Below are 72,089 nucleotides of genomic sequence, written 5' to 3'. Positions count from 1 at the left end.
AGAGAGCAACTTTATATTTTATCCCATTGCTAATAAGGCACAGAACATATAAGGCCCTGGTTATTCTGTACTCTGTCTCACAGACATGTCCAGCTTCTCTGACTCTTACTGTGCTCATGTTGTACCTTCTCTTACTCTTGCATCCACTCTTCTATAAAATCTTCCTCCTCTCAGCTACTTTCAAGCGTGTCAGCTCTCCTATGTCATCGTCAAGTCATTTTGGAGGTTACTGTTTTTAAATAGCAGTTGAGTGTTTATGTTTGAATATGACTGTAAAATATTCAAAATTTTATTACAAAAAAGGTGTCTTCATGAAAATTCTGTGATATAATTAAACATTTTAAAAGGATTATGCCTATTATTTGTCAAAATAGTGTATATATCCATAGATGCAGTTTCATCTCATTTTATAGAAAACAGGTAAGACCATATTTTGAGATGAACATTTTCAAAGGATAGTCAATATCTGTAACCAGATTAGGGTAAAGTACACTTTTAATTTCTATTCCTTAATAATTGGTGAAAAATAATTATAAAAAAATTATTTTTTTAGGCGATTGCTTTTATTTGGGTTGCTAATAGAAGTTTAAGGGTGGTAAAATATCCAGATTCTTTTTCAAGTTCTGATCTATTCATGCCTTATGTTATTTTTTTCCTCATTTCATGCATTTGTCTTCTGAATAATTACATTTTCAAAATAGGTCGCTTTAAGTTCTGTCATGTTTTAACTTCCACACAAAGTTCTACTTTCAGAAAAATATTTTATTACTAGCAGGATGTTTAAGGAAATTAAGAAGAAAGCTGGAACAACATGGTTCCTTAAAAAAATTTTTATTTTTTCAAACTCAAATGTACCTTGGCACTGAAGAATTTGTAGTTTCAGTGTAAATTAAAAAAAAAAAAAACAACAACACCTCACATTGTTTGAGTGGGCTGTTTTTCTTCTCCGCCCCCCCTTTTTTTAAAAAAAAAAAAAAGCTTAAATCAGACTTCCTGGAAATTTACCCTATGCATAAAATGAGTTCTATAGTTAAGGAAATTGGGAAAATGCCACATCCTAATCCCTCTTGATATTAATAATGCACATTGACATAGGAAGGAGTCAGAGAATCCCAGTAGTAAAGACATTTTAGTCATCCAGCCTTTAATCACAAGGCCATTTCCTCCTGTCGCAGCTGTGAACATTCCATTGAGCTGTTTCATTTGACACACTTTGGGAGACAGCATTATACATAAATCTTCCCATTGATCCGAAGGGCCACTGGAGCTTTTCTGGTTAAAAAAAATCCCAAAACAAAAACAAAAACAGTTTGTGTAGCCACTAAATTCCTTTAATTTTTATTTATTTTTTGTTTTTTATGTTTTAATTGGGAATTGCTGTCTCACGTTGTCATGGGCATCCTTGTTGACAGACCAGGGCCACAGTACCGCCCTTGACAGCTCAGCCCTGGAAAGCCTGAATTTGACTGGTTGTGGCGTTCTTTTAACAAAGTTCCTAATTTGTTAATTGCATTTCCTGTCATTAACTTCATAAGATGGGAAAGGGTGAGGTTAACATTTTCTTTTCACCTGTATCAATTTTTGCTGGATGTTTTATGTGTGAGAGTGGAGAACTGGCCAAATGATTAGTATAAATTGAGGGGTAATGACTACTTCAAAAAGGCCAAGGGAATGTTTTCCTCATTACAGAGGTCATTTTTAATTTTTTTTTCTCACATTGTTACACACAAAAGTTTCTAAGCTAAGGGGAAACAAAGAACACAGTGCCACATGCTGACCTTCTTACAGCCTTGAGATTCTGAAGATGTGCTCTGTGTTCACATGGGCTGTCACTGCATGATCTATGGCTTGATAAAGAGTCTGTATTCTGTGACCCCAATTCCTTCAAGCCTGGAATGACGTTTCACATTAGAAACTTTAAATTGACCTATCAAGTTGGCATTAACTTCCCACATACAAATAGGAAATGTTACTCAATTTATTTAAAAGAAAATAGTGTTCAGCTTTCTTTTCCCATTCAAAATGTGAATTCATCTTGTTTCTTTATGCTTTTCATATTTCTTTAGTGTTTTGTATTCTTTAAGAAAATTTTTTTAAGATTCAGCTTCAATAAGGGATACTCTTAATGTGGTTTTTTAAAAATTAAAACCATAGTGTGACTGAAATCAGAGAAATTTCATAAGAGTAGGTAACTGAAGTAGCACTTTCTTTTAGGGTTCTAGGTGTCTGATTGGTAGGGGTGTTCTGAAGTAAACGTAGTCGAAATACAAGGTGTGCCCCAGAGATGTAGTTTTCTGTTGTAGGTTTTTCACATTTTATCGTTACATTTAAAGGCATTCTAAAAAGGGAAGAAATTGAATTTAAAGAGAGAATTTAATGTTATCAATTGGTCTCTTTGTAATTTTGGGAATATGATCATCATTTACTCATCCACTTATCCCTTGATTCACTGACTCAGTGAACATTTACGGAGCACCTGACTTTCTCATCCACAGATAGATGTGCTGCCTGTCTTATGACTTCAGCTTCTCATGATCCTGGGAATATGGGAATATGTCATGCCCTGTTTTTCTCGTGGGCTGTAAAAGCCTCCCCTTCTACTTTTTGCCCATTTAAACTTTATGCATGATCCAAAGCAGTTCCAATTCCATTATATTATACATTATATACAGTCTCTTATGTATATATTATATGTAGTCATAGCATTTATCTGTAAAATATTTGTCTTCCTGATTGCATCATTACATTGTAAAGTTGCAGAGGCCAAGGATCCCTGTTCTTCAGTATTCTGTGGCCTGTGGAGGATACTAAAGAACACAGCACATACCCAATGAAGAGGTGTTTATTAATGCACTGATTTTTAAAATTTGTTTGGGGGAATGCAATTCAGTTTAAGGAAATGGGCTATGGTATCAGACTATTTAGACTAAAATCTCAACTTTAACATTTATTAGATGTACTTTTGGGTAAATTGCTTAAATAAATGTCCTTCCCCCCCAATCTATTAAATGAGGATAATAATAGACCCCTCCCTCCCAAACCATGTAGGTTGGTTGTGAGACTTTAGTGACAGTGCATATAAAGTATATAGCCAATGGTGCCAAGAACTTGATAAAAACTCAATGAATATTCGTTGTATTATTACTAATGCAGCTAAAACAATACTCTTCTTTCCATTTGAAATGCAATTGCTGGAAAGAACACTACTAGACAAGACTCAGAAGTGTGGGCTGGGTAGATTAGGTCAGAGCGGGGAAATAGGAACTCTATAATCCTAATAAATCTCTTGCATGTTTAATTGTCTTGACATCTATTTCATAGAGGACTCGAACTAACACAGTTACCTAATTGGTAATTTCAAAAACACATTGTCACTTCCGTTTACATATCACATATATATAGATTCTTATCTTCTGCTTAGTTCCATTATTTTGATTCAGAACATTGTGCTCTTTATGTTGCAATACCGTTGTCAGCCATTATGTAATAGGAGACCTCAGTCAAATTCCCCTTTATGGGACTAAAGAAGATGTAATTAACATTAATAGACTAAAGACCCATAAAAAAGTGAGACTTTTTTTCCCCATGGGAAACAAATGGATTAAGAATCATTAAGTCACCCCCCCAAAAAAGAATCATTTAATCACACCAAGATTTTATGCCCCTTTCTTTGTTATTCAGTAAGAGGATGTGTGATGCTTGCAAAACTCCCATGATAAGATCCTCATTGTCCAGAAATTCTGCTTATTTATAGTTTAATGTTTCTACTAGAGAATACAGAGAAGCTGTCCTGCAATGTCTTAACTGAGCTTAGGAGGTTGTGTTTGGATGTCTTATGGAATGCACCTCTAATGTGGTAAGAGTAGTGGCTGGATATCATTGAAGGATCATGACCTCTGTCATTGGGAGGTAAGCAACATGGCAAATAACCACTTCTTGAAGCATCTGCTGTTCGTGAATCAGAGCTTGTCTTTGGGGTGCATCATTTGTCCAAGCAAGTTTATCAACATAAGGATCTGGACTTAGGATATTTGAAGTAAAGCCCATCTTCCTTTAAGGGCTGGAAGCATTGTGAATGTTATTTGAATATCTTGCGTAGGGAACAAAGGAATAAGAAAGAAATCCTTCGGGTTTTGTTTCTAGGTAGCTTGAAACTTGTATTTGGTGACATTTAAAAATCACAGCAAATGCCTAGCCCAAACAGGGGAGTTGCTATTCACTTTCACAAGGTTCTAAAACACTTTGATCTGTTTCATTTTTCACAGTATGAGCCCCTCACCCCCTTCAGCTGCCAAATACAACTCGTGAACACAAGCATAACTTCTTAGGAAATTAGGATTTAGGAGGAAGAATTTGTGATTATACCTGCATAGATAATATCACTATGGTGCTTTAAAAATCAGAAAAATAGGTGAATTCTCTCAACTGGTTTTGGAAAGTTTGTTTACTGTCTCCTTTTTGAAGCATCAGCTTTACTAATCCATGAACTCCCCAGAAGAGGTACGTTGAGGTTAAATGACTTATCCACTTTGACAATTCTATGAAAAATGTGCAATCCACATTCTTTGATGATGTGACAGTGGAAGAATCTAGAAGGGGGATGTGTTAGTTTTTAAAAAATTGGTTGCCAATAACTAATAAGAATAATGTACTTCAGACCTTCCTTTAAATAATGAGCTGTTTGTTTTCTTAACATCAAACCTGAATGAGGTAAATAAGAGTAAAATAAAACAATATTCTCACAATCTTGATTCTGTGTGCCCAAGATACAAAATGCTTATATTGTGGTCTGTGTTGCTCATCTCTTCTCGTCATACTTCAAGATTCCTTTGACTATCTGTAAAAAAATGATGCTTGAAGGACTGAGTTCTCTCAATTTCTATAGGTTTTTCAAAAACTGCTACAATACCAACAGGAGATGTGTACACTCAATTTTAAGAGAATTGCAGATTATTTTGCTGTAAAATGCTTTGCATGAAGAAGATGTAATTGTCCAATCTGTCCAGTCTGTCCAACCTTAAAAGAGAACACAAATTATGAAGGCATAGGCCAGCTCTTAACCATTCCCATGATTATATCTCTCTGTTTTTATCGTGCAATACTTTCATTTTGCATTAATAAAATATCTAGCTGGCATTTGTACACGTTTTCATGTGAATTTTTGCAGATGGTAAAGCAAGGTAATGGTAGAATATTAGAGAAGGAAGGGAAATCTTCGATTATCTAGTTTTCAAGTATGGCCCCTATTAATAAGCAGCATAAACATCACCTGGGAAACTCGTTAGAGATGCAGATTCGCAGATCTCACCTCAGACCCACAGAAGCTGAGATTTTAGGAAGTGAGGCCAACAACTAACATGTTAGCAAATTGTTTGGGTGATTCTGAGGCACATGGTTTGAGAACTGCTGATCATAGCCAATCGTTTCATCGTTATGAGATTGAGACTGGGACTCGCTGAGCCCTCTTATTCCATGCTGTCTCCTAGGTCTCATATCACATATGGCTTTGAGTCCTTCCTATAGCTGCTGATTTCCAAATTGGTATGCCTGGACTTTACCCCCAAGACCCAAGCAAGTGCCTACCTGGGTGTTTCACGAGCACTTCGTATTTACAAGTACAAACCCCTTCTCTTCTCCTCCAGTGTCACACATCTCAACAAATGTGCTTGCTTTTGCCCAGCTGTTCAAACCAGAAGCCCAGGAATGTTCTTCCACACTTCTCCCTCACCCTCCTTTATGTAATTCATCAAAATGTCAGTTCTACTTCTGAAATAGTTCAAAGCAATTCTCTCTCCATCTCCATTGCTACAGGTCCAGTGCAAACCATCACCCTTCTCCCTTACCTCCTTAGTCCCCTATTCCTCTTTTGGCCCTTCCAGTGCTTTCTGTAGGGAGGAGCCACAGCAATCCTTAAAATCTGGTCATATCAGTTCTGTCTAATAGTTTTCCACCGTACTCTTCAAGTGGCTAACAGAGGGGCCCAGAACTAATGTCCCTGCCAAACCCGTCTCCCAGCACCTGCCTTTTAATTCCTAACGTGGCAGACTCTTTCTAGTCCTTTGACAAAATACTATTCTTTCTGCCTTGAAAACTTTCCCCTCCAACTCTCTACTCAGCCTCTTCCCACCTTCCACTGTCAGCTGAAATCTCTGGTCCTCAATGACGGCCACAAATTAGAGTCACTTCAGTGAGATTTTAATAAATAATGCTACCTACCCCTCATTCTTAAAGTCAATTCCTTTGATCTGGTGGAGAGCCCAGGCACTCATAGTTTTTAAAGCCCCACCAGGTGATTTCAATGTGCAAAATGAAGAACTATTGGTTTAAATGTCACTTTTTCAGAGAGGCCTTCTCTGACTCCCCAGTCTCCCTGTTAGAATCCCTGTTTTTTGTTTAAGTGTTTATTGCACATTATATGATTATATTTAACAGTTACCAGCCCTGCTAGATTGTAAGCTTCACAATGGCAGAGATCCTGTCTTTTATTCCCTTCTATCTCCAGCACTGAACAGTGTCTGGCATAAAGTTGGTGTTCCATAAATGATTGTTGAATAAAGTAATTTACGAGGTTTTCAAGCTAGCTCATGGCAGAACCCAGGAAAACCAAGGCTTCGTGACTTCTGCTTCTATAATGTTAGAATGCAGGGAATCGGATGTGTTTTTTAATCTCCCAGGCCCCAAGTGGGGCCGTTCTCCCCTCTCCGCAGCCTCTTCTCTTGGCAGATGATGTGGGCTGTTAGCTCAGTTCTCCTCATAAGAGCAGTCCCACACCAAATGGCTATGTTTTGCTTCATTTCTGAACCCTAAATTCCAGATTGGTTCTAATGTCTCCCGAGGATATCGTGGACTCTCCTAATGAAAGAAATACTACTGAATTTGTATGATACTTACATATGCTTTGATATGAATTTCAATTCAAATCTTGTGATGTGGAGAGCTATTAGGAAATAGTAGCTCTTTGGTCAAAAGCTGGTATAGATGATTTAAGTAGTTCATAATCACATATGTACCATTTTCTTTTTTAATGTACCACCTTATACTCTATTGTATTTCATTAGTACGTAGCTGCAACCAAAAAGTAAAAGAAATTCAAACAATTTGTCACTACTCCATTAGAAAGGACATACTTTTTGAATAATAACTCCCCCCTGCAAATAACATACCCAGGTGGCAAGAAGAGTTGGTTGGCAGATAAGCACTAATTGTGGTTATTAATTATTTTTCAAGAAGTCATGGTGATTCTTTTTTTCTGAAAAAGAATCTAGACTCAGTGGTTAGCTCTGAGCTATCTTGTCAGCTGCTATTGTGAAGATGTCCCTACATCACATTATTTATTTCCTATTTGGGTTGCTGTTCTTAAATCAGATCCACAAATTTTCCAGGATAGTCCTGACTTTAAAGACCCTACCTTACTAGTGCCTTAGAAACATCAAAATGCCCCAGGGATCTTCACAATTTGGCAATAAAGAAGAATGACTCAAGTCAGAGGTTGAAGAGAAATAGAACATTCACAAAACCATATATAGGAATTCTGCATGCTTTCCTAATCATACTCTCTGCGAATACCTCCCTAGTATTAAATGCTAGAGCAATTGTTGCATTTGCCTGAGCAAGGCAAAGCTGAGTCACAGATTCAAGGTGATAAGAATGGCAAATATTGCCAAGTGTAATTGAAAGCAGTTAGTTGCCTACATTGCTAGCACTCTTTGAAGTGCGTTCAAAAGGAAATTATATTTCATTTTAATGTCAAAATGAAGGTAAAATTCAAGAAAACGTGTGCTTTCAAAGCACTAGGTAAAAGGAATATCCCATTAAAAAAAAATAACCAGTAATCACAAGTGATATTGTGCACATTGTAGAAGCGAGATAAATTTTATTGCCTGCACTGGGAATTTGATATGCTTTTATATACTCAGACAAAGAAAAACGGAATTATTTTAGGCTCTATTAACTTACAGGTAGAAAAAGGGAGACTTTATTTATTTATTTTTGGGGGGTAAATTCAAAGAAGGTGTTCTTACTTTTAAGGAAATGATCTTTTAAATAAACATGTTCTAAAATTACATTTTAATGAGAGTTTGTGAGCAGAATAAGGCAAGTAGAAAGACTCTACAGAGCAGCGATGGTAAAAGGGTGTAAAGATGTTTGGCAGGAAGACATTAGGATTCCAAACACAAAGAAATTATGTGAATTCATTGCCTCATTATTATGTACAAATGCTACGATAGTGAGTTTGTTTTTCCTAAATAATGACTTTTGAACATCAGAAACACATGTATCCTTAAAATGTGCATAGCCCAAGTAAAAAACCACAGACTTGCCAATATTTTTAGGAAAAAAATTTGAAAAAAGCAGAATAAAGTTTTTACTAAATCTAAAACGATATTATCAATCCTACTAGTAATGAAATAACTAAAACTATAACCTACTTTTAAGTGGTTATATTATTGAATTTTTCATTTCATATCATTTTATTTTTTTCAGGAAAGAGTAGCCATAATGATGCAATTTTATATGATCATATAATCTTAAATATTAATTTAGAAATATGGAAAACAGTTTTTCATAATGTGTCTCAAATTTTGTCATGAAACATAGATAATAAATAACATGTGATAACTTTTCCAGGTTGGCTCCTGTTCTGCATTACAGTCACTGAATTTTTTCAGTCTGGAAGCGAGTCTTTTAACCTAGAGGACTTGGTTATCAGCTCTAAGGAGTGGCCGTAGAGTTGGGATTCTTACACGTTGGTGTCTAGACTGACTTACTCAGGACCAAGTACTGTAGTAAGTGCTGGGGCACACAGAAATGTCCAGACCATGGTTCATTCTACAGAGAAGGATCTCATCTAGTGAAGAAGGCAGTCATAAACACAATGAACCACATCATTAAGTCAAGTGGTGGGTACTAGTATGGAACAATAAAGAAAGAAATTTGGGGGCAAATAGGTGCATAAGGTTAATTCTGACTGAGAGAAGTTGCTGAGTGTCTGGCACCCAACTAAAAAAATTTCATCTTTCTATTCCCGTGTTGCATAGTAGTATATCTTGCACATAGCAGTGTTCAGTTGTTGGACTAAATTATATCAGTACAGACACTTGAGCCATCATTCAGTGGGATGAAGAAAGCCTCTTTTATTGTTTTCGAGATAGATGCCTGGTAGCCTTAGTTTCACTCAGGGGATTGAATCTTAAAAGAGCAAAATAAGCTTAAACAGTCAAGCAGGTAATTTCCTTTTAAGCTTACAATCTTTATAAAGAAGTTTTTACCGAATATTTTCCATCAACAGAGTCTGCAGATCTTGAAATGACATTATCTGGGAAGAACTGGAAAAACATGTGCCTCAAAATATATTCTTCCTTTTCTTATTTAAAATTCTACAACTGAAGGTTAATTTCTTTGTTAAACTCTCAACGCCTTTTGAATGCAAATGTCCCTGGGAAGGGTCACCCATAATTCAGTTATAACATCTGAATGTGAGTCAGTAGGTTCCTTTTCAGACTACGGATGTTTTGTCTGGACAAAGTCGGTGACGTATGTCCAGGGAAGTTGCAAAGGTTCCTGGAAGGTAGGGGCACCTGATATAGTGTGAGACATCGATAGGCAGACCCAGAACAAAGGAGCAGGGTTTGGGAATAGGAAAGAGAAGGCATGTTTGCCAAACCTCACTTGTCATAACTTTCAGGTTGTGCCACATGTTATGATTGTTTGATAAATCTAGTCATTGCATTCTGTAAACCTAAGTCCTTCCAATTACTTTCATTGGAATTTAATTTAATGTAGGTGAAATTGAAATGACTGAAATTGAAAACAATTGGACTTTCTGCAGGTTGTGAGGCAGGTCAAGATCTCTGGCTCCAGAGAGGAGTGAGGCTGGTTACTGACAATATGCTGGGTCAGATATTCATAGTCACATGGAGGGGTGGCCCAGGAGTCCCACACCATACTTATGGAATAAGGTGATGCCGCAAAGGCACAAATGTATAAACTAATTAAAATAGCCCACTCTTCCTATTTTTATCCTTATTATTAATGGTAATTTGTATTATATGATATATGTCATATATTTGATATTGAGAATAAATGATATAATTTATATAAATAGCTAGCATTTATGAAACACCTACCTTGTGTGAGACTCAGTGTCAATACCTGTCCTGCAGTGTCCTAGTCAATGCTCAGCACTGAGGCTCAACTCAAGTGACCTAGAGTCACACATAAAGTTAACTATAAAGCAGAAGCCAGATTTCAAAGCAGGAGAGTCACAGTCTGATTCAGAGCTCTTAACCATTCTGTAATATCGCGCTCAGAAAGGGACGGAAAGAAAGACAATTAGGGCCCAATTCCGTGTCCCCTCCACTCTGCGTTGGTGTGGGCCACTTACTCTCAGCTGGTCTCCCGATCCGGAGAGCAGCACAACAGCTCTTCAAGATCAAACATTCCATACTTCTTTACCTAGGGATTTATTAGAGGTGGTTATGGGGTGGGTATTATTCCAGAGGGAACTTGATCCCTTACTTCATGATAAGCACATTTGGCAAATGAGAAGAATGAGCCATTTGCTCTCTTGCCCATGTGGAGTTCAATGTTTGTGACCTGTGGGTCTCCCAGAGCCTGCTCTCTCTGCCGAGCCCCTTGGCTGTTAACCACGGGGCATGCCTTTGCCATATAAGGATGGGACCTCGGGCTGCACGGGTTAACTGGGATTACCAACCACTGTAATGTTGGTGCCTTGATCCTCAGCAACTAGGCTTTGAAGCTGAAGGGCAGGGCACAAGCATACTTACATGTCTTAATTTGGTAATAATAGCATGCTTTTTTGATGACGAGGCATGCTGTGAATATCCGAGTTTATACTATGTATACTGTTGACATTTGATACAATATTATGTTAAACCAGGGCTTGTCCATTTGTTTAAAAATTTTGTCACCTTACCTCCAAACACTTGTCATGAATAGACTCGGGATGAGGTGGAAAGTAATTAAGAATTGGACCTTTTACTTTTCAAGCTTGTCTTCTTAGAGATTTTCAGATGATTTGCTTATCGTTGCTTACCCTTAGTTGTTAGGTTAAAATGGATATAAATTTGAGGTTGCTTTGAAGTTACTGTGGTCATAGGCAGATAACACTGCGTGGATTTCTAGACCCATAGAATATTAGTGCTGAAAGCAATTTTAGGGATCATTTAGCCTAATTCTTTTATGAGGACATTTTTCCCTATCTCTAAAAAAAGAAGTATATAGATATTAAAATCAGAATTGGATTCAAATTCTTGCCTTGCCACATAGTAGCTGTGCATCGATGGGCAAGTCACTGGACCTCTCTTAGCCTAAGTATCCTCAAGTGTAAGAAAGGGGTCAATTACACCTAGCTTTAGGGATCTGTGCAAAGTAGAAACACAACATGTAGGAAAGTGCTCAGTTTTAGGGCCTAGAAGAGAATATTAGCTTAATAATTGTGGGGGTTTTTTTCCTTTAAAGATTTTTATTTATTTATTTGAGAGAGGAAGAGAGAAACAGAGAGAGAAAGCAGAGGAGAGGGAGACAGAAACCCAAGCAGACTGCCTGCTGAGCACAGAGCCCAACATGGGGCTCAATCCCACAACCCCTAGATCACCACCCAAGCCAAAACCAAGAGTTGGCAGCCCAACGGACTGCACCACCCACGTGCCCCATCTTTTCCCCATTTTAATTCTATAATAGCATGCTTTGTTTCCATTTTAAATTAAAATAGTTATATCATGAGTCATTTAAATAAGGTTATAAGATGTATCATCTTTTATAGTAGCCCTTTCTTTCCTTCATTCTGAGGCTGTAAGAGTAGCCATGAGATCAGATGTAAGGGTCTAGATGGAAAAGGACACTAGTTGGGGGAATAAATGAGGATCTGCCTTTATTTAGATTTCCAGAGAGTCGATACAGGGGTAGTGAAATGCAGGAGGTAGAATGAGCTCCTGAAAAATTTCTGGGGTGGAAATGGGAATGGCTTTATATAGAGATCAGAAGTATACTTTAATAATACTATGAAGAGTAGAGATGTAAGACAGACTCCATGACAATAAAAAATAAAATCCTTTAATATGAATGGTGTAAGCCTCCTCAAAGTTTTTCATATTCTAAAAACCATTGTAGGAGACAGAGGGCAAAAACCTGAACTGAACTAAAAATAGATTCACCAAACACATTGTCTGGAATTCAGTGAAGAAGGTCAGTGGCAAATGTTTTCCTTCCTGCATCTTTTTCGGGAATAAAGATGTAAATTGTCAGATTTAGAAACATGGCTTAAAGAGTTTACAACACTTATTAATGTGTCTACTTACGGAGATATTAATCAATCATTCTTTCATGCCTGCACACGGTATTTTATTCAACACATATTTACTGAACATCTGTTGGGCAATGGGGGAGATATAAGCTGGGCGACGGTGGGGGGTAAAAACTGACAATAACCCTGGTCCGCTTAGTGTTAACAACCTGATAGGGAGAGAAAAGCAATAATTATACATGTACACAAAATTATGGGGGTGGATGATAGGTGCCACGCAGAAAGAGAAACTTAAATCAAGGAGGAGAAATAGGGAGTAACAACAAAGGAAAAAGCTGTGTTTTTGTTTGTTTGTTTGCTTTTTAATTTGTGATTTTATTTATTTTTTATTTTTTGATTTAATTTTATCTTATTTAAAATCAGTTAACATATAGCGTATTATTGGTTTCAGAGATAGAGTTTAGTGATGCATCAGTTGCGTGTAACATCCAGTGCTCATCACATCACGTGACCTCCTTACTGCCCATCACCCAGTTACCCCATCCCTCGATCCCCCCATTCCCCTGCAGCAACCCGCAGTTTGTTTCCTAAAGAGTCTCTTATGGTTTGTCTCCCTCTCTGGTTTCGTCTTGTTTCATTTTTCCCTCCCTTCCTCTATCATATGATTTCACTCATATGTGGAATTAAAGAGCTGTGGTTTTGGGCAGTGGAGTGGGCGACACCCCAGGGGTGAGAGTACCTCGTACTCCTGAGGGAAAGCACAGAGGCCGGTGTGGCTGGAGCCCAGCTGGTAGTGAGGGATTAAGCAGTCATAGGGGACGAGGTCAAAGACGTGACAGGAACCCTATCATACAGGCCTTATAGGGCATTGTAAGCATTTTGGCTTTTACTCAGAATACAGCAATTAATTTATATTTTTAAGAATGTCAGCAAAGAAAATTAATCCATGCACTTGTCCCAGAAAACCCTCTGACCGTCATAACTTTCATCTTTTCCAACCAGCTTCTGGGGCTAGGTTTCCCCTCTCTATCCTCTGACACTGGCTCAGTCCAGACCCTTGCTATCTGTCACCGGGACTCTGGCACTAACCTCTTAACTCCTTTCTCTGCCTCTGTCTCTCTGTTATCTCAAACCCATCCTTCTCACTGCCAGCGGATAGCTTTCAAACCACAAAACTGTTTGTTGTGCTGCTGAAATATCCTCTGAGGTTATACTTTTTCTAAAGTCTGGCTCCTTACCGGACTCTACAGTCTAGCGTGGATGCACACGTCCATCTCAACTGCACCACTTCTCTACATGTACTCCATGCTCCTCAAAAACGTTCTGAGCTTTCCCACCTCGGGGCTTGCAGGTGCACGTTCCTCTGCTAGAATGTTCTCATGTTTTGAGTCTACTATTCTCTTATTCAACCCCCAACCTTGAGACCCAACCACAATTCACCTTCTTATAGAGCAGTTCCTACCTTTTCCAAGTGGAACCAATGTGTCTTTCTTCTGGGTACTCATAAAACTGTTTCTTTCTCTGTCATAGCATGCATTACTCTCTAATTCATTTTTACATATATTTCTCTCTGCCAGATTCTAAGCTCCTGAAGCATAAAAGCTGTGCCTTATTCCCTTTTGTATCCACAGTATCTAAGGGTCATGCCTAGTAGTTAGGAAATGTTTGTTAATTTTTTAATATAAATTTTATAAAAATTTGTGTATAATTTTTTATATTACTATAGGAATGGGTATATGTGGGTATTTGGATATAACTATGTTAAAAGCATTAATATGAACCAAAGTAGTCAGAGGGGGTTATCAGATATTTCTATTGTTAAAGCATTGGGAAAAATAATTTCTTTGGATCAAATATTTTGGCCTTAGGATTTTTCTTTAATCAATTCAAAGGGTTGAACTGGATGGTCTTTAAGAACCCTTGCAACTCTAAAACAATTCATTCATTCAGGCGTATTTAAGTGCCTATTATGTGCAAAGTATATGACTTCATCAAGCCACAAATCATTCTTATTTCTTGTTTTATATTTGACAAATATTTTGATGGGGCTATAAATAAATGTATGGTATTTCTTTTTAGTCCGTCATAAGCTCATAAGATTACATGTTCAGGTGCACCCTAAATATACAGCATTAAGGGAATTCAAGCCAGAAAATGGATACTAGAAATTTAAAATAGCATTTAATGCTGACTGACATCTTAATACCACTAAGATGTGGAAAAACCCATGTCATCCTTGCTACATAAGATAAAGGGATTTGGAAGACTATCTTGTTACTATACACGCTGAAACATATCCATAGAATTGCTATAATAGCATTTCAGCATTCTTGTTCTTTACATTTAACAGATGAGAAAATGCATTGATATCTATACTACTTGAACTTGAAATCTTATAGAGTGAAAGGAAAGACTGAAATTTATAATAGAATTCACTAACTTAAAATAATCTGCAATCTGTTAGTATTTCCCCAAAAGTAGAATTTCTTTTCTAAACAAAGAATCCCGCCCATGAAGGCTGCTGTTATCAATATAAGGCAAAGAGGAACAAACTGGAAATTTATTTTCTAGGAGTGAACAGAATTGGAGATTATTTTCAGATCAAGAAATACTAGTAATAGATTGATCTTTCTTTTCTTCTTTAACTCTCATCATTATGATCTTCAAGTTTTTAAAACAGAAATATGCTACCATACAATCATCGAAAGATGATTTGGATCCAAAATAGGTATTTCATATATCTGCCTTTATATATCTGTCTTTATATTATATATCAGCCTTTATGTTACTGGGTATGACCCTGATGTTAATCAAGGAAATGACTCTTTGATTGTTGGCTATGGAGAATTTGTCCCTGTGTACTGCTCTATAAGTAAAATTATGTGGGATTTTTAAATGGCAAAAAGGAGCATCTATAGAAAATGAGGCAAATTCCTGTATGTACCAGCTATCTGAATTTTATACTGGAACTCCTCGCCCCCACGCCACGTCTTCTGCCTTCTAAAATAGTCCCCATATATTTCATTATCATGGGCCTTTTAAAACATGTCAGTCCTCATGGAGAACAATATTAATTTAAAATTGTAAAATTTACAATTTTATACTCATATATGCACATATATAAAATTATATATAATTATATATGTAATTCTTTTCAATCAAAGTGCATTCTGTGAATAATAATTCATTTTCTCCTTCTTTTAAACTAGGCAATCATATGGTCTTCCCCTTGTCTTTCTGAACCTTTCTTGACCGTGTTTTTCCTTACTTACTAGCCATCATCTTTACTGTTCTACTTTTTCTTCTTTGAGTCACTGAACTTGTTGCTGCCTCAAAAGTTTTGCTTGTGCTATAACTTATGCCTGGGTTATTCCTTAGGTAGATTAGTGGGGGTGACTGTGCATCCTAGTAGGCATTTGGCAATGTCTGGGTATTGTTTGTTATCATGATTGGGATGGGTTTGTTACTGGCATCTAGTGAGTAGAGACTAGGGATCCTGCTAAATATCTTGCAATGCACAGAACAGCTGTCTCTCTCTTATTTGTCCCAAAATGTCAATATTGCCGAGGTTGAGAGACCCATCTTTAAATTTCCTCATCTTTCCAATCATTTAATGTAGGTAGGTTTTAGCTCATATGTTAACCTATCCAGAAGAGGTCTGCTCTAACCATCCAACATAAATAGCTCCACCCCTCTTATTTCCTGATCACTTTTTATTCTATTAACTTGTTCTGATAGCATTTTTTTTAGGTTAAAACTTAATATTATGGTTTTTCAATATAAGTTATACGTATCAGGGCTTTATCTCATTTGCTATTATATTCCCAGTGTTTATAAGAGTGACTGGCACATAGTTGACAATAAATATTTTGAATAATATTGGAAGGTGGATGAGATCAGTAGGTGATAACTCAAAGTTATATATACTTAATTCATAAAATTTCAGCTTAAAGAATAAAAACCTCTTTCAACTCTCCTATGCAATACTATGGCAGAAAATGTGTGCTTTCTACAATTTTGAAACATATTGGAGGGGTTATGCTTTCAGTAACAGTGGAGTAGCTTGTATTAATCTGTACTTCTAGTCTATACTTCTCACAGATAGCAATTTTAACCTTAAGACAAAATCTTTTTAAAAAGCCAAACAAACACATAAACAACTATCTGAAGGCAATGGAGACTGACAAAAATTCAGAAACTGTAGCAGGGTTGACCCTTGAAAGAAAGGCACTGAACTGGATGAGTTTGGCTTTTGTGTGGCTTTTCACCTGAAGATATTCCCCAGTTCAAGTGTCATGGTGTGACTAAAACTCACACTGCAAGGTACAGTTGTACTGGCTTGAGGAGCCAAAAGATGGAATTCAGGACTGCCATGTTTATAAACTTATCAATCTATCAATCCATATAGATATGATTGATAAGTTTTTTAAAGTATTTTCCACTTTATGTATTATTTCATTTTTCTCAGGATGATTTTAAAGATTTTCTTTTTATTACTAATGTTTAATATCTTGAAAATTTTTATCTTTTATTTTGTATTTTTTATTTGTTTCAAGCAGGAGGATAAATTGATCCTTACTATTCCATCTTGAGTATAAGTAGAAGTTTATTTCTACCAGGCTTTTTGGTTTGTTTTAAATAATATTGATCACTGGGATGCCTGGGTGGCTCAGTCGGTTAAGCGTCTGCCTTTGGCTCAGGTCATGATCCCAGGGGCCTGGGATCAAGTCCCACATCGGGCTCCCTGCTTGGCAGGGAGTCTGCTTCTCCCTCTCCCTCTGCTGCTGCCCCTGCTTGTGCTCTCTGTCTCTCTCTCTCTCTGAAAAATAAATAAATAAAATCTTTTAAAAAAAAAGGGTTAAATAATATTGATCAGATTATAAAATTTTTTGGAAATGCAAAAAATCTTATGAAAGAAGAACAGATGTGGAGGACCTACATTTTGTTTCCAGGTGTCACTATCAGGATACAGTAATTAAGCCAGTGTGGTACTTGTATCAGGGTCAACAACAAAACTAATGAAAAATGAAAATGTATAGAGAGCCCCCAAATAGACCCATGTTCAATATTTTTTTATAAATGCACAAAGCATTTCAGTAATGAAAGGAAATTCTCTTCAACAAATACTGCTAGAAAAAATAGATATAAATATTAAAAATAATAAACAGAATCTAGATTTCTCACTAATAAAGCAAGATCTTACTCTTCCTAACGTCCACATGAAGGTTTTATAGTTTGGTTAGTGGGAAGAGGTATTACTATCATTCCTATGCAGACTCTGAGGATTGTTCTGTTTTATCCTTTGGGGAAAATTTTCTCCAGCTTTTGCTAGTTTCCTTGCATGCGTGCACTGATCAGTATTCTGTAGAATACTTGAAGGGGACCCTCAAATTTAGAAATATATGCTCATCAAAAGACACATTTAAGCAAATAAATAATCCATACACTGGGAAAAAATATTTGCTAAACATATATTTCAAAGAGGACTTAAACATATATTTCAAAGAGGACTTATATCTAGAATACATAATAATATTACTATGACACAATTATAAGACAATCCAATAGACAATAAGCAAAAAACTTGAATGGGTACTTCAAAAAGGAGCTACATGAATGGACATAGGTACCCAAAGTAGTGATCAACATCATTAGTTCTCAGAGAAATGAACATTGGAACCACAATGAGATAATTCTACATACCCACTGTAATGGCTAAAATGAAAAGAACTGACAATATCAAATTTTGGTGAGAATTTAGATGGAATAGAATTCGGTGAGAAAATAGATGGTATGAGTGGAACTATTATTTGGGAGTGCTCAGTGATACAATAACTTTGGCAAAAAGGTATGGCAGTTTCTTATGGAGTTAAACAGACCTATTCTATGACTCAGAAATTTATTTTCTAGCTATTTCTCCAAAACAAATTAAAGCATATTACCAAAATAAGACTTGTACATAAATGTTCATAGCAGCTTTATTCATATTGGCCCCAAACTGGAAATACTGCAGATACTCATTAACAGGAGAATTGAGAAACAAATTATAGCATAACCATATAATGGAATACTACTCAGGAATAAACGGCTGATATAAACTAGCACATGTATAAATCTCACAGAAATGCTGAGCAAAGGAAGCTAGACACAAAAGAGTGTATATTGTGCATTTTTTATGTGAAGTTCTAGAATAGAAAAACTAATTCATGGTAAAAAAGAAAAAAAGCAGAGAAGTGGTTGCTCTGGGAGTGGGAGACTGATTTGGAAGGAGCACAAGGATCTTTCTGAAATGATGGAAACATTTTATAGATTGATAGGGGTATAGGGTTACATGAATATATACATTTGTCAAAACTCATCAAGTTATACACTTAAGAGTTATGCATTTCATTATACATAGATTTTACCTACCCCCCCCCATAAAAATACTGAACTCTAATTGGTAGGTTTCCTTTTTGCAGTGCTATGGTTTAACAATTCTGAAACTACTTTCTGTGAATTCTAGGATTAAACAAATGAGTAAGGACAGTGACAGTAATTATGGCAGTCAGTTAATGACAGATTTACAAATATTTAAGGGGATAAGATTTGAATTATACTATAGTTCTGGATTGGAACTGATGATATAGTCGGAATCCATAATTTTGAATAAATCCTTACTTATAATATTTATAAATTATATATATATTTTTCTAGCACTGTCTGCTGCTGAAAGAACATAGAAACAATGACACAACAGTAACAGTGAACACAACTAGTGTCCAAATATTGGTTGCTCCATACAATTCTGCATAAACAAGAACCAGGACTTTTCGGGAGAATGACTAACTCTGGGGCTGGGACATGAAGAGTACAAGAAGGACCTGGAACGTCTGTGTGCCAGGTAGTAAGGGAAGGCTTAAAGAATTGTGCAGCTATAATAAAAGAACACATGGCCCATCTTGAGAAGACCCACTAGTCAAACCTAGAGCAGTCTAAGTATTAGCATCAATAATGATAGCAATAGATTAAGCCCATTAAATAAGAGTACATGAGTTCATATTTACACCAATAAATAATTAAATAAATAAAAGGGGAAGAAGAGAAAGCTCTTTCAAACTGGAGAATGGCAGTTAAAGAAGTTAGCAGTCATCCATGGATGTTAAGAGTAGCGAGGGAAAGTTTGATGAGGATTGGAATAATTATTTCCCCGCAAGTATTTTTTTGGTTGCAAAGAAAAAAATAATAACTTTTTGAGGAAGAAATCTGGCAGATATCATTTTATTTAAATCATCAAAATTGGGTGTTCAGTATTGCAATGAATTTCATGTGCCTCCTGACATGATACGCTAAGAAGAAATAATACCACTTCTCTTATTCCTGTGCAAGACACCCAACCTAAACTGAATTATGGAGAAACAACAAATGAATCAAATTGATTTGACAAAATTTGACAAAAATGACATATTTGACAAAAATAACTATTTTCAAAGTAGAAAGTTTGAAGAGCTTTCCCAGATTGAAGGAGACCCATAAGACGATAAATGCAGTGTGTGATCCTGAACTGGATTCTGGACTAGGAAAAATAAAGTGGTAAGGGATATTATTGAAACAATTGTTGAAAATTGAATGTGGATTATGGATTAGATGATAGTTATGTATGAATGTTAAATTTCTTGATTTTGAGCATGGTACTGCGGCTGTGCAAGAGAATGTCCTAGTTCTTAGGAAATACGAACTGAAGTGTAGAGGGGCAGAGGGACATTATATCTCCAACCTACTCTGGAATGGTCCAGAATGATAGAGCAAATGGGGCAAAATACAAACCATTGGTGAAAACAGGCAAAGGGTGCACAGGAGTTCCTTATAACTTTTTTTGTATGTTTGATATCTAACCAAAATAAAAAAGGAACAAAAAGATTTGAAACAGCTGAATGCCCCCACGTCCATCTTGACCCCCATGTAGGTTCAGGATTCCTGATCGGGAATCACTGGTCTGGCTCAAGTACGTACTCAGAGCCTCTTAACTTCCAACCATATCATGTTTCCTAATGGAAATTGGCAATATTCTTTTCTCAGGGAGATGTTGACATCAGTCATTTTTAAGACTCCCCTGGAATGTTGAGTAGAGTGTGAAGATTGTTCTTTCTGAGATGATGGAAACACTATGCATATATTAATAGGGACAGGTCCTCTTTCAAGTGCTTTACATGTTTCACCTCATCCTCACAACAATTTAGGAGTTGAGTTTTGCCATCACTATTTTAAACATGAGACAACTGTACCTTGTTCAAAGGGTAGGAAGCAGCCGAGGCATAATTTGAAATCTGATTTATTTAAAGGCAAAACCCAAGGCCTCCATCCAAAGGACACATTTCTCCCCTGACCTCAGGTTCTACCTTCTACACTGAGTTGTAATCAGTCATTTCTTTTCCCCTGGGGAGGGTGCCAGGGAGATGAGGATGGCTCTCACTTCCTAAATTTCTCTTTCCTTTGTCTCCAGAACCCAGGACATTGCTTTGCCCGGGACTGCTTCATCAGTACATGTAGTGTAAATAATGTTTTTGAGCCCCTCAAAGGCAAAGATGCTGTGATATTTATATTTTTTGTATCACTCCCTCTACCCAGTTTTATGCTAGAAATAGAGTATCCTTAATCATGTCAATGGTAAGTAAGAGAGGTACTTTGGTGAAATGGATTTCACAGAGCAGGTGTAAAAGGAACCTTTCTATTATTTGTAGGTTCATTTTGCCTATTAAGGAAAATGCGGTGTTTACTTCACATGGTATTTATACATTCATTTTGAAGAAGGTTAACAGGCTTCTACTGAGGAGACACCATTGGGTCTGCTTTATTTCCATCACTTTGGCTGTATGTTTTATTTAGACCTCTTAGCTGATTCTTCATCTGACTTCCTGTCATTCCTTCCTGCAGGCCTTAGTGTGGTGGACAGGGTACAGTGGACATTTCCACTCGTCTACACAGCACACACTGCTATGTTTATCACACAGTGGTGTCCTGCTGTTAAGACTCAGTGTTGATATTCTCCCTGCGAGTCAAGACCCTTAGCACATCTGTACACAATGTGCAGAAATGCAGAGATGTCAAAACCCAGGACACATGCAGCCCAACACTTGACAAGCTGAGTGTTATTAGCATTGGTAATAAGACTACCTGGGTCTGTCTACCGAGGTCCCTCAGCTTGGGATCATTTACATTCGCTGCACACCACATTCAAACCTGGCTCTTAAATGAGCCAGCTTCAGTGAATACAATGGAAACCCTGACAGTAAGCTGAAAAATTTGGGTAGAAACCATTCATCCTAATTAAGAGAACCTCTCAGACCTGCCTTCTGGCAATTAACACACTTCTGTGTGGTCCTATTATTTGAACTGACAACAGCAATCTTAGGTTCTACAGGCTCAGAGAGCCCTCTTTTCCTCTGAGCTCCACATTCCAGCTATCCTTTCTGTAAATAGATTCTCTTTGACTTGCAACAGCAAATACTTCGAACATTTGCATTTCACTTATTACTTGTGCTGCTACAGGCTGAGCATGACCCTGTCATAGAAACAAATCCAGCTGAAAACCACCTAATGGCATTGGTTACATAACTATTAGACTTCCTTGAAATATACTTCTTAGGACCAAAAGAAAGAAATGGGATATTTGCACCAGGGGATTAGCTTGGTCTGGTCTCATTTTTCATTTATCTTAGCAAAACGGCTTTCTCTTTAAACCCAAATTATAAGAACCCAGCTCTTGTCCAGAGTAAGAAGTCAGTGGAAACAATGTCAAACTTTGTATTAGAAAGCATGGTGGGAATTTACAACAGTTTCTAATGCACTTTTTTCCCTTGATAATTATCATTTTGACAGATGGAGATTGGGGTATTTAGGAATGGCTGGCAACTAGATTTTTTTATGTGTGGGTGAAAAAAATCTCAAATTGAGTTTCAAGATCTCAACTGGTGCCCTTCCTTTGATCTGTCACATTGTGTTACCTTCCATCACATTTTTGCACAATTCCTCAAATTTAAAGGAGCAGGCTTTTCTTTTTCCAGGTCAGATACTAATTTAGAAATTTGGTGTGAAGTAATGATGAATAATGGATGAACCAGCTTTCTGAATTGGAGCCCCAGATTCTGAGGATCTTGGGAAATCTTCAAAGCCAGCTGAAATGTGTGAACTTGATGTCAGGAAGGGACCCACCTGAAGGAACCATTAGCTTCTTCTCCACCTGCCTGGTCCTCTACTTGCTGCCAGCTGGAGTTTGTTTCTCTTGGTTTTGAGAACAAATTGTCACATGTGAAAATGGTGAAATACTTGGTTCTAAATTCTATTTTTATCTAGAAATCTTGCTTTCATTACCCGCTAATGCACAGAGCTCCTGGCATAGGTTTGGAAGGCTCAACATATTGCTTTCAGGAGTCTTTGGTTTGCTAATAATATCAACTGCAATCCATTTCTGCTTTCCATGCTTGCTGTTTAAGAAGTTTTCACTTTTTTTTTTAAGAAAAATTTATCTACTTCTTTGATGAACAAGTGACACTGCATTGAGATTTTTTTTCCTTCAGAAGACTTGCAGTAGTAAAAGGGAGCTGAATAAATACTAAATATGCATCTGCAGAATAGGATTATTAAAGTTTGAGTTTTTAAAAAGACTGCCTGAAAAGATATTGGGTGTTTTAGAAATTCCCACCCAATCATAATGTCTTTCTGGTTTTCTGGTTTTCTAAATTTTCTGTAGCTATATTTCTTCTGGAAAAGGCATTCCATGGTAGCCTCTTGGATGTGATGGAGAAATAGAGATGAATGATGTACAATTAGAAGATTTGTAACTGGTTATATTACCCACAAAGGATAATGATCCGTGGCTCCAAGTCGTCCTTCTGTGGGGCTTCTAGTAGTTTTCTTAAGCCCTGTCCACTCCAGATTGTTATGTAGCAGGTTTAATAAACAAGGGAACTTACATACAAAGATTGTCTTGAGCAGCCACAAGATTAGTAGGTCTCCATATGTGCCTGCCAGAATCTTAAAAATTTACACAGAGGTCTTAGGAGATTCAGTCCAGATGGTGCCAACAACACATTGCTTTCTCGAGACTATGTCCTTGAAAACGGTGTATCTGTGGGAACGGTAGGCAGAATGTACATTCCAAGGACAGGGAAACTGGTGAAGAGCCCTCAGCTGCCTGGGTCCTGCTAGCGCATCGGCCAGTGGTCATGTCCTCTCAATGACCTCCCCTCAACAGCTCTCTTGGGATGTTATTGGGTTTTCACAATTGGTAGGACAAAAACAAACTAGGGTGTGATAAGCAGCAAGCAACATCATATAAAGGAAAGAGGGCAAGCTGCTATAGAAATTTAACCAGGAGATTAGAAGCTTCAAATTGAGCTGATGGGTGTATTTGTAGGAAATGGCAAATGGAAGAAGAATCAGGCTTCGTGAGGATAACTTCGGGGAGTTGAACTAGGAACAACAGGTAAAAATTATAGGGAGACAGACTTGTTCAGCTTTGAGCAAGAAAGGCGAAAGTGGCAAAAGATGCACAGGCTGCCTTGTTGAAAACATCCAAGCCAGAGGTAAATGATTGCTTTGAAGAAACCTTGTAGGGAGAATTCAGATGCACAGTTAGATTTGATAGCTGGTTGTAGCCCGTTTGTCCCTGAAATTCCTCATTGTCAAATTTATAATGAAGAGTGTGTCCAAGTGAACAAACCTAATTAATTTTGCACTTTGGTAAGAGATTACGTATCCATTATACATAAGAAAAAGTTATGACATAGAGGTGGTAGGATAGTAATCCCAGGGAGTCCTTGGCCTCAGAGACAATTACTGTTTTGGCTTAGAGACTTTCATGGGTACAGACTGGCATCTGAAGCAGGTAGTTTCTTGAGCTGTCTATGGTTATTTGTGTCCCAGGAATCTGTATTCTCTCCTTAAAATTATTGTTGGTCAGACTTTTTGTACAAAACATTAAGCTCAATCGACTGTGCATAATTTCACTTTATAACATGGAATGGACTTTTATGACCTTCTGACTCATGCTAAGAAGAGAGAAAAACATGATCTGTAATTGTTTGTCTTCTCCCTGTGGGTTGCTTCTCATTCCCTCTTATCTTGAATGGTTTGAAGGATGAGAGTTAAAACATACTATTTGATATTTAATAATATTATACATTATATCCATCAGAAAAAGGCCCTCATAACTCTAATATTAAGATTCTTTGACCTTATACCATGAGAGGAAAATAGTGATACAATTATTCCTACAGCATAGATAAACAATTTAAATTAAAGTGATATACTTTTGGCTCCCTCACCTTGGTATGTACATATTAGAAGGTACAGCAGGATACAGCGTCAAGGTCAAAAAGGTCACAGAAATGTTTGTGGCAGTTAGTTCAAATTTACTGATCAACAAAATTACTTGGAAATGAAAAATTCTCTGGGAAAGTTTCTGATTGAGTAGCTTCGTAATGGGGCTGAGGAAGCTATTCTGGGGGTTCTTATCAGATGAAGAGAATGCTGTTCTAGATAATTTCAGATCACAGTTCAAGCTAAGTGAAAACTATAGATGGGCAGGAGCTGTAATAGGCAAACCTAGTATAAGAGTTAAAAAAGGTGTTGCTGTTTTTCAACAAAGATGTCACAGAACTGATATGATCATCTGTGCAAATGGTGCTACATAAAAACATTATGTTTAAGTCTGTATGTTTTTAAAGATTCATTTATTTATTTTAGAGGTGCGGGGGAGAGAGGGGCAGAGGGAGAGGGAGAGAGAATCCTAAGCAGGATCCATGCTCAGCTCAGAGCCTGACTCGGGGCTCAATCCCATGACCCTGAGATCATGACCTGAGCTGAAATCAAGAGTCAGACACTTAACCCACGGAGCCACCCAGGTGCTCCTATGTTTAAGTCTTTAAATCATGAATTAATGAATTGACTCTTGTGTTCTACCTCTGCCAGAATATTGCTTTCCATGTGCATTTTGGAAAGTCTTAGGCGAACTATTTGCCTTGCATGAATCCATCTTGTTACTTCAACACAAAACAAATTTTCTTTTTCTGAAGGAACAACCAGGCCACCAGTAGATGATGTAATGAGCAAGATGTGCCTTTTCCTTGCAGAAGAAAACAGAGCATCATCAGCTGCTCAACTGTGATGTGTGGGAAGAGAGTCAGTCAATACTTTCTCTGCTCTTACCAACTACTCCTCATATCCTTGTTCCTCTCTTTCCCCTAATTTTCATAGACTGGCCATTTGGTGCTACTCCATTGACTCAGCTCTATCCATATGGGCACAGTGATAACGTTCAAGTGTGCTTGAGGTGGCTGCTAGTCCTTTTCCCCTTTAGATAAAATTTGAAACAAAAATCTGAAATTTGGAAGGATACATTACAAAACTACATTTTAATTAATGCAAATTATCTACCTGTCATTATTTTTCTCACCAAAATGTCCGTGAGCTTTATTAAGCAGACTTTGCCTTAAGTATCTTTTTATGCATAGGTGGGATTTCCAGGGCAAGTAGAAATGTTATAAACTCTGGATGACTGTGAACTTGCCATCAACAATTTTTAATTCTCATTGAGTCTCTGCTATTCAGTCAATGAAGGAACTCAAGGATTACTGTAATTTCAAGGGTTGATAGTAGATGAGGGATCTAGACATGAATACTAAATTCCTCCTTTTCCCCTACTTTTAAGGAGGAAATATTCCAAAGAATAGGCTGAAGAAATTATGAGATTAAATAGGGTGGTTCCTATTGAGAAACGATACAAAGATGAACCACGGGGAATATTTCAGTTAACTTCCCTAGTATTTGAATTGAAGTTCATATCACTTAAGGAGGCATGCAGGGTCTAGGGGACTTCTCTGTGCTTTTCCTGGCTGTGACATTGCATGCATAAGGCTTTTATTATTTTTCTCTTATTATCTACATAGGTATTCCTTGTATTTGAGGACACAATCTGGCAATGTCCTTTAAGATTATTTGAAGGTCAAAAAGAGCTTGAATCCAGTTCTATGGTTCACGGTATTTTATGGAATTCTTCCACTTTTACTTTTATTTCTTACCATATAAAGATGTCTCTTGAATGGCTTTTAAGCTATGTAGTGTTCAGTCATATCAAACTGAATATTTCCCTGCAAAAATTTGGTAGCATTTTTTCAAGAAGTCTTGCTTAAAACATACAACAATCCCTCAAGTAATTTCATTACTTTCTAATAATGTCTGTGAAAAATTCTTTGTATTTGACTGTATTGTTTTTTAAAACATCTCATTGATATAGAAAGCTTTTGTATTATTCTCTTCCAGAAACTCTAATCTTTCAATTAATATTTATATTAACATTTAATATTAGTGTTTAATATTTAACATCCCTTTATACTTTACAAATCAAATAGACGGGATGCATGGAATATTATTAATATATTTTATGTGGAGGCAAGTTGAGTAAACAGTAGACACATATATGTACACATGCAATTTGGGTAACAAATCTTATAGATGGCAGACTGGAGAGGCGATGAAGTGATTGCCCAGTGTCATAGAGTCTGGAAACAGCTCGGCTGGCTGGCACGTCCAACACTGTCTCTGCTTTCATTGTTCTGTCTAGTGGAAACTCCTGCTATTGCTTTTCTTTTTAATATATTGTGTAGCTTATCTGCATTTCTCTTTTGTAACTTTCTGGCATTTGTTTCTCTTCTCACCTACTTTCCAAGATACCTGTGGCTTATAGAGTGAAGCAAGCAATTTCTTCAAAACCTGCACTTAACTGTATTTAGTCAGTAATCACTAAATTGGTAACTTGCCCATGGGTTGTTGCAGGTTTGCAACGCAAAGATCAGCTTATTTAACTGATAGCTGCTGTCCTAATTAATGATGCCTAGTAAATCAGAAGCAGATGTTTAAGAAAATTAGCTTAGGATACAAAAGAGCGTAAGTCAACAAACATTTTTTAGCTTATTAAGCCCACTGCACATTTACCAATTTGGATAATACTGGAAATTATGAAAAATTGTTAAATTTTCTGAAAAAAAATCCCTGAAACATTATAGAACATATAGTCTGGCATGCTAAAACATGCATATATTAAAATAAATGGGACTCATTTTCACGTGTGTGCAGTAAACTGAACTGTCAGAACTGTTTACTGAGTGGCTACCATGAGGGAGATAAATGAGGGGTAATGAAAAGAAATGGGTTTTTCCTTCCAAATGTTCCAGATTTGAATCTGAGCAAGCTCTGGAACTCTCCAAGGAAATCCACCTTTTCTAGTTTTGTATGTATTTCTGAATGTAAATGCTCTCTTTATAAAATGATGTTAATAATACCTGCTTCACAGGGGATGAAATGAGATATAAGTAAACTGCCCATCACAAAGTCACTGATCAATCCCTTTTCTGCCACTACTCATTTGCTTTTCTCAGCACTGTTCTCAGATACAGCAGAGAGAAAAAACAGGCTACAGATCTGAATTATTAGTTGAAACGTACCTTTTTGACAAGCTACCCTTCCATTCTTCCTTTTTGTTTTTCTTCATTCATTTATCCATCATATTATTTATTAAGTGTTTGTCATGTGCCAGGTACTTTGATGAATGGAAGCAATGAGAAACCCAGGGCTTGAACCACTGGCTGAGATCCTAGAATTAGTTTGTCTGACTCAAGCCCATGCTGTATAGCAAGAAAAGCAAGAACCATACAAAGGAAACAACCATAAAATAATATGTCATTAAAATCCAAACTGTTACCCATAAATACTTGAGGAATCTCAGCAAACATTGACCAATCAGGCTGAAGATGCTGTATTGGGGGTAGGATAAGAGCCAGTGGGCTTTGAGGGATGGGAAACACAGATATTCCTGGGAGGAAAGACATGGAGGCAGGAAATCAGATGTTCTGATTTCTAATCTAATGGTGAAGTGGCCCAGGCTAATGCATGGAAGCTCATATCATAAAGCCTCCTGAAATAACTATAGGTTGAGGTGAAGTTCACTTAAAGGGACCTTGGAAATTAAGCAGGAAAGTTTTGTCACAATAATAATACCTAATATTTAGTGAAGAATAGTTAATATATTGTTCACTGTGCACCAGGCATTGTTCTAAATGCTTTTACTATACTAACCCATTTAATCCTTGTCACAACACTATCCTATAAATATCATTATTATCACTGTTTTACAGAGGAAGAAAATGAAGCACAGATGGTTTGAATCATTTGCCCAAGGCCTTAAAGCTAAGATGTTGCAGAACCGGGGTTTGAATGCAGGCGGTCTGGCTCTAGAATCCCCGCTCTTACCACCTCTGTTAACTGTTTGATAAGGTGTGGCAGATTTCCATCGGGGGACTGACACAATCAAAGCTATAGATAGAGAAGTGTGTACTGGGGAAGAGCAGGAGTCAGGGACCCCAGGTGGCATTCCAGTATACGTTAGTGGATCTACAGCCTAGGGCGGAGTCATTGGCATGGAGAAATTGAGAACTTAGTACATGTGAGCTATAAGGAAGAATATAATTCTAAGTTGCCTCAGGATACTACGGCTGACTGGTTCCAAGGAAGATGGTGCCATTGACAAAACAAGGAAAGTTAGGGCAGGGGGCAGTTTTTCAGGAAAAACACAATGCATTTGGCTTCATGCACACAGAATTTGATTTGTTTTTTTTGAAATTCTGAGTCTAGCACTTGGAAAGAATAGAGAGATGGCTACGTGAGTTTGAGCGTCATCAGCAAAGAGGTGGTAGTGAAAGTCACAAGAATAGATGCACTCTCCTAGGGAGAGACTGTGAAGAAGAAAGAGCAGATGGCAGAAGGAGTAGGTTAATTAGTAACACCGATTAATGGCTAACCAAGGGTTGCCAAGCAAACTACCTGCCAGATTTGTTTAAACAATATTTTTTAAATTGCATTTACACTAGTGATTTGCTTAGCAAACCCCCGTCCTCCACATAGTTTGTAGGGAACGGGACAACTGTGAATCAGTTTCAACAATCAAGAGTTTTCAGAGGGCAAAATAAATGAAATTTGTACTAAGCACACCCCCTAAGCCCCCTTCCTGGCCGTCACCTTTCTCTCCTGAGTATGTCCTCCTCATCTTCCCAAAGGGACTGTATCATTCTCATTGGCACTTTACCTCTCCCGAAGGCCTCTTTTCCTTTTTTTACCGAAAGGACGATTAAATGAGTTCAATGGCTCAGGATTTTACCTATCGTGGATTTAATAGTCCTCATTTATTGAAGAGCTCACATGTACTCTTTTTTTTTCTTTCCCCCCTTAAAATATTTATAACAGTCTCTTATTCGTTCTGAATTTTAAAGCTCTGAGCTCTCCCTGGCAATATCAATCCACTTCCTGAATCACTTTGTTTACCACTATTTCTTCTTCATCCTCCAGTTTTATGATGAAAAAAATGTTTTTTGTATTGCCTTTGGAAATAGGTGTTTACACTCAGCACAAACTTTCCTTGTATGTTTTATATGTTATTTCATCCCAAGGTATAATTCTTTAAACTGTGCCTTGTTTCAACTGACATTTCTGAAGTAAGTGTATTCTACTAATCAAAGCTTAATCTGCTAAATGCCACCCAAAACTGTTGCCCTCAGATGACTTAAATGTTTTTTAAACTTTTTTAAGATATTTTTTAGATTACTTATATCTTGATTTGCTTCTCCTCCTCCTCCTCCTCCTTCTTCTTCTTTTTTTTTTTTTTTTGTTGAATACTAAGTTCTTCCAAATGACCCTTTTTTGGTGACCCTCCACAAATCTTTGATGATGCTCAGTTAATATAACATGTGGCTCAGTAATTTTATTAATAAATAATAAAATAACCTAACACATCGCTATGGTTTTGAACCTAATTACTGAGCAGTAAACTCTATATTCTCATTCTTCTTTTCTACCTCACAGACTGACTTTTAAATCCTTTTGGTAGAGCTTTAGCCAAACATCTGCCTCTTCATAATCTAATTGCTTATAGGTTCCATGGCATTCATTTCCCTTTTCATCAATTCCAGATGGCGAGTGTTCCATTTTGCCAACTTTTCATGAAGAGCTGCCTTAATTTCCCTTCGGACCTCAGATCACAGGGCTGGAAGCGCTGACAAGGCCATTCTAAAGGAACGGTACTGTCATTAGCACTCCTTTGCCTGCTGCAAATCTCTGCAGACCATGAAAAGACAGATTAGGACTGAGCTTGGATATCTAGCACATTAGGCTTTGAAATTTCATGGTGGATTACAGTTAATGGTCAGAGTACCGTGTTTTATGGCCACATTTCCCAACACATATTCCTAAATGCTATAATATATTAAAAGGTTACAAATTTAAAAAGGTATTCCATAGTCAAATATGTAAAACTCTGGGTTAATCAGTGTTGAGAAGGAGTGTTTTCTCTCTGACTTCTCTGAGCCCTCAAATATATGTGTTGTGAACGTCCAAGGAGATATTGTATCTTTTGCATTCCCAACTTTTTCCCCTTTCTTGCATATAATAAGACCATTTCATCAAACTACATTTTTAGGAAATGCAAGTCTAGTTAAAGATTCCAATATAAACATTTTGATGGGGTTTTTTTATTAGCTTTTCTTGATCCCAATATCATACTTAAACTTTGAATATTTTGTTCCATACCTATTTTAATTTCCACATTTCCCAGTGAAACTGTAGACAACCAGTTTAAATTTTATCTTTGTAAACTATTTTTAAATTTATTTAATATTTAGAGCAACATGGGACTTTCTTAAAGTTATATAGTTTTTTTCCCATTATAAGAAATTACTGTGCTCAGTATTCAAAAACTATTTTTACTGAGATTGTCACTAAATGCATTTATTTTGGAAACATTTATGAAGTGCATATACTCAGTCATAGGATGAACAACCTTTCCAGTCTACTGGGGTCTGAGGCAGTTCCTAAAACATACGACTTTTGTTACTAAAACTGGGGAACTTCCAGACGAACTGGCACTGACATGTCACCCTTAAGAGGGATTTAGCAAGAGACAAGTTTCTTGCTTTATGGAGCTCAGTGGAGATTGGGAGTGACAGACAATAAACAATTAAACAGATTAGAAAGTAGCATATTACGTGAAAAAAAAACCTAGATGGATATTATTATAGAGTCAGTGGGGCTAGGACGAAGGCCGACCTTGAACCTACCTTAGAAAGGTGAAAGAGAAAGGGATCTCTGGGAAGGTGACAAGTTTACTGAGACCAAAATGATGAGATGAAAGCAGCCATTAAGAAACCAAAGAAAACAGAAAAATCAAACATACAAACCACATAGGGAGGACATTCTCAGTAAAGGAATCTGAATGTATCAATATCCTGAGGCGGGAACAAGCTTATTGTAGCCAAGAATAGAAGGGTTAAAGGAAGTTCTGTCAGAGAAATAGGCGGAGGCCAGGTCAAGTAAGGCTTAAGTTGTGGTATGAGATTATGATTTTATTTTAGGGACAAAGGGAAGCAACTGGAGGATTTTAATAATGACATATGTTTTAAATTTAAAGAAGATCAGTGGGGTGCCTGGGTGGCTCATTCGGTGAAGTGTCTGACTTCGGCTCAGGTCATGGTCTAGGGGTCCTGGGATTAAACCCCGTGTCTGGTTCCCCACCCAGCAGAGAGTCTGCCTATCCCTCTGCCACTCCACTTCTCCCCTCTCCCTGCTTGAGCTCTCTCTCTCTCAATTAAATAAATAAAATCTTAAAAAAAAAAAAAAACATTCTGGTGAATGAGTGGAAAATAGACTATAAAGGAAGAAGAGGCTATTATAGAAGTCCAGGTGATAGATGGTGTCATAGAGAAAGGTAGTAACTATGGAGGAAACTATATTTTGGAAATATAATTGACAGGAATTGTTTATGGATGTTATCTGGGTTTTAGGTAAAATGGAAGGATGGAGGTATCATTTATTGACATGGAGAATATCAGAGTAAGTACAGCTTTAGTAAGCAGAGTATTTGTGGACCCAGTTTTCTGATTTGGAAATGAGAAGTTGAATTGCAGGGCAGCAATCAAATGAAAATGGGAGAATGATACAGAAGTCTGACTTTATTGGAGAGGTTGGACATAGTGCAATATAATTGTAATCCATCAGCATATAGATCGTATTTACTGTGATGGGACTACCTATGTAGAGAGCTTAAAAAGAGAAGAAAAGTGAAAAAAGGACCCAGGACTGAGCCTCTTGGTTTTCCAACATTTAGATGTTATCTTAATTCTTACGAAAAAATGACTCCCTCAGTCTGGGCTGAAAATAAGGATTAGCCAAGGTCTATTTGGGACCAGCCTGGAGAGAATACATTCAAATCCCTGGTGACCAGCTTTGGTTTTTAAACAGAATAATCTGAAGAATGGAAGAGGTGACCCATCAAGCTAGAGTAGCTAGATGAAAATCCCACCCCACCCCCACCCCCAAGATCATCCTATTTCCTCTGCCCACATTTGATGGTTACATTTTGGAAAAATAGAACTGGTCCCAAGAATACAATGGATCCAAAAGAGCACCTATGGAGTCATAAAGCACAACATAACTAAGTGTGGAGAAGTCTACTCTAATTATTGATGTGTATATGTTTGACATGTTCCAAATATGATGCATTAAAAATAAGTACAATTAAAAATATCTGTATTATTTCTTGAAGTATATATGAAACAGAGGGAAAGAGACATGCTTTAAAAAGGCACAGGTTCTGTATCCAATATTGGCAAGTAGGAGTTGGGGGAGGGCTTTCATGGAAGGGACCTTCGGGGTCTATCACAACTATTACTGTTCTCTTGGCAGAGGGAGGTAATTCATCAGAATGTTATAGGCTGATGAAAAATTCCTTAAAGCCATGTAATTTCCTGTGTTTTAGTTTTGTATTCACTAATAGCTTTGGAAATTTATTTCATTTTCTCAAGTAGTTTTTCCCAGTGGGAAGAGAAAGCATCATTTTGCAGTATATCTCTCATAGAAAATTAATAAGGAAATGGAAATTCTTGTAGAAATGAGTCTTTGGGGCTCAGAAAACATGAGAAAATTTTCTCGGGACTGTGTAATCCTATGAGCCAAAGGTCCAGGTTGTGAATCTGAGTGAAGCGAAGGAGCCATCGGTGAATGCGGAACTCAGCCAATGAGGCTGTCTGAAAGGGCTCAGGTGCCCCACAGCTGCCTTCACCTGGCAGGCTCAGGTGAAGTCTCTTCCTTACCGGCATCTGCTTCAAAGAATGTTTGGAGGATTTGCCTCCTAAACCTCTTTTCTCTTTCTGTGATGTGTTATGCATTTTTTATTCTGGCCATTTCCCTTTTCTTGAATTTTAGACCTGCCCTTGCTGCTACAGACACACTCTCCCTACCTTCTCATAGGCACTGAAACTGTGGCTACCCAGAGCAGCTCAGCTGCACTCTAGAGCTGGCTCTGTCTCCCCGCTTGTCTTCCTCAGATGTCTTGAAGCTGAGCATAGGACTCCAGAAGTGTAGCCCCAAGAGAGGTCCTGAGACAGCCTCGGATTGTGTAGGCAATATTTCTTGTAAATCTGGGAAGGGTGCAAACAGTAGCTGAGGGGGCAAACTGGTCGACTTGATGAGGTTTCGAGGGAAGGATGACTGTGCAGGTGTCTATCGGATGGAAAAGTGGGTGATCCTGCAGCTGCTGGTGTAAGGGCATAGCAATGGCAGAGGAGACAATGTGATGATAAATCTTCCAGAGAATTCCAGAGTGGAGAGATGGCTGCCAGGGGCCAGACAACTCTCCTGCCCAGAGAGCTTAATGCTATGAAGTCCAGGAAAGGAGATGAAACTCCATGGAAGAAAGTAAAGAAGGAAACCACGAGATGATGGGGACTTCACTCCAAACTAACCAAGATTACCTTTTACTACCTAACAGAGTGAGGTCTCAAGATAGAAGCTAAATTCATTTGTAGAAAAACAATGTTACCTCCTTTTGGTCCCTCCTGAATTTATGGTCTGAAATATACATACCCACTCAACATCTTTGCAATAAACAACTGAGTAAGTAAACATCTTCTCATCTTTCCTGGGAAAAAGTAAACATCTTTTCCCAGTAAACAGCTGAGCTCCAAGGTACTCTGCAAACAGGACATACCTGTACATTAGACAGCAATCCCTGAGGAGGACAAGGCCAGAATTTCTGCCATGGTTATACATCTCAAGTGTGTGGCATGGAATGCCCCCATAGAGGGTGTATTTGCTGAATAATGAAGGAGTGATCGAATGTTCTTTAGCTCCAAAGGAATCCTCTGGCATGGTAAAATGAAACTTACCACATAAAAGAGAACATTTGAGACAATGATAAATGAAACTAGTTTTCACCATTTTCCTTCTGGCCAAAGTAGCCAAGACTCTGGAGTATTGTAAGCACCAGCTCAAGAAGTAATAAAATGCCCTTCAACATTTCTGAGTCCTGATTGTCTCACATACACCTCAGTGATAGTTTTATATCTCTTTCACTCCTCTCTAGCTACCCAGTTGTGAATGATAATGTAATAATAATAACTAACACTTATGATAAGTACAAATTTGCTCAGCTCAGCTCTTTATGTATTTTATCTCATTTAAGAGGCACAACATTTCCATGAGGTAGTAATTACTCTTATTCCCATTTCTCAGATGAGGAAAATGAGGCTGAGAGCGGGCAAGTCACTCAGACACAAAACCCGGGCTTGCTTTTAGCCATTATGTTGTATTGTCTCCAGATTGTGGAACTATATTTGGAAGCCATTTTTTTTTTTTAGATTTTATTTATTTATTTGAGAGAGAGAGAGAATGAGAGATAGAGAGCACGAGAGGGAAGAGGGTCAGAGGGAGAAGCAGACTCCCCGCTGAGCAGGGAGCCCGACGCGGGACTCGATCCCGGGACTCCAGGCTCATGACCTGAGCCGAAGGCAGTCGCTTAACCAACTGAGCCACCCAGGCGCCCGGAAGCCATTTGTTTTTAATTTGTGATTTTTGATATGAAGTACTTAATATTCTAAAAATACCTGTAATAGCCACCTGCTTCAGCAGTTGCTACCACCCTCTCTTTTCCAACCTACCAATATGGTGGAGAGGAGAAGAGTAGTTCCACCAAGGAACTAACTTTAAACCAGAGAACTGATTGAAGCCATTGGGGGCACAAAGAAAAGCTGAGGCCAAGAGAGGTCACTGAAATCCATCTCTGATTGTCCTCTTCCAGTGATTGCCAAGCTGGGTCTCTCTGACCATATCTGGGCCGCAAAGTGCTAAAGAAAGCATTCCATTCCTGTAGAACCCCTTGGGTCACACTAGTTGCTTAGGGAAAGTATTGAACAAACATGTCTCTTATTTCTTGCCTTTAGCTTTTCCAGTACAGTTGGGGTGGCTGCTCCAGTGGGGGCACCTGTCTCCCTTTCATACTTACCACACCTGGTTTCAGTGCTATTAGACACTGAGTTTCTGGTTTGCGGAAATGGACAGAATATCATTTCAGCATACTACTTCATGTAATATTTATATCATATTTTCCTCCCTAGCTCAAAATAGGACTTTAAAATTGCCTACTGCATTGTTTTCCAACTTTACCTTGTGAAATTATCTACCACTTTCCCTACAGTATATAACCTCTAGCATAGCTAGATGCACTGTAGCTAGATATGAGTTTGTTGGGCATACATTTCTGAAAACCTGCCCCTTCTAAAATAGTATGTTTTTTCTTGATTCCAGGTCCAGTATGCTGAAATGGCCACTTTCCTTCTGAATCATCTCTTCCCTAACTATTCTGAGGGGATACTGGCATGTTCTCAGGGTGGGGACTTTATTGCTAGAATGAAAGCCCTTTTCTGAATATGAGGCTGATGCTTTATAACTTAGTGGTTGACAGTTGCAGCTAGGCTTCAGGTTACCCCATCTATTATAGGACTCTGCTTCCAATGCTCAGTGCTTGGTGTGTATATTAGGGATGATTATCCTTTCCAACCTGCCCCAGCCCCTTCTTAAAAACATCTCCTGCTTACTCTATAGCTGCAGACTGACCAGGAGTTAGCAAATTATAGCCTGTGAAAGACGTCTGGCTCAAAACTTATTTTTGTAAATAAGGTTTTATTGGAACACAGCCATACCTCCTCATTTATGCATTGCCTATGGCTGCTTTCGTGTTATAACATCAGAGGTGAGTTGTTTTGATAGAGAACACTTGGTTCCCAAAGCCTAAAATATTTACTATATGGCCCTTCACAGAAAAAAACTTTGCCAACTCTTAATGTAACTATTGCCATGACCCTCATCATGCACTACTATCATAACCCAGTGGCCAATACTCACTGGACCACCAGAGCCAATCTGGAAGCTTGTCTCCTCTAATCGGATTCTCTCCCCAGGAATTTACGATGACATTAGTCAGGTGGTTAATTTGTAAGCAGAGTTAAGAAGCAGGTCCTTGTCAGGATTGAAGAATGAAGCCAATCTGTAGAGAGAAAGAGAGATGTTAGATCTTGTTTCCCTAAGAAAACAAGCATGTTGGGAAGAACAGCTGTGTTGGCTCCTTCTGACTTTCCTGTTCTTGGTCCTACTCTCTCAAAGGCCCAGCTGCATATTTTGACCTTGGATTTCAGGAGATAACCTTGTATGTTTCCAATAAATTTCCCTTTTCCCTTAAGCTCATTTTGTGACCAAGTCAGTGAGTTTAGGCTTTAGGTATGCTTAGGATTTTCATTCAACATCCTTTCTTTTATAAAGTTTGCTTCATCTTCCCTTGGCTGTACAATTCTCCTCTCGAATGGTTAAGCCCAGGGATAGCCTATGTGACAACAACATGAATTAGACTGGCCGTTGATTCCTGTCCGGGGGAAGGGAGAGTACTGGTGGAAGAATAGGGTTAAGAGATGACTGCCTTGTGATAATTTGAGCATTTAACAATGAAAAACATTTCACTCTCTTTACTCTATGCTGTTATGACAGTACAGTTGGAAAAATAATTTTTATTCATTTTACAATAACATGGACTTGCTTTTCCAACCTAATGTTTTTGGCCTTGCTAATCATGTGATGATTTTTTAGTAGTATTTGATTTTTTCAAATATATTCCCAAAAACACAGAGAAGAGGAAAAATCTCTGAACTTTGGAGGACTCCTCCAAAGGTCTAATCAGCATGGGAAACAGCTGAGAGTTGACAATGATACTTTGGTTAAAGCAGGTAGACATGGAGTCCTGTTGCCAGGCTTTTCTTTTCTTTTAGCATTGATTTGATTCATAATTTACTTTGAAATTTGGGCCTCATTCACTATTTCAAAAATAAGCAACTTGCAAACAACCAACCAATAAGGTCATTGAGAGGCACAGTCATCAAAATTTCTCTATTAGGTTTATTTATTCTTTAAAAACCAAGGGCTAAAACTATGGAAAGAGCCAAGATGTCCATCAACAGATGAATTGATAAAGAAGATGTGGTATATATATACAACAGAATATTATGCAGCCATCAAAATGCATGAAATCTTGCCATTTGCAATGACATGGATGAAACTGGAGGGTATTATGATGAGCGAAATAAGTCAATCAGAGAAAGACATGTATCATATGATCTCACTGATATGAGGAATTCTTAATCTCAGGAAACAAACTGAGGGTTGCTGGAGTGGTGGGGGGCAGGAGGGATGGGGTTCCTGGGTGATAGACTTTGGGGAGGGTATGTGCTATGGTGAGCGCTGTGAATTGTATACGACTGTTGAATCACAGAGCTGTACCTCTGAAACAAATAATACATTGTGTGTTAAGAAAAAAAAAAGAAGATAGTAGGAAGGGAAAAATGAAGGGGGGGAAATCGGAGGGGGAGATGAACCACGAGAGACTATGGACTCTGAGAAACAAACTGAGGGTTCTAGAGGGGAGGGGGTGGGGGAATGGGTTAGCCTGGTGATGGGTATTAAAGAGGGCACGTGTTGAATGGAGCACTGGGTGTTATATGCAAACAATGAATCATGGAACACTACATCAAAAACTAACGATGTGATGTATGGTGATTAGCATAACATAATAAAATAAAAATAAATATATAAATAATAAAAAATAAAAACCGAGGGCTATAATCTTTTGTTCTTAGGTAGAGGTGACATCTGATGAATATATGGCCTGAGAAGAAAATGATAGAGTTTAAGGGACATAGCGCTTACTGATCTCTGGACACTTTCACACTTTTGTAGAATTTATAGAACTTAAAATTTTTCTTCTCTCTGATAGTATGTGGAACTGTCCTCCTAGAATGCTTTGAATACAATTAATGGTTTACTTAAAAGGTTTTAAGCAATATCTCATGGGTTGTTGGAAACATTAAACTTAACTTCAGGGAAGAAACTCTGGCTATACCAAGAATCATGACGGTTTTTGAACTTTAGGCCAATGGAATACTTTACAATGCAATAGTCTGTTGACTAAAAACAAAACAAAACAAAACAAAAAAACCATACAATTCTTGTGTCCACATTATTTAAATTTTTCAAGAACCCTGAAATTTATTCCCTGTTACTTCATATATACCTGATAGATTGTAAGATGTATTTGTTTTTGTTGTTGTTTGGATTTGTCTTTACTCAGTAACTTTAGGTAATATTTCCAAAGGTATTTATATACCTTGTATTTATCTGCTGAATTTATTTTATTTCTTTGACAAACACGTAGTGCCTTCTGTGTGCTAGGCACAGTACTTAAAATAAAAACAAACAGCGCATTTAATCCTCACAGCCATATGAGGTAAGTGCTATTATCTCTGTGTATAGTTGAAGAAACTGAGGCATAGACTGATTAGAATAGCTTGCCCAAGGTCACATAGTCAGTGAAATGGAGAATTCAGGATTTGAACCCAAATCATCTCTTATGTGTTAACTACTTGCATTAACTTCATTTTAGAAAAAGATACAGATATTACTCCTAGGAAATTACCTCTCACAGTACTTGTCCTGTAGAGTCAGAATCAGTCTCTCTTGAAACATGTGTCAAGGAATATACACATGTGAGTCAGTGAGCTCTCTTGGTCAGAGGTACAGCCATCAGCTACTTTTAACCACACCACTCTGTCCAGGGCAGAGCAAAAGAAGAAACTGGGCAACAGAATCAGGGACTTGCCAAGGTCAATGCCAATTTTGAACACTGTGTAATGTCAGCCCTCTTCTCTTTGGAGGCTAGATTTAGGTTAGGACAAAATGATCACATGAGCAGTCCTCTATTCTAGACTACTTTTCTGGGCCTGATAAGGAGATTTACTTCAATCAGTCTTGCATTACCACACTAGCTTCAAATTGTCATATGAGTTAAAGGCAAATGTTCCCAATGTCTTGAGGGAAAAGTTCGTTTTGGAGGATTTTCTTTCCTGGCCAATTTCCTCTCATTTCATTTATTTATTTGATTTTTACCATTATAAATTTAAGAGGAGGTTATTTGACTTAAGTCTGAGTTGAGCAGACTTATTTCCTATTTTCCTTTTCCCAAGGAAAAAAAATGCAGACATCAGAATAATCTCAATGTTCTTTTTTTCTCTTTTTCTCCCTCCTTCTTTCATCCCTCTTTCCCTTTCTTTCTCCTTTCCTCTTTCTCTCTGTTTCTTCATCTCAGGAAATAGACCCACTCAGTCCCCACTGTGGCAGGAACTCCTTTCAACATCAGGGATAACAAGGAGATTTAGGTCATAGTTCCCACTCTAAGGAGCTCAAAGTCTCATGGGAGCGACAGATGTCAAAACGCAGACCTGGAAATCAATGAAATGAGCACCATAAAGGGGATAGGCCCAGAGCCTGGTATGTCAGAGACAAGTTCCTTAAAACTATGCCAGGGGTCCTCACTAAAGAAATGAGTTAGGTATAGAAAACACTGGTAGGCCAAGAGGAGGGTTGAGAGGAAAGCCATCACCAATGCTGAATTCCAAAGAAAAACCCACAAGTGGAGGGGAACGGTAATCGTCTCAAGATCCTAAAATGATCAAAAGAAACAAGTATGAGTAAGTGAAAAAAAATGTGTGGGAGATCCATTTTAATCTTACTTGACTGAGTCTTGCTACCACAGACTCCTTTCGAAAGGAGCGAGAGTGACAAGGCTTCCACAGAGAACTTCTGTCTGCCCTGCTGATGCTGGGCTGCCTGGGACACCAAAGAACTCAGAGAAGATAGTGATTTATTCTGCCTGTGGGGACTGAAGAAATGCTGCTAAAAAGATAGGGTTTTTGTGAGGATCCACTCACTGAATATATATAAAACATGTAGCAAAGCGGCGCCTGGGTGGCTCAGTCGGTTAAGCGACTGCCTTCGGCTCAGGTCATGATCCCAGGGTCGTGGGATCGAGCCCCGCATCGGGCTCCCGCTCCGCGGGAAGCCTGCTTCTCCCTCTTATGCTCCCCCTGCTTGTGTTCCCTCTCTCGCTGTCTCTCTCTCTCTGTCAAATAAATAAATAAAATCTTTAAAAAAACAAAAACAAAAACACGTAGCATGGTGGCTGGAACATGGCACACACTCTCCATGTGGTAGCATTCATTTGTTTATTTAGGGAGGGTGAGGGGGAGGTGCTTCGTATTTTTGGTCAAGAGGTTAAAAGAAAGTGAGGTAGGGGTTGATGGTGGACGTTCATTCTGCCTCATAAAGCAAGTCTGTCTGCAGCAGGAATGAATGAGACCAGCACCAGGGAGCAACAGAATGGAAATAGCTGTTCACCCATATATTAATGAGTCTATTTCTCTATTGATATTTGCCTATTGTTGGGCCAACAAATTCCCTGACTAGTTTGGGTTGGAGCCTGTCACTCGCTGACAGAGGCTTGAATGAATCAGTGTTTATTGGAGGGCACTTACGGCTAAATGGGATTAGTTAGGGATGGCTAATTGAATTTGGGTTTCATCCTCTAGGTAATGCTATATTGTTAAAGTTTTCCAACATGGAATGACACAGACATGTGATCAGAAGACAACTCTGGTCACTGGATGTAGAATACAGTGATATTCAGGCTTTTTCATATCTGTAGTTCCATCTGTGCTTATTTCAAAATTATGTTATGAAGCTGTATTTGGTGGACTGTTACTATAATAAAGAGAGTTCCTTCCCACATGACTCTCTACAGAGATAACTACACTGATTCTGAGTTTGATCCTCTTTAAAAGTAACAATGATGAACTTGTGAGCATCGAGGGGTAAGATTTGACTCAAGAAGGAATTGCCTTTTACTTGCAAGCGTTGAGCATTCTCATGAGAAACACTGAACATTTACACGATGTCATGCCACTGAGCTGAGCTGCTTTGGAAGGATTTGAGGGGCTTCGGGTTCTACTTTATTATGGCAAAATACTTCTAACCTAACTTTAGTTTCTCCTCTGTTTTAATTACTCTTCCAGATGGAGCCTCCGAAAATAGTACTCTGAGTATATCACTTCCCCAACTGAGAAGTTTCAGTGGTTCTCTTATCTGTTGAATAAAATACAAAATTTTCAGCATGACTTTGAGGTTACAGTCTGGTTCCTATTACAGTTGGTTAGCAAGTATTTTATTGAGTGCCTACTGTGTGCCAGGAACAGGCTAGAACATTTCCAACAGAAATGTAATGAGTCAATACATAATTTAAAATTCTTTAGTAGCAGCATTAAAAAAAGTAAAAATAAATAGGTAGACTTAATTTAAATAATACCTTGCTTTAATCAAACATATATAAAATGTCAAAATGTAATTAATATTAAAAGTGTTAATAAGATATTTTACCTTTTTTTAATACATTTCAGGAATCCAGTATCTATTTTATACTTACATCACATCTTCATTCAGATAGTAAATTTTCATTGAAAATCCTAAACTGGTATTTAGATTTCATAAGATATACGGTTGGAAAAGCAGACCCACACATCTGAGTTTCTCTAAACATACTTAGACTTTTTCCATAACTGAATTGAGTATCAGTCTTTAGATTTAAATTTTCATTAATTGAAATGAAATAAGATTTAATATGCAGTTGCTTAGTCTTTCTAGCCACATTTCAGGAGCCACCCGTGTCTCATAGCTGCTGTATTAAATAGCACAGTTCTAGAAACATAGGCCCTATGTTCGTGGGCTTTACATCAACTCACCTTTCCAGCTCTTTCTTCCGCTTCTTCCCTACATGTCAAGTGGATTATACCCTCTCTCCCGACTTTTGTTCATACTGTTCCAGGTAAACTTGTTTCATCCTTCAAAAGGTGCACTTCTCACCTGTTGAAGTTCTGGCTACCTTCACAGCTTAGCTCCAAAGTCAACCAGGGAAATCCTTCTTGGTCATCTAAACAAGAAGTGTTCTGCCTTCTCCGAACATTTTCAGCGCGTGGTTATACCTTTGTTTTGACACTGATCACATGCTACCCTGTGGACTTGGGAGTCAATAAACCCAGGTTTGGTACCTGGTCTACCACTCACTGGCTGTGTGAGCTCAGGTGACTTCCTTACCTTTTCGAAACCTCCATTTTATCCTTTGTAAAATGAGGTTGTTAGGATGAGATAATGCTGAAACAGTGCTTACTTAGCTCAGCACTCAATCTATAGTAGTAGTAGTCGTATATGGTCCTTATTTCCTTAAGTATAATGATTTACAAATAATATTATTAGCAGTAATAATGATAATCATAACAATGATAATAGGTTTGTGTTAGGTGCTATTCAATTGCATTACCTGTCATATTCAACTCCCCCCCCCAATTATTGTTGGCATGAAGTATTGTTATACTTGTTTTATAGATGAAGGAACTAAAGCAGACAGGAATTAACTGACTCACCTAATGTCACACAGTCAGGAAGAAATGCAGTTAGATTTAAATAATAGAAATAATGGAATATAGTTTGAATTGATTTCATTAATGTTTTATCTCGTAGTTTGGGAGGTGATACAGAAGAGTTGGCAAAGGATCTGGAATCAGACAGATCTGAGTCTGAATGCTATCATTGATCAGGGGTTAGGGAACCCCCTTAACCCCCTGAACCTCCAGTTCCTGCTCTGTAGAATGGGCACCTCCACCAAGAAGTACATAATGTAGACACTAAGTACAAAGTATTTGGCTGTTAAATTCAAGTTTCACCTTTGAAATTCCTAGCTTTGCAACAGTTAGCAAGTTACTTAGTTGCTATGCATCAATTTCCTCATCTGAAAAATGGGAAAAATAATAATACTAAACTCATAGATTTGTTCTAAAGATTAAATGATGCAATCCATATGAACACTCACAATTACATCTAGACATAACAAGCACTCAGTATGTATTAGTTATTACTGTTACTTTTCCAAGGCAGGGCCTAGCGTAGATAGAGCACTAAACAAATTTAGTTAATTCTCTGTTTCTTTTCCCCTATCTTTCCTCCTTGTATTTATATCCTTATATTTGTATCCTTTTAAGAATAGAGTACTAAATCTTGTATATGCTGTGTACTCAATAGATATTTAACTGAATGAATGGAATGTCTTAACCAGCATTTTTTATTTGTATTTTACACAAGTATGTCAATATTATTTTCAGAAAGTGTAAAATAATTGCATGTGAACTAGAGATCGTAAACTGTTACTAGTACATAATATTTTATATTTCCCTTGGGCCTGCAGTGATTTTAGTTATGTTTGAGGCATTTGGAATTTCATGTGCATAAAACTTCCTGTTATTCAGTCAATATAGTCCTCTGTCCAATTCTGATAATCTCAAATTAGAATATCTTTCAAATTCAACCACAGTACAAGACTGTATTGAAAATGAATTCATAAGGGAGGCAAATATTGTCATAAGCAGCGATAAAAGGACTTGAATAATGTAAAATGTTACAGCAGAAACTGTAGAGTTATAATGAATATTATATATTGTGTTTTATTTCTAGGTCTTAGGGATGACCTTCCTCCTGTCCTGAATCTTTTTTATTGTGCTCCCAATTTCACTTAGCAATTGTTATGGTCTATTCAATCTCTGAGCAAAATCATTCACCTCATTTTTAAGAACCTAGATTTCTCCCTCTGTTTCTCTTCAGACTTTTATTTTGACTCAGCCTTTCCTAAATTAAAATTATGTACATTATGGTGTGTGTCTTGTTCTTATATCCTGGTATGACAGAAGTTGTGAAAAACTCAGTAACCACTTTTTGACCATAAACTAAGTGTATATAGCCCTCTCCAAGGCACTGTGGATCAAGAAGAGGACAGTTCTTGACATTTTGGAACCCAGAGCTAGTGGTGATGGTGATCTCAGTGCATATACAAATCTAAAACAAAGCAGGTGACAGTATGTTCCATCATAACAGAATCAACAAGTCATTTGGAATGCAGGGAGGGCAAGAACAGTTCCATTGGCAATGAGTAAGTAAGAAGGCAGACTTCACGGTGGCATTGAGCCGTGTCTTGCTTCGCTGGTAAGACTTCCACCTGAGAGGCAGGCTGAGGGAGTGTCTTTAACAGAGACACATAAAAAGGGAAGAAAACAGTAAGTAGACAATCAGATGAGGTCAATAGGTGAGGTCAGGTCACAGGTTGGGAAGAAAATCAGAATCCAGTTGTGGAGAACTGTCAGGCTCTACACCATGGTTTATTTTGATAATTTGAGATGTTTTGAAATAAAAGTCAATGTTTTAGAAACATTGAAAGTTTTTAGTTTATTTCATCATGATTTACCAATTCTTAATCAAACCTATTATTTGGTCCTCCATGTCACTTAATGAAGATATTCATACATATTTCTAAAACTGAAAATAATTTGAAACCTGTGCAGCTTTAAGGCTTTTCTTTTCTTTTCTTTTGTTCTCTTCTTCTTCTCTTCTCTTCTCTTCTCTTCTCTTCTTTTCTCTTCTTCTTCTCTTCTCTTCTCTTCTCTTCTCTTCTCTTCTCTTCTCTTCTCTTCTCTTCTCTTCTTTCCTTCCTTCCTTTTGGTTGATATGTGAGTTAAAGCTCTGCTCAGGAATGTATTTTAATAACATGATTCCACATAGTAAATCAAGTGATTATTTTGAAAATCTATCTTTCCCACTATTTAGTATGTTACAGGGTTTCTTTTTTCTTGAGAATGCACAAATGTTTCTGTACTATGCTAAGTGATTGTATTTGTCTTCTACTGCTGTGTAACAAGTTATTACAAACTGAGCAGCTAAAAACACCATTTAATACTTCACAGATATGTAGGTTAGAAGTCCAGGTACAGGACAGCTGGGGGCTCTGCTCAAGGTCCTTCTGTGCCAGGCAGAAGTCAAGGTATCAGCCTGACTGCATTTTCATCTGGAGCTCAGAATCCTCTCAAATCTTTTCAGGTTATTAGCTGAATACAATTCCTTGTGGTTGTAAGAATGATGTTCCCATTTTCTTGCTGATTGTCTGCAATGGGCCACTCTCGTCTTCCAGAGGTCACCCTCAGTTCCTAGCCACATGGCAGGAACTGTCTCTTCTCACAATGACAGCACACTTCTTCCTACTCCCCAGGGAAAACCATCGAGTTTACAAACTTTTAGATTTTTACCTGTGCATATGCATGTCTAAAAATATGTATAAAAATAAAATCATACAATTCATTAGGAACATTTTGCATGCCAATAAACACGGGTTGAATTATTTTAATGACTATATAGTATCCCCATGATATAGCTGCACTGACTTATTTAATTCATTACTTTGCTTTAATTTTCATTATTACAAATAAAGCTGGAATCCCCATATATATTGTAAACATCCTTGTGCATTCTGGCAGGATAGAGTTTAAGCTCCTTAAATACCAAACCAGCCACTGCCAGTAGGCACCACTGACAGTTATGGTAACGGTCACATTTAAGACAATCTCTATGTTAGTGTTGAGACAGGTTGCAATAAAACCCATAATACTTCTATACGGTTGTTCACATTATTAGTAAAATCCACCGTTTGGAATTGTGCCTGAAAGGATACAGTGTAATGTTAATGGTCCCACACCTCTAGCATGTGTGTGATTCTAATTTTTTAATTTTATGTGTCAACTTGACTAGATTATAGAGAACCCAGATATTTGGGCAAATGTTTTTTCTAGGTATGTTTGTGAGGGTGTTTCTGGATGCAGTTAACGTTTGAATCAGTAGACTGAATAAAGCAGAATTTTCTCCCTAATGTGGGTGGACCTCATGCTATCCGTTGAAGGCCTAAATAGAACAAAAAGGCTGAGTGAAAGGGAATTCCTCCTGTGGGCTTGCCTGCCTGCCTGCCTTTGAGCTGAGACATTAGCTTTTTCCGACCTTCAAACTTGAACTGAAACATAGTCTCTTTCTGGGTCTAGAGGCTGCTGGCCTTCAGACTGCAACTACATTAGGTCTCCAACTTGTGACTACAGACCTTGGAACTTGTCTGCTTCCACAATCATGTGAGTCAATTCCCTATTCTCTTTGTCTCTCACTCTCTCTCTCTCTCTGTCTCTCTCTTTCTCTTTCGCTCTCTCTCTCTCTCTCTCCTTTTCTCCTTCTTTCTCTCTCTCACCCTGTATTCCTCGCCCCACCCTCGGCCTCTCTCCACCCTTTTGGTCTCTGCAGGACCTTAGTACTATGCGCTTTACTTGTGGGTGGAATAAGTTCATGTGTTGGAGTGTTCACACCGGCCAACGTTTAGTTTCACAGGCAGACAGAAACACAGTATACCACAACCAGGGGACCTTCGGTTTTCTCATTTAAAGAGGGGGTGGAGATCTCTTGTTGTAGTATCTGAACAGCATGGAGCCTCAGTTTCCTCATCTGTACAAAAAGGGCTTAGTCGTAAGGTTTAAATGAGATACTTTCATGGACCATGGTGCAGGTTAAGTGCTTCATAAAATGTTTGTTTTTCTTTTCTTAGAATCTTAAAAAGTGGGCAGATGGATTATTTCGTATGTCCTCAGAAGCTGGGCATCAAGATTCCTTCATTAGAGGCCATGTCCGCTGTGTGCCAACAATTCTTGAGAGTGAGTTTACACTGCCTACTGTTGGTGAGTAATTTTGTAACAATATCCCATTCTCAAACACATGGGGTGGTCCTGACTAACTGCCACGGAAATAAAGGATGACTAGGTCTTCAATAAAAAGAGAGTTTTATTGCTGTAAATATGATCTGGCTTAACCCCACCCTGAATCCCTGCAGCGCATAAGTACAGGAATACCAAAGATACATGAAAGCTAACCCTAAAGTGGGGAGTCCCCGGCACTTAGGTATGATGTAGGAGCATAGGTCAGATCATTCATGCATTTCTATTTAAATGCATGTGTATTATCAGACTCTCTTCCCCCCAAATAAATTGAATGGTGAAAGTCTTTACCACCCGTTCAGCGCAGAAAAGAAAATGACTCTCTATTTGATTGAATTAAAAATTAATTAGCTATATCTTAAAAAATGGAATACAGAATTCTTGTTAAGAGATTTAAAAACATTTGAGTATTTTTAGAATTCTATTTGTTAACTTAAAGTCCTGCAAAAAGCTCATCTCCAGATGCTCCGCATCTCTAGAATTTTAATTTGATTTTGATTTTAATATTGTTTCACTTACATTGGTCCTTACCTTTTAACTATTAACACTTGTTAGAAATGTCAAGTATACTTGCCGCAGTTATAATGCCTTTCTTTAGAATGATCCATTTTAATTGCGTAATTGCCAGATAAATGACTTTGTGTTTGTTGACATGTATTCAGTGATTGGTTGTTCATGAAATGTTGATATTTGCTTCACTTGTTTACTCCTTCAATCATAAACCAGGCATTTCTTCCTTTCTTTGGAAGCTGGAAATATGATATGAACATTGAGTAGTACATTAAAAAGGCCTTCATTCTTTTTCATCCCTCTTTGGGTTGTTGGAGTCTAAATTTGTCTTGCTTTTGTCCTGCACAGACTCCTAATAATAAAGTGTCTTCACTTATCTGTTGTAGCCGCCAAGGTCTGCTAACAAGAAGAAAGCACTGGTTAACTAAAAGAACATGGCTTTGATTTAAAGAAAATTCTGGATTCACAATCCAAACTCTACTTCTTCGTGGCTATATTACTTTGGGCAATCATTTACCCTGTTAAACCATGTGTTCCTTCAACTATAAAATGGACTGTAATTGCTACTGTGCAGATTTTTGATGAGTATAAAAATAGTTATCTATCTCTCTTTCTATCTCTTTCATCTATCAAAACATGGCACCTGATTGTGTGTAAATACTTTATCAAACTATGAACAAGTTGCCAAAGGCTTTGGCTTAATATCAGTGACTTTTTAGTATCTAAGAAAAGTCTGATCTAAAGGAGGATCTATTGCCCAAATGTTGTTTGAGAAGTAAGACTAAGAGATACAGAAGTAGCTAAAGTCCTCAGTGTTCCATTTTTGCCAAGAATGACTTCCATGTCCAGCCGAGGCATGGTCTCTTCCAGGTAGTCCCCTGACTCATCTTCTCTCTATCACAGACAACCATCTTGAATACTTAAGGCTGTTCTTGACCTCCATTCTCTCAGCAACATCCTAAATTAAATTTTAAGGAGCTGCCGGCAGGATGTTCTTTGCTAATCTCTAGTCCTATCAAGTAACTTAGGTAAAAGCCTATTTTCTTTAAAGTAGCTATTGATATGATTGTATTTAGGTCTGCTATCTTGCTATTTATGTTTTGACATTTCTTTTTTGCTTCTTCTGTTTCTCCTTTCTTGTATTCTTTTATGTTAAAAAATTATTTTAGTATACTATTTTAATTCCTCTCCAGGTTTGTTCCTATGTATATTTTCATTATCTGTTACTGGTTTCTGTAGGGATTATAATCTGCATTTTTAACTCATTATAATCTTCCAGGATTTAACACTGAAGGTTCTGTTTCTGGGTAAGATGGAATAAATATGTTAAAATTCTTCTTCCACTGAAAGCAGCTATGAAAACCTGAGGGAAAAGATGGGTAGCTTTCCTTGAACAGAACTCTGAAAAGTAAATATTAGCATGTCAATCAGGAAAGAATACCAGATTCTGAAGTACTACTGAGCTGGCAGAGAGTCTGCCATTTTTCCTCTCCAGTATCTCCCAGCCTGAACTCAGCAGCAGTCTGAAACCCTGACATGAGCACTGTGGGACACAAAGAGAAGAATCTTGGAGAAATTCTCCGGTTCTGGCTTGAGGAATAGAAAATGGAAATGTTAAAGCTCTAGAAAGAGATGGGGGAAATTGCCAGGTCTTGTCCATTTGGGCTTCTATAACAAAAATACCAAAGACTGGGCAGCTTATAAACAGAAGAAATTTATTTCTCACAGTACTGGAGGCTGGGAAGTCCAAGGTCAAAGCACCAGCACATTCGGTGCCTGGTGAAGGCCCTCTTCCAGGTTGCAGACCACTGACTTCTCTCTGTGTCCTCGGTGGAGGAAGAGGTAAGGGAGCTCTCTGGTGTCTCTTTTATAAGGGCACTGATCCCATTCATGAGGCTCTGCCCTCATGACCTACTCACTTCTCCAAGGTTCCTATACCATTCTCGAAATCTTCTAATACCTCGTCTTTAAAGTTAGGATTTCAACATATGAATTTTGAGGTGATACAAACATTCGGGTCATAGTGCCCATTTTCCCCCCTCTCCCTTTACTCTGTTCTCGAATTCCCAGGACCAGGCTCTTGGGCAGTGAGGGCAGGGGCATGCTAGGAGAAGCAACCTTCTTCTCCTTTTGGTAGAACTCCGGCTCCATGAGGACATGGCTGAAGCCTGTTGGTTTTTTACCTTACTGTTTCTGTGGCCTCCCTCCATGTGGGAGAGGATGTATGTTCCCAATTATGGATGTGGGAAGTCTCTGGTCAGGGGATGGAAAAGAGGAGCCACAGGAAATCAGAAACCACTGGAGAATGAGCAGAAAAGGAGAAGCATGAGAAGATGTACCCCTGAGCTTCTCCTTGACCTGCATTTGTAGGAGCCTGATCATTATAAGCACACCAATGGCTTTGAGAACAAAGGTATAGACATACAGTTATTTCTCAAATATAGTGCTCTTATTTGAGAAATAAGGTACAGAGCACCACTGGGTAGCTAACATGTAGGGCAAATACCAATAGTAATACAAATGAGGTTGCTAGATTTAGCAAATACAAATACAGTTGAATTTGAATTTCAGATAAACCAAAAATATATGTTTTTTTAGTACATGTATATCTCATGCAATATTTGGCAGTCTGTACTTCATCTGGCAGCCCTAACTGCACAGACATTGATAATTGAACTGACTTTGGAACTATAGGCCATGAGGAACTTGTAGAATGAAACTAACCAAGTCAAGTGTCTGCTAAAACAAAAATACCAGTATTTCCCACAGGGTTTAAACAAGATTTGGATTTTCATAAGGGAATATTCAAAACATCCAAACTACAATAAAAAAAAAATCATTCTGCATGCAAAGACCACAAAAAACATCTCAACTTTCACGGGGAAAGATGACTAACAGAGGCCAATGGCAAGACAGGAATTACCTGACAAAGACTTTAAAGCAGCTATCATGAAATTTTGGAAGAGTAACTACAAATATTCTTGAAGAAATAAGTTAAAATTAAAAGAATTGACAAGGAAATACACAATATAAAGAAGAACCAAATGGAAATTTTGACTGAAAAATACAAAAACATAAAAATTTTGGAACATCAGCAACAAAGGAAGAGAAACAATTACTAAATATAGTGGGGAAATCTTCTCTTGAGTTCTTTAAAATACATTTGGCAGTTGAGAGCAAAAAGAATAATATTGTCTGATGGGGTTTTCAATGTATATGAATACAATATACATGACAACTATAACACAAAGAAGGGAGAATAATAGGACCTGTATAATGGTAAGATTTCTATATTACAATTGAAATCGCAAAATAGGACACTAAATAAAGTGTCAAAAGTTAAGTATGTGTTTTTCAGTTACTAGAACAATTGCTAAAAAAATACAAAGACAGTCAAAATTATAATAGACAAGTTAAAATGGAATACTAAAAGCATTAAATTACTTGCAGTGAAGTATTATATATATCTATAACATAGATATAGTTTTATGCCAACAATACAGGGTTATAATTTTTACTTTTAAGTATCATATGTCTTGTAAAGAAATTTAGAGAAGAAAAGAAATACATACATATGTATAGACATATGTATGTGTAGTCTTTTGTATTTACCCACGGAAGAGGCTAAGATCCTATGGTTTGCACCAAACCAGAAAAGTGAAATCGAGGAGCTTCTTAGAGGAGGTGATAAACTAAAGAAAGAATGATGATGTACTTGGTGAAGCTCCCATTAGTTTAGTATGAATGGGGCAAATGTATTGAGTCAGGAGTGATGAGAGGTAAGGCAAGAGAGGTGGACAGAAGCCAAAAAATGAAAGAACTTGGTGGGATTTTCCTTTCTCTTTCCTCTGGTAAGCTTTTCATCCAAGGTTGCCATGAAGAGTTTCCCTCATGTTATAACCTGTGCAATTAACATAGTGCATGGCAAAGAGCAAATATTGATTGAATGAATAACTGAAATGAGTGTTCTGAATGAGGGTACTTCTCCCATTCTGACTTTGTACTCATCTCCTCACCATGATGCTTTATAACTTTTTTCCTTTTTTCACAATCCCTTCTTCCCTATATCCTTAGTCAATGACCTGTAAGGTATATAGTCTCGGCTTCTATGCCAGTGGGGAGAGGTCTCCCTGTGTGGCAAGGCATGCATGCTCTTGGGAACAATGTATGGGGTTACCATTTTTTAGAGATCCTGTTAAGACTTGATAACTTTCTTTTGGGGATAAGGTTGATAATGGTTGATACTCCTATTTTCCTATAAAGGAGCTAAGCTCAAATGCTCCTCCTGCCTGCCCCCAACTACACACACACACACACACACACACACACACACACACACTTTATTAAACCAGCTTTCTTTAAACTTCAGAGTAGCTGATCTGGAAGAGAGAAAGACAGAAAAAGAGAATCTGGGAAAACAGGAGTCAGAGAGAGAACAGTTTTAAACAAAGTTATAAAACAATGTTTTCCCAAACCTTTCTCCTAGCAGGTTGACTGCGACCTACAAGTTCTACAAAACTCCTTCAAATCTTGGCTGGTACTTTCAGGCTGCAGTACTTTTCAGGAATGCTAATTGTGCAGAGCAGAAGGCATTGTACTCTGCCGGGGTCTAGTTAATTATCAGTGACTAGCATTAAAAGTATTAATTTGATTTGAAAAGTCTCAAATTAGTTTGGGATACGATTTCCTCCAACACTGAGAATATCTTGTTTGAATAGTTCCTGAATTTTTAAATTAATTATCATTAAAATTTCATTTGTAAAGTCATCTTCTTTTCTTTTGTTTTTTTTTAAAGATTTTATGTATTTATTTGAGAGAGAGAGAGAGCATGCAAGTGGGGAGAGGAGCAGAGGGTTAGAGGGAGAGGGAGGGAGGCAGAGGGAGAGAAATCTCAAGTAGACTTCACACTGAGCACAGAGCCCGACGCGGGGCTTGATCTCACAACCCTGAGCTGAAACCTAGAGTTGGATGCTTAACCGACTGAGCCACCCAGGTGCCCCCCTAAAGTCATTTTATTTTCTAAGGTAAGATCTTGATTTTAGACTTTTCTCCTGTCTTTAGTCTCAAGATCCCTAAATAAGTAAATCTTATACAATAAAAAACCCAGTTTTGAAGACTGTTATAAAGTCTAGTTATAGAGTAATGTGGTCCAGGTCATTTAGAAATTGGGTATCTTCAACTGGGAATGCATGGCTCATTTTTACTTCTACCACCTGTTATAGAGTAGCAAAACCAAAGAAACAGAAAAACACCAAGGCAATTTCCTTTAAATTGTAAGGTAAAAAAATAATTGAGGAAACTTACCCAAAAATCAGTTCCCTTAAATGTGGTTTATTGCAATTTTAATTTTTTATGGTTACATTTTAACTTTTATCTCATAAATTAAATATTAACAGTTATGCCTAAGCTGGAATATATTTTATCCACTTATGAAAATGCATTGACTAACACTAATTAAATTTGCTTAATCAAGCTTAACAATGCTGCATGCTGTTACCCAAAAGTGAGTACCATACACATTTCCCAAAGTGCTCAAGCTAGAACACCACAGACTTTTTCTATTGGGGTATCCAAGGGTACAGCCATCTGTTATTTACTCTAATTTTTAATAAAAGTTATTATTCATCTTTATTTCTAATCATTTATGTTGCAAACAAAACACACTTTATGATTATTATTATCATTTTAACTCCACTATAGCCAAGGAGACACAAAGGAAAATGGTTTGCATTCAACAGCGCAACGTTAATGTTTGCAAATGGTTTAGCTTCAGAGGCAGGAAGACATAGGTATTATGCAGGTAATACCTAATATCAAATTATACACAGTAACATTTAATCACATTGCCCTAATACCTTCAGCACAATGAGCTTTTCCCCAGTGAAATAGGAAAATGTGATCACCCTTAATGCCCTGAAGTACAAGACAGTGGCTGTATCATTCTTTATCATGTATTGCTTTTGTTTATAGCTAATCACATTTAGACTATTTTAACCCGGGCCCTAAAGATATACAATAAATCATACCTGATAGAGCAAGACTAAAACCTGTTGATGGGATTGCCTTCAAGCCGCACTGAGCACAGAAAGAAAAAAAAAAAAAAAGCCCATGGATTGAGATAGGTGGGGTCCACTTCAGAATGAAAAGAAGTGAAGAAAGTTCTGTGAAGAGAAATTGTACGTTAGGGACACTTAGTGGGATATTGTGATGCCTCCAATGATTCTCTCCAATACCTTGGTATGGGGCAACTGACTCCAGGGTCACATTTTGAGATGGTACCCAGGAAGGTTCACAATGCCGGCAAAGAGGGATATGATATATGCCGGTCGAGTATTAAGGGGTCAGAAGGAAAGATAATAATAAAGCCTAACATTTACTGACTGTTCACCGTGTGTAAGATGCTGGGTTAGGCACCTGATGTGTGTCATCTTATCTTCCCATTGACCCTCTGAGGTAACCGCTTTCATACAAATGTTTTAGATAAAGGCACAGGCTAAGAGGAGTTATAACATCTCCACAGTCCCACGGAAGTGAGATTCACAGCCTGCAAGTCTGAAGCTGTGTTCTTACTCACTTTGGTATTCAAGTGAGCTAACTAGGAGAATAAGTGATCAACCAACATTTTCCAAACTTAGTGTAGGGAAGCGGCACGTTTCACAGAAAGTACTTAATGACTGCCCTTCTGGAAAGTACTAAAGGTTGAGCTTGGTAATAAGAGTCCACAGCAGGTGTGATACAGAGATCATGGCAAAGTTAGGGAATGACTCGGATTTCCAAAAATGAAGAAATGTTGCAATAACTTCAATCTGTCTTGCCAAGGCCGTGGGACCAGGGACACCCCAGTTTCAGGGGCAGCATTTATTCTGGAAGGAATGGGTGTCCCAAATGTTCATGGGAAGAAGTTGTTGGTTGAGGTAGTGCTTTCTCTTGCTAGTGCTGGGGGTTAGCGGGGCTGATGCTCTAAATCTCCTGAGGCCTGAGATGTAAAGCATTCCCCAGAGGCACCCTATCATGGAGAGCATGAGACAAGCCAGAGTGACACACAGTCCAGTAGCCCAGGCGCTCCAAAGGAAAAAAGTGTCGGGTGGACCACAGCCATTTCCTCGTTTCTTAGTGAATAGGAATGCTCTGGGCCTTTTTTATAGGGATTCATCTATGCAGAGAATTTGGAACATGTGTCAGAACTCGTGTCATCGATATCATCTGCAGCCATCTCAGGAGAGACTTGAATTAAAGATACCTTCTGGGGCCCCTGGGTGGCTCAGATGGTTAAGCGTCTGCCTTCGGCTCAGGTCATGATCTCCAGGTCCTGGGATGGAGCCCCATGTCTGGCTCCCTCTCCCTCTGCCTCTCACCCTGCTTGTGTTCTCTCTCTCTCTGTTTCTCTCTCAAATGAATAAATTAAAAAAAAAAAAAAGGAATTATCTTCAAGATAGTTAAAAAAAAAAAAGGTACCTTCTAAGCTTGTTCCATATCGAAACTGAAACTAGAGAAACTTCTCTGACTGGTGGAGTCAGATTTTGATACCTCGAATGATAAAGGCCGTATAAGTTGCTCTCCTTTATACATGCTGTTTTACTGAATCTCATTTCTGTTGGAATATGCTCAAGCAATGACTGAGCAGAGTAAGGTCGGGGGAGGAAGATGGCGAGAGGAGGGACCACCTCCTGTGCTTTTCCTTTAGCGTGCTGGCATTGGATAAGAGATACCAAAATGTGTATAACTGTTTCCCTGCCCTTGAGGAGCTGATAATTAGCCAGGCGATAGGAGGTGAATAGGTTGTAAAATAAAACAAGTGTAGCATAAAGATGTCATTTATTCCCAGAACTTACTAACAGAAACTTTTAGGTCTTGCTTTTCAAAAAATCACTTCCCTGGTGTTTGAGCTTTCTGGAAAACAGAGAGCTGCCAAGTAGGCCATTCTTAGCACAGCTGTGCCCATGTTTAGAAACATTCATTATTGTTTCCCTTGTTCTGCACTGAACCCAAAACAAAATAATCCTCTTAAGAAAAAGGGAGCCTCTGGGTTCTCGGTTTCCCTTTCAAAGGGTGGAGCATATAGAGGGATCTGGCGTTGGAGAGTAGTCCCCACCCTCTGCCTTCTTCTAGCGGACCCGCTGGAAGCTTCCCCTCTGCTATCCGTTTCGTTGAAGTCCTGGAATGGAGTTTGGGAAAACGCTTTCCTCCTTTCAGCTCAACAGAGCGTGATGGCTGAGGGCTCTTGGGCTCAGAGCCAGCCTCTTTGTACTTGAATTCAGGCTCCATCATTTCTTACCTGTGTCATGCTGGGAAGTAAGCTCTCTGGGCTTCAGTGCATTGGACCACCAAATAAGAACGTTTGTTTCTCCTCCTAGGCTTGCTGTAAGCACGAAATGAGATAATGTATACAAACCAACTAGCAAAATTCATGTAAATATTCCATAAAGATTATCTGCCAGAGTTTTCATTGTGATTGCAGGATATATGGCTAATTAATATGAGAACTGATAAGCCAAAATGTACATAGGCCTGAAGCTGCAATTCTGAGGATTTTCTAGGATTCTTCCTGGCATCAGCATAGTACCCTGTGGATCTAATCCCAGACAAGTTTTTTCCCCAATGAACTCAATATTAAATGATGCTGGTTTGTAGGTGGGACATATTAATTTTGTCCTGTATTTACTTACACGGTTCACAGGACATTAATAGTAAAAAAAAAGTCTTGACTTTTCATGCACAGCAGATACAGACCAAACCCAGTTAAAATAAGAAAAAAGAGACTTCAATATTTTCTCTTTAAAAGGTAGCTGCTAGAATTTAAAAAGCTCGTTCTTACTAACTATGCATACCTAAAACCATAAGGACATGTAAAAATACAAACTTTTTTTCCACAATCCCAGCCCTCAGTTCTTTAAAAAAAATAATTTGTGCCCAGAGAATCAGCATTACCAGAAGGCAATATTTATAGAAGTGGCGAGTCAGCCAGCCCAGCTGTCATTAACACTTATCATATCATCTGAGCATAACTCTCCTTAGAGCACCTGGCAGCGAGGAGAATTATAATCACATAAATACAATGAACTATATATTTTAAAGTGTGTGTATGCCTGCATGTATTTGAGCCCTTTGATGTTGTTTGACACAAACTGTAGTTCAAAACTCTGACTTCTGAGGACCCATGCAACTAAGCTTGGTGTGGGTTAAAACTAAGTTACATAGGATGAACAATCGTGCAAATGGCATTTTACCAGAGTCCACTTTTTATCAGATGGTGCCTCTTATCAGGTTATGGCTGAAGGCAGGATGGAAGCCATTACAAACAGCGAGCTGTGGCCAAAGCAAGGACTGCCCAGCTTTGCCTCAATGTTGTGCTCTGGAAACTTCCAATCCAGCTTTCTCCCTGATTCCAGGAGGCCCCTGACGCTATTACCACAAAATTCACATCCGTATTCTAGCTTATTCCTTTGTTCTTGCCTTTTCTGACCCTGTGATTGATATTATCTTGATCACACTCCATTGGTTTTGGAGGCCTTTCACTCTTGACCTATTGGCATTTGCTCTTTTTACAACCATGGGCCCCTCTGAGTCGCCTACCAGAAATGTGCAAAGTCTCTGCTGGAGCCTGAGGCCTACAACATTTTTCTTGGTTTCCTACTCATCCACCTCCATTCGGATTGGTTCTGAGCTACATATACTTTTTGGTAGCTGCCCTGAGAAGAAATAGGGATATAAAACTGGAGTAGCACAGAAGGATTATTTGAATGAGACTGGACAAGCTAATTCACATAAAATCCCTAACCCAGAGCCAGGCAGCAGGAAAGATGTTGGCCAAGAGGACATAGTAGGTTTTAGAACAGTGTATTTGGTTGTTTTCTGCTGTAATGGCAGAGTAGGTTTGCAAAATGGCAAATGTGTATGACGGCTCCTGACTTAGGTTTGGTCCAATGCAAAAACTGTTGCTTAATTGTTGTTGAAGCACATTAAGCCACACCATGTAGTTTGCTTTCACTTCATTTTCCTGTGAAACCAGTTCTCATTTGTCCTTATAGACTTTCACATATTTGCTTTTCTCTCACTGAAGCCTAGCCGGAAAGAGTGGGATTTATTTGCCTCCTTTTGTGGACTGAATGTTTGTGTCCCCATGAGCCCCAAATTCATATGTTGAAGTCCTACTAACCCCCAATGTGATGGCATTAGGACTTGGGGCCTTTGAGGATGGAACCAAAGACAGCCATCTGCAAACCAGGAAGCCAGCCCTCACCAGACACTGGATCTGCCGGTATCTTCATCTTGGACCTTCCAGCTTCTAGAACCTTGAGAAATAAATGTTTGTTCTTCAAGCCACCCAGGTTTCTGGTATTCTGTTATAGCAGCCCGAAATGATTAAAATACTTATTTTGATTCTAAAGCATGTTTCTCAAATTTGAATATGCATATGAGCACCTTGGGTCTTGTTAAAATGCAGATTCTGATTCAGCAGGTCATGGGGGTGAGGCCTGCATCTCTAAGAAGCCCTCCTCCCCTATCTACAAGACACTGCTGATGTGTGGATTGCACTTTGAGTAGCAAAGTTCTCGAAGATTCTAAACCATTCTGGTATATGGCAAGTGGGGCAAATGATATATACAATATCCCTGCTATGTTGGGAAATTGAACAAATAGGCAAATGTCTTTGAGCATTACTTTAGGAAGGGGGACTAGTAGGGTTCAAAGAGTACCTTGTATTGAAAAAAGAGAGTGGATATTCTGTCTTATTTCTTTGGAGTCAAGCCTTAAATATTTTTGAGAAATGGCTCTACAGTATATTCTAACTTCAGATGAAGCCAGATGTCATTTCTTTAAGCATCATTTTAGGATTTAGATGATGGCCCCGATTAATATTATTCATATTGACTTTGGGGAAAGAAACAGGATGAGCCCATTGACAGTGAGACCCTCCTGGTGTCACAGGATTAAATTATGTATACAATTCAGAAATTCTAACTTATTAACTGAAATGGAGACTGGTAAACGGCTTTTTACAGGTAGTTCTGAACAGAAGAATAACCAGGTTGCACATGGGCCCTGCAAAACAACTAAAGATGATTTCCAGCGGGTTCGATATGGTGTAATATGCTTTGCCAAGCATTTCCTTCACTGACTCAAAGCACAAAGATTTCCAGAGAATGCTTAATTCTGTTCCTCTGGTCCCTTCCGACTTATCCCATCAAAAATATCTGTTTGCAGTAGCTGTATCCTGGAATATTAAGATTTGAACCGACATCCACTTTTTGCTAAATATAAACCCACATTCAAATACAATGATTGTTAGTATTTTCTTCAGATGAAGAATGAGATGTTTAAAAAAGGCCAGGCGTTTCTTTTAAGTATGTTTGCTCTAGTCATCCTTGAAAATGGAGTCTGTCAGTCCCTCCAAATGTTTGAAATTTCCTCCCTGGGGATGGAGGTGTGGGGTAGAGGAGCTAATCCTTCCTGAGTAATCCTTCCTGAGTGCTGAAGTACCTTCGCTTGTCCCATTTGCCTCTTCTGCTTTTGCCATTCGGCCCCTCTGTCTCTCCAGGGTCAGCAAACAGGCTGTCCAAATCTGCAGGTATTTGGAGATCTGACAGCCCAGACATGGAAATCTATGACAAGCACTTAGCATAGGGGCTGATTTTGGGCTTCTGCTGACCATAGCAAGTTTCCTTGTGTGATTCTGATGCAAATGCATGCTCTGTACATATAGAAAGAGACGGGAGTATGCTAGGAAATCTGCTAGTGATGCAGAAAAATGGAGAGAGATTAAGAGGCCAACTATATCATCCCTTTCCTTATCTCAAGATAAGGCAGGGATGCCTCTGTCAGGCAGAGGAGATCACAGAGATGGATATATTTGTCTTTTGATCTCAGAGAACAAAACCCATGTTTCTGTTTTTTCCACAGCTTCTGGCATAAGGAGAAGAATCTATCTGTGTGTTGGGGGATGGGATGGGCCCTGTATAGCTGATGTTCTTTTATTTCTTGCCTTCCAACTGGGAACAGTAATTTCTTCTTGGTTTGTTAAATTATCACATAAAATAATGTATGTGAAAAATGGGCCCTTAATATATTTATTGAAATGGCATGTATTCCTCCTTAATGAGTAATTAAATTTCATATCATATTTACAGGGTGGGCCTTTACAATTGAGGAAAGGGAGTAAAAGATTACCACCACTACTTTTCCCAAAGATGACCATGACCGTAATGGTCAGAGAAGATCCTATTATGTCGTAATGCAAGAGGACACCATTTCTATTTACTTGGCTACTCTGCCCAGATCCTGCATTGACAATGATTTTTGCCTGAGTCTATTCCTGTGCACTAAAAAGTGTTCTGAGCTTTGAGATGAAATGCTCTGTCACTCAGCCCACTGGGAGGGCAGGTGAATTGGGGCAATTTGAGGTAAGGCGAGAAAAATTATTGTCTTTTCCATCACAAAATGAGGGATAAGAACTTTTCACATGTGGATAATGGAAAACCTTAATTTAGTGGTCAAAAAGGCCAAATAGTGTTCTTGACTCAAATTTTCATTTATTATGTTTGTTCACTCATTCATCATTCCATTTCCAAAATGTACTTATTAAATGACACTGACACTTTTTGTGTCAGGTATTGTGCTAGAAATACAGAGAAAAATGAGACATAGGTGTTACTAACTAAATGAGCTCATATTCTGGTAGGAGAGAAGACAATCTTATTAAGAAATAATGATACATGGGGTGCCTGGGTGGCTCAGTTGGTTAAGCATCTGCCTTCGGTTCAGGTCATGATCCCAGGATTCTGGGATCGAGTCCCTCATCGGGCTCCTTGATCAGCGGGGAGTCTGCTTCTCCCTCTGCCTTTTACCCCTGCTCCTGATCTCTCTCTCTCGCAAATAAATAAATAAATCTTTGGGAAAAAAAATAATGATACATTACTGTATTACATGTGTAGTGTGTAGATGCAGCTATAAGGTATATAGTGGAAGAGAACAGAAAATGATTCTTTTCCTGCCTGTGGATTGGGGGATGGAAAGTGGTCAGGAAGAAGGTGACAGAGGCCATGATGTGTGATATGGGTCTTGAAGAATGGGTAAGGATGTGAATTTAAAAACTTAAAATTATTTGTATCCTGTTAATCAGAAATTTTACTTCTTATATACTTAGGATAATTTCTTAAGGAAATAACCAGGCATATACATGTTATTACAACAATGGATAAAAACAAAAATGCAATTTTCAACAATAGAGCATTGAGTAAATAAATTATAGTGCATCCACACTGGGAAATTAATATAGCTGTTAAAAATCATGTTGTAGAAGATAGGAGAAAAAATGATCATTACACTGTTGAATGAAAAACAGTTACTTTTAAGTTTGTACACGTTATTTCCAAGTGTGTGTGTATTTGTGTGTGTGTGTTTATATATATACACACATATATATAAAAATACATATGTATGTATATAAACATGCATATGATGAGAAGAAACACATACTCCAGAATGCTAGCTCTCATTATCTTCATTTGTATTCTCAGATTTGTTGAGATTTAATTGACATGTAGCATTGTATAAATTAATGTGTATAGTGTGTTGACTTGAGACACTTACATGTTGTGAATTGTGAAATGATAGCCCTAGGAGCGTTGGTTAATACCTCCATTGCCTCACATAATTATCATTTCTTCTTTGTGGCGAGAATATTTAAGATTTACTCCCTTAGCAACGTTCAAGAATACAATGCATTATTGTGAACTCTACTCCCCATGCTGTAATCAGATTCCCAGAACTTATTCATCTTATTACTGGAAGTCTGTACCCTTTGACCAGCACCTCCCTGTTCCCCCACCCTCAGCCCCTGGCAACCACCACTTTGCTCCGTTTCAGGGAGTTCGGCTTTTTTTAGATGTTGCCTATAAATGAGATCATGCAGTATTTGTTTTTCTCTGTCTGACTTAGGTATTCAATAATCCTTTAAAAATCAATAAATTTTTTTCATCATCCACCTTCCTCCAAGGGCAAAATTCCTTGAGGAATTTGTGCTCTTTATTTTCGGTAAAAGAATAATAACCTGATCTCTAGTAAGGATAAAAACACAGCAAGCTACCCTTTCCAGATAGGGCACCTTCAAATTGTTATCAAAGGTATGGCGAGAGAAGCGGCGAAGGACACATAAGCCAGTTGTTTCTCTAAATTTTCTCTGCTCTTTCCTTGGATCCGGACAGCCTCCAGATCCAGGGGACAAAATGCTCTCCTCTTGGACCATTGTTTTCACCAAATCGGGCAACAGTGTTCTCTTTTGGGTTCACTGAGTAAGGCTCCAAGAAAACATGAGACCTGTTAAATTTCCTAAAGCAGTATTTTGAGAGGGTTGTGTCTCTCAAAAGCCTACATGAGAAATTTCTTTTCTAGAAAAAAAGTATTAGAAAAATGTGCTGCTTCCCTAGGGACTGCTTTCATTTCACCAATAAAAACTGTATAACTTACTCTTTTTTTTTTTTTTTTTGCTTAGGCTAGTAAGAAGCTTAGGGCCAAATTTGTGGGGGTTTTGTTGTTGTTGTTATTTGTTTTTTGGGGTTTTTTTTGAGTAGCTATTTACATCTCGTGGTGGAAGTCTGGGATTGTGAAGCATAGCAGCCTTCATCAGTTCTTTCTGGATCTCTGGAGCACTGGCTGGGGAGCCAGGTAGCAGCACGCAAGCTTACAGGGAGGAGAGCTGGGACTCACCGTTTACTCTCCGAGTAGTAAGAATGGAAGGGAGGTTACGCACCTCTGTATTTGCTAGTCATGACCTAGGTATTCTGTTTAGTTACCCTATCTTCACTTTCAACTCTATTGAATTTCCCTTGGCTCCAGTGTTTAAATTTCTTTTTTTAGCATCCTAATCCCAGTAACTTTGTATCAATTTCTCCAGGCAGTTGGGGCCATGAGGTATTTCAGGGTGAATGAATCAACTTTCCCCAAACTAGATAACATTTGAAACAAGAGCAAGCGGTCTTTCCATAAAATAATATTAAGAAGTTTAATTAATGAAAATACTCCACTGTGATACTCTTTATTATAGAGGGAGAATAAACAAATACTCTAATAGTATATATAATATATACTATAATCTGTAAGTGGTATATATGATATATGTATATTATTTGAAATATACCAAACGCAGAAGACATTAATTGTACCTAGGGGTCTTTAGTCTGTAAAATCTATTCAAATCATCGCTTCATAATCGGTAACTCTTAATTTCTTTTCCTGAATGGCATGGAGTTCTTTATCTTACCTCTTCCCTCCCTCCCTCAAGTTCCCCAGGACTCATGAGTATGGGCTGACTTTAAATTTTTTTTTTTTTTTTTTTTTTGAGAGAGAGAGAGTGCAAACGGGGGGTGGGGAGGGTGGCATAGAGGGAGAAAGAGAGAGAGAGAGAATCTAAAGCAGGCTCCACATCCAGCACAGAGCCCAGGGCAGGGCTCAATCTCACCACCCTGAGATCGTGACCTGAGCCAAAATCTAGAATCAGACAATTAACCCACTGAGCTGTCCAGGCACTATGGGCTGGCTTTTAGTGGAATTATTTCTCAGCTTTGTCTGGGTCAAACTAGTCTCCTCCCCACTGTGTATTTATGGCATGCCAGGCCCTGTTCTATGTGCCAGGAATTTAGTAGTGAAAGCAGATGTCCATCGCCCCTGCTCTCTCAGGGCTTCCAACCCAGATCCTGCTTCTTTGAGCCAGATCTCTTGACATTTGTCTTTGGGAAGCCATGATGGTGAGTAGCTCTTCCTGTTGAACAGGGGATCATATGAGACAACCACTTTCCTTAATGGCACTGTGCTGAGAGGGCATCAATTCTCACCTTTCTTGTCTCTCATCCTTCCTGCTGTCTGTTCTGACTTGGAGGAAGAATTGCTTCTTACATTCTGATCAATGACTAGCATGTCTGCTCAAAGAACACTCTCTCTTCCTCCCCACTTATACCCATGCATTTAATGCATTTGTAGTAAGCAGTTCCATTTTTTCTTTATAATGAGACAGTTGACAGAAAATTGATATTCTAATGAAATCTTGGCATCAGAGGGGTATGTGTTTTCTATTGATACATAACATAGGCCTATTAAATACATGGAGATTTGCAAGGCTCCTGGAAACTGATGATTTATTTAGCATAAACCTCCAAGGTTTAAATCGATTCTCTTCTCTTGTCTTTGCTTTTCCTTTCCCCTCATCTTCTGTCTGTACTCTTTCTTTTTCTTTCCCTTTCAGTACTTTCTGACACTAAGCAATGTTCACATCAATGGATTAGATTTACATTTCCCTCAGCCACTGCCTGGTTTGTCCTTAAAGAGAAACAAAGGTGGTTGCCCTACATGATGATGATAACTCTTGCTTGAAATTTTATAGTCAGAATTAATTAATGCTGTTGATGGCTAGAGGCATTTCTTCTCCTGTGGCAATTGTGCTGAACTTGGTCAATGTGGCAGCTGGTTGGATGAAGCGAGGAGGCTATAAAAAAAAAAAAAAAGAAAGAGAAAGAAAAACCCAAAAAACTGGACTCATCAAAAATATTTTCAAGCATAAATTTAATAAAAAAGATACCTTAACTTCTCATACTTCTTATTAAACTTTGATATGCTATTCCCTCAGGCTTGGGGATTTGCTCTATTCTAAATCTCTGCTGAAACAACTTCTGAAGTATGTTTGACTCAACTGGGGATTATTGCTCGAGAGGGGCATCTGGTCTATACTGTCTTTAGGAGAGTTGGCTCCTAAAACATCACCTTTCTTCCTGACTGAAATGTGTAAGAAAAACACAACAAAACATGTAACTGCCTGTGCATTTCTGAGACCTTCCCAAGCCTGCCCAGGTGAGTCCCATCTGCTGTGGGACATCAAACTCTGTCCCACTCCAAAAGAACCAGAAAGAGAGCTGACAAAAGAAATAGCAGATCTAAGCTTGGCTGGTTAGCATCCTTAGCTGAAGTCCACATCAGCTATTTAAAATACCACCAGGAGACTCTCCAGACTGGCTCTAGGAAACTCTGCTAGAGTGCTTTAGGAAACTTCCCAGTTTATTACTGCTTCATACAAGCAAAGCTGGCCATGGGCAGGGGACAGCGGGGCATGTCCGGTGCACAGGGGGTTCTCTCGGTTACTAATTATCCAAGACCAGAGCAGCGGTTGGCTAACTCACTCAACTTCCTGCAGTCCAAAGTTCCACTCTGTTTCCTGTGACATTTGAAGGGAATGTCTGAGTTTTCCCCTTCCTTTCTCTTCGATTCCTTCACAGCTGGGAACATCAGTGAAGTTTTCAGCTGAAGGTGTAAGTTTCTCTTGTTGTAAGAGCAAAGTAAGATTCAACAGAGTGTGAGGTGACTCTAAGGTTAACGTGCCAATTTTGGCAGCTATCGGTTCCCACTAACAGCTCTGGCTCAGTACACCCTCTACCCTAATTTTCCATAGCTGTCATAGCCACAAAGATGGAAAAGACCTTGAAAGACTACTTGGCTCAGGTTCGTGCCTTCAGCAAAGTCATTGTCCCCCTCTGCCAGGTCCCCAGGAGCACCATCTTGAGGAGCAGCCTCTGAAGGGTGGATTTTCAGTAGCAGCACAGTTGGCTGAATAACGATACAAAGGGAATCACATTTATCTTTGGAGCTTTTCACTTCCCGCCCCAGACCCTTTTCCATCTTCTCATCCCTCCTTCCCCAATCCCTTAGTCCTTTGATGTCCTTTGAATGATCAGAGCAGGTCATTTGACTGTCTACCCAGACTCTCACTGTCTTCTTTCTATCCCTGGAGCTCTAATTTTTGAATGTTGGTGTGCATCAGAATCACCTGGAGTGGTTATTAAAGAAATTCAGGATGAGGGTTACTTCTGGGGAAGATTTGGGGGGTGGGAGCTATAAAAAAATCAATTGAAAATGGGGAAAAAAACCATGCACAAACACTTTGCTAAAGAGGATATATAAATACAAGTAAGCACATGAAAAGGTGTTCAACATCATTAGCCATTAGAGAAATGCAAATTAAAGTCACAGATAGTACTACATACTGACTAGAATGGCTAAAACAAAAAAATAGTAACATTGAATGCTGGGAAGGATGTAGAGAAACTCAATTACTCATACATTGTTGATAGAAGAGTTAAATACTATAGTCTCTCTAGAAAATAGTTTGGCAGTTTCCTTCTAAACTAAAAACGGGCCTACCACAAGACCTAACAATTATATCGTGGACATTTATCCTAGAGAAATGAAGACTTTCACACAGAAACTTGTATACAAATATCCCTAGCTTCTTTTTTCATAGTATTCCACACTTGAAGGTACCCAAATGCCCTTCAACGGGTCAGTGGTTAAAAAAACTAGTATGTCCATATCATGGGATATGATTCAATAATGAAAAGGAACACATTATTCATACACACAATAACTTAGATGGTCCTCAAGAAAATTCTGCTGAATGAAAGAGGCTAATTTCAAAAGAATAAATACTTCATGATTCCATTTATGTATTATTTGTGAAGTAGCATAATTACAGAAATGAAGAACAGACTTATGATGCATAGTGGTTGAGAATTGGGGGAAGAAGGGATGGGTAGGTCTGTGAGGGAGTAACATGAGGGGTCTTGTGATGCTACATTTGAATATCTTGATTTAGATGGTGGTTTTGAACGGCAACACGTTTGACAAAATTGTATAGAGCTATATACACACATAAACACAAATACCCATACAATGCACGTGCCACTGGTGAAAATGAATAAGCTCTATAGATTGTATCAATGCCAATTTTTTGGATTAGATATTGAGCTATAGTTGTATAAGGTATTAATATTGGGATAGGCTGGAGAGGGGTGTAGAGCATTGCTCTGTACTTTTCTTTGCAAACTCTTGTTTGCAAAGAATTGTTGAGAGGGTCATCTTTGAATGCTAATTACCAGACATCTCCAGCAAGTCATCTAAGATCATACAACAGCCACTTGGCCTGCAGACTTGTGAGTTAAATAAATGCTTACCCTGAATGCTGCTGAGACTTAGTGATTGTTAGACAGCATTAATATGGTCATGATATAGGTAGGATCTGTTTTTATTTTAGTTTTGTGTCCAATTAAATTAAACACTCAAAGAAGACAAAGGCGACAACTTACGTTTATCTGCATTCGCCATGATTTTTGATAGTGTGGTCAGAATATAGAGATCCTCAAGAAATATGAATTGCTTTCTGAATATTGATAATTACCAAGTTCAAGATAATTTTGATAAAAATATTCCCCAATCCATCATCTCCTATGACATCAGTATGTTGGAAATTTTTAATCATGAGAAAGCAATGGATCTTGCTCTTGAGGCTTTGGAACATTTCATGTTCGAGATATATTAATAATATGATAATTTTGTTCTGGAACTAATGCCATCGTCTTTTCTGATGAATTGGTATGCTCTGTGAACATTTTTCAAAAAATGCAAATATATAAACCATCATGTTTCCATTTCTCTCTTGGCAGTCTTGATACTCAGAGCCAAATTTAATGTTCAGTAATATCAAATTTCATATTATTTTTATCCAAAAGCCTCGCTTCCCACTTATGCTGTATATTTTTAGTCAGTCAACAATTTCATTGGTAACTTAGTAATTTAAAGTTTTCATGAGTCAATTACAAGAATGTTAGAACATACAACGCTTCATTTCCTGTTACATTTTTCTGCAAAGTTCCTCATTTTAAGTAAATTTGATTGAAGTACAACATATATACAAAAAAATGTACAAATCATAAGTATACATCTTAATATACACAAAAAGAGCGTATCAATTCAATGCTACTCTCCTCAGGAAATAGCATTGCTATCCTAGCAGAAATTCCTTTCTGTTCCCCTTACTCTCCAAAAGAAACTCCTCAAAAGTCCTCCCTAATTCTTCTCACAGTTAGGCTAGCATGTTTTTGACCTTTCTATAAATAGACTCATACAATATGTACTTCTTTTTTACTGTCTTATTTTTTTTTTAAGATTTTACTTATTTATTTGAGAGAGAGTGAGAAAGTGTGCAAGTGAGAAGCAGAAGGAGAAGCAGGCTCTCGGCCGAGCAGGGAGCCCAACGTGGGGCTTGATCCCAGGACTCCAGGATCATGACCTGAGCCGAAGGCAGACGCTCAACCAACTGAGCCACCCAGGTGCCCCTTGACTGTCCTATTTTAATCAAACTCTGTGTGTGAGATTCATCTGAGTGGTTGTGCACAGCAGCATTTCATTTATTTTCATTATTGTATAGAATTCCTTAAGTAGATATGCCACTGTTTTGTATTATTCTACTTTTGATGGACATTAGTAACACTGCACAGTTTAGTGTTACTATGAATAGCAGTAACAGGAGCATTAATGGACATGCCTTTGGTAAACATATTTATGAATTGCCATGGGATGGATACCCAGGAGTGCAATGCCAAGGTCAAAGAGCATGTCTAGGTTCAGCATTCATAGTTATCACCAAGCAGTTTTCCTAATTTACACTCCCAGAAGCAGGATGTGTGTTCACCACAGTCTACCACATTCTGGCTGACCCTTGGTATTATGAGTCTATTTAATCTTAGTCATTCTTGTTGGTGTGAAGTGGGATCTCACTGGGTTATAACTGGTATTTTCCAGATGAAGCTGAAAAACTTTCATACACCTAATGGCCATGTGGATATTTTTTTTGGTGGAGTGCCTCTATGTACACTGTTGGTGCTCTGTCCAGAAGCCCATGGTCCCGGTCTATGCATTTCTCCCCCAGCTTTTGGGCACAGTTGCTTCTAATGGTCGTACCTGAGACTGATCCTCTTCAGGGGAGCATCTTTGGGCTCCTGGAGTTTGCTTATTCAGGGCGCTGGTTTAGATTTTTCTTTAACATCTTTAGCAGATTTTAGAACCTAGGTTATGCTTCACTAATAAAAAGAGTTAGTAAGTGTTTCCACTTTTTCAAACTCTGGAAGAGTTTGTGTAAGGTTGTTGTTTCTAGTTTATGAAAAGGCATACTGAAAGAGTACTTCTTTTCACCTTGAATTACAATTTTTCCTACTTCCACATACAACCAATGATCATAATTCTGAAATTGGGGTCTCTGTCTCAAAGGGGATCTCTAGAAGTTATGCAAAAGCCACAGTATGAACACATCATATGCTCCAGGACATCCATTTACATGAAGACATAAATTTACTTGTATTACTTGCATTATTGAGTAGGAAACAAAATTTGTGCACATTTTTAAGATAAAACTTGCTATCACCTCTGGCTACATCTCTAGTCCTCTCTGGATTGTTGCCTACTCTCTTTTACATTAAGGGGACTTTGGGGTGGGAATTTGGAGGAACAATGAAATAATGTGTCTTTCATATTGACAGGAGGGTGTCATGATACAGCAGAAAAAATGTGTCTTTTCTAATCAAAAGAGATGTGGGTTCAAATCTCAAGTCTGTCCCTTTCTGGCTGTATTACCTTAAGCCAATCCTTTATTTGTTTTAAGTTTCAATAACTGTAAATTGGATGTAGCACAGGATGATTATATTGCAATACAAATACAGTGACTAGATATAAATGTTACTTCCTATTATTTTACTAAAGCTTTGCAAAAAACAGTGGGCATCTGGGTGTGGAGCCTGTGTCAAGGATGAAAATGCTACTTGGGGAAGGGAGACCAAAAGAAATAGAACTGGAACCTCTGGTTGGGGTGGAAGTCACTGGGACAAGTGTAGAGATCTGGATAAAAGCGAGTCATGAACTCTGGGTTCAAGGCTTCTGGTAGTTGCTGAGCACTCTCTTATATGTGTATTGACCTGTCAGGCCTCAACTTTTGGTGTAGGTGAAGGAATGTTCCAGGTCACATTAATTCATATCGTCTTTGAACCTCAGCAGCACTTAGTTGCACTAACTAATCACCTGCTTACAGGATAATCTTGTTTCCAAATATAATCTTGTTTCCCCAAGGAGACTGTAAATTCCCCTGGGAGGAAGACCTTCCCCTGGCATCTAGCACAGTATAGTCACATACCCAGTAGAGATTCAGATGATCTTGACAGTTATGGAATATTTGAAAATACTAAACAAATCGCAACTTGATATAAAGACTTGTTTTTCCTACTGTGAATGAACAGGTCCTTCATTCATTGGCCAATGATTTATTCAAAGGAAACGTGCAGCCTTTACAACAAGATCTATCTGGAATATTATTATTTTTTCTTTTTTAAAAAGATTTTATTTATTTATTTAAGAGAAAGAGAGTGGACACAAGCAGGGGAGGGGCAGAAGGAGAAGGAGAAGCAGACTCCCCGCCGAGCAGGGAGCACGATTCAGGGCTCGATCCCAGGACCCTGGGAGCATGACCTGAGTCGAAGGCAGACGCTTAACCGACTGAGCCTCCCAGGTGCCCCTTATCATTTTTTCTTTATTGGTGTGAATGAACAGTGTCTCTCAAGTTTAGGAACTTGTCTGCATGTTGCCCTCTCTCCCCCACCAAATACATCGATACCCTTGCAGGGAGCTTCTGCTTGTTACAGATACATGAGAAGATCTTGTCACCAAATCTGGGCTAGAAGTAAGTCATCTGGTAGCTGTTGTAGTAGATTTTTTATTTTATTTTTTTTAATGAAAATATCCTGAGAAAGTTTCTGTTTTGCTCCTTGTGAACAAAGTGTTTGATCTGGTCTCTCATCATTAGCAGAAAGTAATTATTGTGAAACGTTCTTCTTGCATCTCATCTAAGCAGGGCTGGCCAATGGGTAGGCCTGCTTCTTATGACAAAATATTTCCTTTTCTGGCTGCCACAATTTCCAAAATTCTGAAAGTCCTTGGGGGTAATGATGTGTGTTTTGAAAGGTTCCCTGTTCTACTTCAGTGAAGTTATCTGAATGAGGAAAACATCAATGTATTCACATCTTGTATATTAATTTATCAATCTGAGTTGATTTTGGAAACCAGGGGTTTAGTTTGCTTAGGGATTAGGACAATGATCCAATAAGTTTTATATGGAGTTTCAGAATCAGGAAAGGCCAAAATCAAGGACCCTGGGATCTGGGCATTTTGAGACAGAAAGGAAAACATACCTAAAAGGTATATAAGCAAAGAAGCTTAACAGTTCATCTCCTTGACCATTTTCCCTCAGGTTTAAAAATATCTTTAGTACCCACATTTATCTAAGAGTGTTTAAATCTAGAACTCAGAGGAGGAGGTCTGCACATTGCTACAGCAGGAATCACCAGTGAAAATGTCCATAGGCAGCAGTCACGGGGCGTGAAAGTATGGATTGGATTTGGTGAGGCCAGTGGTGAACTGGAGACTACAGACCCAATAAAATATTTCTCCATAGACCAAATTTGACTGGTGAACCAACCAGTTCCCAACTGTCTGTTTTCAATAATTATTGCTTCACTTGGATGGATACAGTTAGAATAGCAACAGATTTTTTTTTTCTTTTTCCTGAGCTGAAGGAAACTTCACAGGGCATCCTACTATTTAAAAGTCAATATTCGCAAAATTGGAGGCTAGATTAGGAAGCAGTAAATGGCTTCTTTTGTTGGTTTACTGCTTAAGCCAACCTAAGTCTCTTTTATTAAGATCCTTCCACAAAGCCAGATATCTCAAACATGGTTTTAATCAGACCGCAAGATAAGAGCATAAGATGCTATAGTAAAGAAGAGATAATATTGTTTTAAGAACCAGTACGTTTGGAAGTATTAGGTGTACCTAGACTTTTTAAGAAGGCTACTTGACACCGTCTGATATTTCATGTTCCATGAGGCTGCATTTGAATCAGGTGTGGAAATACCTTTGCTTTGCTTTCTTGGAGGCATATCCAGCCTTGTCAGTCTCTTCTTCTTTTTTTTCCTTCAAGCAATCTGCAGCAGATACATGGACATCTGAGCTGTAAATGTTCAGTAGCATAATCCAAAGCCTAGCAGAGATTTTCGAAGGAAAACTGTTTTACTGTAACTACTTTCCTCAGGGATTCTTCATGCATTTCCCCCACTATGCCCCCAAACCCCAACCCATTTGTCCCCAGAACAGAGACAATGGCATGTAATCTCTTTTAATTCCACTGCATTCTCCCTTTCTTTTTTTCCCTTTTATCAAAGAGTAGTTTTTCCAAGATCTTACTTTAATGTCACTGCTAAATCAGTTGCAAACTGTCCACAAATCTTTTCTTGCAGTGGAAGTTTGCATGGGCATTGCAGCGGTTAATATTGCCAATAAAGAGCCACTTAAGGATGTTTTTGAAAGAGTAATCATAGTGAGTCCCTTGTGTTTGTTGTTTTTGATGTTTCAAGTTCTTATGTATAAATATGGAAGACTTCACCACAATTTTTTTATTGATGTGGTAACATCATACTTTAGTAAGTAAAGCCACAAGTGTGAGCTGTGTTGTTGAATTAAACCACCAGTTTAAGAGCATCATGAACTAG

Source organism: Callorhinus ursinus, unplaced genomic scaffold, assembly GCF_003265705.2.
Source record: "Callorhinus ursinus isolate GAN/ISIS: 27379988/994484 unplaced genomic scaffold, GSC_fseal_2.0 scaffold1, whole genome shotgun sequence".
NCBI classification, from domain to species: Eukaryota; Metazoa; Chordata; class Mammalia; order Carnivora; family Otariidae; genus Callorhinus; species Callorhinus ursinus.
The sequence above is the reverse complement of the archived record's forward strand: the minus strand, read 5'-3'. Positions refer to the sequence as shown.